The 69,108-nt window shown below is 45.0% G+C and overlaps 7 protein-coding genes across 9 annotated transcripts; 2 read left to right on the forward strand and 5 right to left on the reverse strand.

The window, feature by feature from the left end:
- Positions 1 to 9,884: 9,884 nt before the first annotated feature.
- LOC127317852 (nucleolar GTP-binding protein 1) lies at positions 9,885 to 13,344 on the reverse strand. Its single transcript, XM_051348450.2, has 3 exons — positions 13,232 to 13,344; positions 10,120 to 12,200; positions 9,885 to 10,022 (listed from the first exon to the last, which is right to left on the reverse strand). The coding sequence occupies exon 2, from the start codon at positions 12,168 to 12,170 to the stop codon at positions 10,164 to 10,166; it is 2,007 nt and encodes a 668-aa protein (XP_051204410.1). The 5' UTR covers positions 12,171 to 12,200; positions 13,232 to 13,344; the 3' UTR covers positions 9,885 to 10,022; positions 10,120 to 10,163.
- On the forward strand, positions 13,330 to 16,363 carry LOC127317853 (adrenodoxin-like protein 1, mitochondrial). Its single transcript, XM_051348452.1, has 8 exons — positions 13,330 to 13,524; positions 13,644 to 13,728; positions 14,124 to 14,191; positions 14,549 to 14,616; positions 14,907 to 15,013; positions 15,289 to 15,338; positions 15,423 to 15,505; positions 15,964 to 16,363. Exons 1-8 carry the CDS (start codon positions 13,345 to 13,347, stop codon positions 16,076 to 16,078), a joined length of 756 nt encoding a protein of 251 aa, XP_051204412.1. The 5' UTR covers positions 13,330 to 13,344; the 3' UTR covers positions 16,079 to 16,363.
- Positions 16,364 to 31,761: 15,398 nt separating this feature from the next.
- Positions 31,762 to 32,569, reverse strand: LOC127316136 (uncharacterized). Its single transcript, XM_051346549.2, has one exon. It carries the CDS (start codon positions 32,496 to 32,498, stop codon positions 31,890 to 31,892), a length of 609 nt encoding a protein of 202 aa, XP_051202509.2. The 5' UTR covers positions 32,499 to 32,569; the 3' UTR covers positions 31,762 to 31,889.
- Positions 32,570 to 35,890: 3,321 nt separating this feature from the next.
- Positions 35,891 to 39,059, reverse strand: LOC127317851 (peroxiredoxin Q, chloroplastic). 2 transcript variants are annotated; one of them, XM_051348449.2, is made up of 3 exons: positions 38,710 to 39,044; positions 38,465 to 38,602; positions 35,891 to 36,395 (listed from the first exon to the last, which is right to left on the reverse strand). In XM_051348449.2, the coding sequence occupies exons 1-3, from the start codon at positions 38,911 to 38,913 to the stop codon at positions 36,087 to 36,089; spliced, it is 651 nt and encodes a 216-aa protein (XP_051204409.1). In that variant the 5' UTR covers positions 38,914 to 39,044; the 3' UTR covers positions 35,891 to 36,086. The 2 variants fall into 2 exon arrangements, with proteins under 2 accessions (XP_051204409.1, XP_051204408.1); XM_051348448.2 differs by lacking the exon at positions 35,891 to 36,395 and adding an exon at positions 36,554 to 37,270 and having other exon boundaries at positions 38,710 to 39,059.
- A 2,282-nt stretch (positions 39,060 to 41,341) lies between these two features.
- Positions 41,342 to 53,527, reverse strand: LOC127317850 (uncharacterized). Its single transcript, XM_051348447.2, has 4 exons — positions 52,957 to 53,527; positions 42,049 to 43,405; positions 41,864 to 41,947; positions 41,342 to 41,771 (listed from the first exon to the last, which is right to left on the reverse strand). The coding sequence occupies exons 1-4, from the start codon at positions 53,341 to 53,343 to the stop codon at positions 41,722 to 41,724; spliced, it is 1,878 nt and encodes a 625-aa protein (XP_051204407.1). The 5' UTR covers positions 53,344 to 53,527; the 3' UTR covers positions 41,342 to 41,721.
- Positions 47,070 to 52,205, forward strand: LOC139833302 (uncharacterized). Of its 2 annotated transcripts, XR_011748766.1 has the most exons (7): positions 47,070 to 48,763; positions 49,057 to 49,156; positions 49,852 to 49,995; positions 50,099 to 50,356; positions 50,552 to 50,665; positions 51,158 to 51,274; positions 52,173 to 52,205. XR_011748766.1 is itself a non-coding variant. In XM_071823549.1 (2 exons), exons 1-2 carry the CDS (start codon positions 47,653 to 47,655, stop codon positions 49,092 to 49,094), a joined length of 1,149 nt encoding a protein of 382 aa, XP_071679650.1. In that variant the 5' UTR covers positions 47,070 to 47,652; the 3' UTR covers positions 49,095 to 49,505. The 2 variants fall into 2 exon arrangements, 1 of the variants encoding a protein (XP_071679650.1); XM_071823549.1 differs by lacking the exons at positions 49,852 to 49,995; positions 50,099 to 50,356; positions 50,552 to 50,665; positions 51,158 to 51,274; positions 52,173 to 52,205 and having other exon boundaries at positions 49,057 to 49,505.
- Positions 53,528 to 54,651: 1,124 nt separating the features above from the next.
- LOC127317848 (3-oxoacyl-[acyl-carrier-protein] synthase I, chloroplastic) lies at positions 54,652 to 59,427 on the reverse strand. The gene is made up of 7 exons (XM_051348446.2): positions 58,910 to 59,427; positions 56,796 to 57,227; positions 56,129 to 56,302; positions 55,615 to 55,728; positions 55,428 to 55,529; positions 55,250 to 55,316; positions 54,652 to 55,161 (listed from the first exon to the last, which is right to left on the reverse strand). The coding sequence occupies exons 1-7, from the start codon at positions 59,324 to 59,326 to the stop codon at positions 55,094 to 55,096; spliced, it is 1,374 nt and encodes a 457-aa protein (XP_051204406.1). The 5' UTR covers positions 59,327 to 59,427; the 3' UTR covers positions 54,652 to 55,093.
- Positions 59,428 to 69,108: the final 9,681 nt, after the last annotated feature.

Raw genomic sequence — 69,108 nt, forward strand, 5'->3', positions numbered from 1 at the left:
GTTGTGCTTTGACTCCCATGTGTCTTCCTTGCATCTTATGGATCTAAGTTGTCTATTCAAACTTTCTTAGCATTGTTAGAAGATATAGCTAGCGTGATGATCCTGTTTTCTGCATTTTGTATTCATATAAAAAATCCTAGATAATGCACCAAACTTGGGGGAGCTCTTCTATATTATTAGAATGCTTAACATCTCTTGATCTTTATCAAAAATTTGGTTTTGGGAGACATAAAATTTTCTTTTTGGTACTTTGTGCCATCATAAAAAGTTTTGAGGGTTTGGTTTATTTGTTGGAACCTTGCTCTCTTGGGAGTTGGTTATCTCATTCCTTTGTGTTTAGGTTTAATTAGCTTCTTATAATGAGATAAGTCCTTGAAGTCAATCTTGTGTTGATTTGATTCTTTGACATAATTTGGACAACCATTGTCTCTTGGTTTATTTGGTGTTTTTGTCCAAATTGTATCTTCCTTTGGTTCTTGAAAGTATTGTGCATGCATATTTAATATATGTATATCTTATGGCATGTGTCACTTTCTTTGATCCAATATATAGGGTAAACTCCATCAAATCCTAATTTGGCTAAGATGTGCATGAAATTCAATTTCATATCTATATGCACATAGAATTGTGGAGTTTGTCCTATATGTTGTAGTGTGTCTAACTACTTTGAACCCAATTAGTTTGGGGACCTTTTTGTACTTACCTTTGTGTTAGGTACAATGGATATGCATTGGATGCTTGTCTCACTCTTGGGGAGAAGTGGTGACTCAATGGTAACTTGAGGCAAGCTAGGATGGTCAACAAATACATATCTACTACATCCTCACCAATGCTATCTCGGTAACAAGTATCTTCTCATGCATATTTTTCTAGCATCCAACCATGTGGTTGCATCTTGGCATGAATCTCTTGATTTGCAAATGTTGTGCTTCTTGCTAAAATCTTAACGAAACCTCTTTATTGCGAATGTGAGTAGTTTGAGATGAGCACATATGTTGGGAAGTATATAAAATCATGATCATGATTCACCCATCCCATCTATGCCTATCTTGCAATTTTATTGCATATCAATTCCTCAAGCCTCTCACATGTGCAATATCGATGAAAGTGCAAATTGAGTTATTTCTTTTAGTATCCCCGTTTGTGATACTTGTTGCCTTTCTCAAATGCATCCCAACTATCTTCTATCCCTTGTTGATATTTGTGATGTATTTTAGTTGTTTGTGGTTGAAGTTCATGAATGTACAATAAGATAAAATTGAGCCTTTGGCCATGCTATTAAGCAAAAATTCTTATTGGTATATTGCATGACTTTGTCTTGGATATCATGCTATATTTCTTGTGTATCTATTTTGTGTGTGCATGTTTCTTTGTGGATAAATATCTTTGTGATATTGCTCACTTAGAGAAACTTATACGCATAAGAGATGATACATCTCCATTCGATATCTTATTTATTTGTTGCGTGTTGATTGGTCATGCTAAGCAATATAATTCATTGAATACTATGATGATGCTTTTTGCTCATCCTTGTAATAGTCTTATAATATGCTTTATCATGTCTTTCACATATCCTCTTGGTTGAGCCTTTTATTATGGTGCCTCTTACTTGTTGCTCAACCATTTGTTTGTTGCAAGTGGTAAGCTTAATTTTCTATCTATGATCTATTGCAAATGTTTGTGTTTTAAATGGTAATGAGGGAGTGAGGATTCCATGTTATGCATATTGTATTCAAATGCAACATTTTATTTTATGCATGTACCTTGGGGAGCTTCCTCATTTGATTTAGAACACTATCTTGTGGTGATCATTAGAGTTTGATTCACTTGGTATCTTTTGTTTTTGAATGATATCATGGGAGTGATGATTCCATGTTTGTGCACTTTATACTCCAATGCAAATTGTCTAGTTTTGTGCACAAACCTTGGGGAGCTTCCTCATATTATTTAGAGCAATCTTCTTGATCTTATCATAATATCTATCTTTCTTTTGGTATCTTCCTTGTGGTTCATTTGGTTGCTTGCTTCATTTGTTGAAGCTTCTTGACTTTGTTATCTTTTTGCAATCTTTGATCCTATCTATAGTGTGATTCCTTCCGAATATTCGTCATTGGATATGTGCATTTGATTCCACTCAAATTATGAGAAATGCACACGCTATGGAGGAACTCTCACTATATTGGCCTTCTAAATTTTTCACCCATTTCGGCAATTGGTGCCAATGGGGGAGAAGTTTGGAGGGTTTAAGGGAATTTGGTTATGTCTTTGCTTTGTGCTTAAGCATGTGCCTTTATTGCATTGCATCTTGTTGCTTTGCATAGTTGAATATTTAGAGGAAACTCCACTAGGCTTTGAATGCCAATATATGCAATGAAAGTCAAGATCATTCACACATGCATATATTATGGGAGAGTTTTCTCTATATATTCAACTTATTTGTTACTTAAATTCCTTATATAAACCCTCTCAAAGAGATTGTCATCAATTACCAAAATGGGGGAGATTGAAAGTGCATGGAGCCCCCATGTGTGGTTTTGGTAATTAATGACAATCCCTATGGACTAACGTTTGCATTGAGTTATATTTGTAGGAGTTGTCCATAGGCAATTCTTGAACCATTTGTTGGCTTCAAGGTTGCAATAAGAAGAAATTGATGAAGAATATCAAGTGTCAAGTATGTCTTGAAGATGAAGATGAAGTGAGCCCTCAAGTTACTTCAAGACATCAATATGATGAAGAATGAAGAATGAAGTGCAAGTTCAAGATGAGACAACTCGAAGAGTTCATAAGCTTGAAGCTTGCCATGGAGAAATGAAGTGCAAGTTCAAGATGAGCCATCTCGAAGAGGTCCTTTGCTTGAGTCTTGCCATCCATATGGTGATCATGGATATGTGAAGATGCGCCGAAGAAGAAGCTCTCCCATGGTGGATTATGGGGGAGCAATCCACATGGTGATCATGGTTATGTGAAGATGCGCCGAAGAAGAAGCTCTCCCATGGTGGATTATGGGGGAGCAATCCACAAGACTTCATCAAGCAAACACAAGCAAGAAAGGCGTTCCATCTTGTTGAGGTCAAGATCTTCGTCATCGAGCTCAAGTGGAATGCACAAGTATAAGGTTTGCTCTTGATAGGGTTTCTTTCTCACCGGTCTCATAGTGTAGTTGGAGACCGGTTTATAGTTTAGTTGCCGTACTATCAAGAGGGCTCTCGAGTGAGTAACTCGATCGTATCGTTCGGAGAGAGCTCAAACCTTTGCATCCTTGCATCATCTTTCTTGGTTGTTATTTGGACCTTATCAATGTGATGTTTTAGATCTTGTGCTTATTCTCATGACAAGCTCTAGTTCATCGAAAACGGATTTCGCATAGATCACTTGTTGCGTTTTCGAGTTTGGTTCATCATCTTACTTGGTTTTATTTGGATCTTATCCATGTGATGTTTTAGAGCTTGTGCTTATTCTCATGACAAGCTCTAGTTCATTGAGAATGGTTTTTCCATGGGCAACTTGTTGCATTTTCAAGATTGGAGGTTTTACCGGTATGTCTTTTTGAGATAGGTCAAACCTTTCATCATTTGTTTCTATCCTCCTTTGCTGGACTATGATGTTTCTATGCATATTGTTGAAGAGCTCGTTGTTGTGATTTCAACGAGCCCAAGATCATCGAAATCGGAGTCCGGATGCAAAAGTTATGCCCGTTTTAGTTTTGGTGTTTCTGCAGTTTGCTCAGGCCGGATATTTCGGAAATATCCGGGCCGGATATTTCGGAAATATCCGGCCCCCTCGAAATCGGAAGAAAAGCAACTCTGGACAGGGGCCGGACTTTTGGCCGGATTATCCGGGGGGGCGGATTATCCGGCCCTTACTTAGGCCGGATTATCCGGCCCTGGTTTTGCCCAACGGCTCAATTTTCTTGGGGGGTATAAATACCCCCTTCTTCCTCCTTGGGTTGTAGCTTCTCTCACTCTCTCTCTCCTCCATTGTTGAACTAGAGAAGCTTGCACTATCTCTCAATCCCTCCATGATTCTTGCCCCCATTTGAGGGAAAAGAGAGAGGAGATCTAGATCTACACTTCTACCAATCAAATCCATCTCTTTGCGAGTGGAACTCTCTAGATCTTGATCTTGGTGTTCTTTGTGAATTCCTTTGTTCTTCCTCTCTTATTCTCCCAATAGCTTTTGTAGCTTTGTTGGAATTTGAGAGAGAAGGACTTGAGCATCTTTGTGGTGTTCTTGCCATTGCATTTGGTGCATCGGTTTGAGTTCTCCACGGTGATTCGTGGTGGTGAAAGCAAGAAGGTTGTTACTCTTGGGTTCTTGGAACCCTAGACGGATTCTACGCCTTTGTGGCGATTTGTTGGGAGCCTCCAATTAAGTTGTGGATGTGTGCCCCAATCTTTGTGTAAGGCCCGGTTTCCGCCTCGAAGGAAATCCCTTAGTGGAACCGTGACCTATGCCTTTGTGGCGAGGGTCACCGGAGATTTAGGTGAGGCGCTTTCGTGGCGCTCGGTGTATGGTGTGAGTACCGCATCTTGGGGTGAGGCCTTTGTGGCGTTGGTGTGCATCGAGCAACCACACCTCAAGGTGAGCCTCTTGTGGCGTTCGGGAGCACTAAGCCACCGCACCTCTCCACCGGAGATTAGCACTCGCAAGAGTGTGAACTCCGGGATAAATCATCGTCTCCCGCGTGCCTCGGTTATCTCTATACCCGAGCTCTTTACTTATGCACCTTACCTTGTGATAGCCATCGTGCTCGAAGTTATATATCTTGCTATCACATAGTTGCTTGTATTGCTTAGCATAAGTTTGTATATCTTGCTATCACATAGTTGCTTGTATTGCTTAGAATAAGTTGTTGGTGCACATAGGTGAACCATAGTATATAGGCTTTGGGCTTGACAAAGTAAACGCTAGTTTTATTCCGCATTTGTTAAGCCCATCTCGTAAAAGTTTTAAACCGCCTATTCACCCCCCTCCCCCCCCCCCCTCTCGGCGACATCCGTATCCTTTCAAGGTGGAGGCATGGTAGCCTGGCCGCAGCCGACAATGCTCATGGCAAAGGTTTAGGTTATGCGGCGGGGCACTACGGTGGAGCTTGTGCGGCGGCTAAGGCAGGCGACGGCCGCGGCAAGCGTGGCATCGCCATTACTTTGTGCGCAGAGGTAGGTGACGGCCGCACACCATGCGAGGCAACGTCATTAATGACCGCAGACTGCTGAAGCGACGCCTCGGCGCAAGTACCGGCACACCTGAGAAGACGCATCGAGCTTGGTTCACTGCCAGGAGGGCCCGACGAAACGTCCGCCAGACGCGAGCAGACATTCGACGCGTCTGCGCAGCGTCCGCAGAGAAGCATCCGAGGCGCATATTGGGCCAGGTTTGCGTCGCCGCAGACAGCCCGAACACTATGTGTCGGGCCGCTGGGCCTGGTCCGAGACGCATTTTCGGTTCGCACGGACGCAAACGGTCGCTTAACGTCTATTTTCGTCGCCCCGTTGGAGATGCCCTGATGTAAAAAGGCCCTCCGGGCACTATCTTTACTATTGCTATGTTGGAGATTCATGCAAAAATATTTACAGATACAAGCTTTATTTTGTTTTTTCACAATCGCCTCCTACAATTTTTAGGTTTTCTATGTTCAGGTTTCCTCTGTGTTGCTTCTGCTGCTCTTGACTGGTTGCTCTGTGTTGCTCTGTCTCTTTTCTCAACTAACACATAATGGCTTTTAGTGTAAATACATATAATGGTTTTGTTTTCCCTTAAACAGTTTGTATTATCGAAGAACAAAATTCAACAATTGTACAAATGACTGAATAATCTGGAATGATTTAATTTAAAATTTTCCCATCGTAATTCTTTTTCATTCTTTTATCCTATACATGTTTCTTCAAAGATTCAGATCCACTTCTTGTTTGAAGATTCAGAAACACCTCTGTTTCAATACAAATTCACGGCAAATTTTCAAGAGCATCAAGATTCACATAAGACTAGATGGACATGCGCGCTTTCGCCGCGCCAGCTACATTGTGTCTAACATTGAGTTGTAGACGTGGTGGGCTTGTAGATGTTTTGGGCGCATCACTATTTTCTTTGACAATCAATACAACGTATATTTATATAACAATGAGTACATGGTAGAGATACATCAAAAAAATGTATCACTTCATCTCACATATCTTGTAGCTTAACCAGAATATAACCAACCTTTCAAAAGCAATGAACAAACAGAGAAGAGTACAGATGCCGGCTGGTCTGTTCAATTGTGTGTAAGATATCACATAGAGTTAGATGACACCATAGGTACAACACTGGCAGCATGTATTAAAGTCTCCAGCACTTCGATGTCTTCGTCGTGGGGTTATACTCATGGAAGTGCTCGATGTGTGTTACGCCATCAAGACGAGACTATTAAACATTTATTCTTTCAATGTCGGTTTGCTAGATCTATATGGTCGATCATCCAAGTAGCTTTCAGCCTTTATTCTCCGACTAATGTTGCCAATGTACTATTTGGTAATTGGCTTTCATGTTATCGATTTAAGGTTTCGAAGACTTAGGATGGGTGCGCTTGCAGTTATCTGGACGCTATGGCTATGTAAAAATAATAATAAAAATGCTAAAAATTATTCTATCTTGCAGGTTATCTACAGATGTACCGGTATTCTCCGTTTGTGGTTGCTTTTTCAGCGGGTGGAGAATCGCGATCTCTTTCCGGAGGTCTATACACGATTGGTGGATACGGATATGGATACTTTTTCCCTACATGGGTGGCCGCATAACCTACGGATTGGAGCTCCACCTACTATATAGGCGCTTTATATTTTCTCGTTTCGATATGTATTTCGCCTTTCCCCTTTTGTTTGTACTTTGGGACCTATAAACGGGTGTGTGCATCCTGATTATGCGCTGGGTGCAATTGCTTGTTCAAGTAATAAAAATGCCCTTTATGGAAAAAATTTATACATCCAAATGTGCAACAAGTAATATATCAGACTACTTCTTTTCGCGGTAAATATGGAAGTACTAGTAGAAGGCACGTGTGTTGCCGTACAATTCTATGTAGAATATCATCGAATCTGGGATGGAAGGCAACAGACATGGATTTTTAATGAAGTGTAAATTCTACCTATTTTATCAGATATTTGTCTTTTTGACCTACGTATTGCTGCATGAGTGAAGAAATATCAGTATTAAACTAAAATGATCGGATATCAAATAACGTATGAAGCCCAATGGCTCAATGTATCCCGAAGAAATGATTTGTGCTTACCCATTAGTCATGTCAGGTACAATTAACTCCGCTAGGTTTCATTTATCTCCTAAAATATGGCCAAAGAACCTAATTCATGAGAAGGTCAATGGAAGTCTTCGTGACTTCAAAACCATTTAGTCCATGTCTTCGTATCAGCTTCAAAACCTGCCCAGTTACACACTGAACTTTTATAACAGCTGAGTCTTGTGACAGGTTACTGACAAGCTTCAGACTCATTACACAGGTTCTCATTTTGCTATGATTCTTCTTTTGTATGCTAAAATTGACATATACGTTCGAGTCCCAATGGCTCTGGGTCATCCTATACTGGAAACTAATGCTAATTCTAATCTATTGAGCTAGTACCGTATGCTGGAACAATACCAATTCAAATATTTTCTTTTGGTCTCTGTCTTTCACAAGGACCAACTTTTTTCGCTTGGTACTCATTGCATCAATGGAACACAGAAGGAATATGACATTTCTAAAAGAGCTTAAAGGAACCCTCTTAATTAATGTCCTAATCCAAGTGAATCTGATGTGAGACACCTAAAGAATATGACATTTCTTGCTTAGAATGCAGTCACTCGCAGATATCTATCCCGATCATGATAATGCTTACACTGAGAAGAACTCATTTGTATAACAACTTTGGTTCAGTTAAAGGATTATTCTGCTCTCTGGGGATAGCTATTATTACAAAAAAAAAAGACAAAAACACAGAAATGGTATGCACAGTAGGGCAAGAGATCGACAAGGATAATAATTAGAGAATTAAATATATGTATATCGGTTCCATTTTGGTGAAGCTACCTAGTGGACATTTGTAATATCTCTGAAAGGGTCACTGCCTTCCATCTCGTTGGATCTTGCTGCATGGCTTCCTGTGTTTTCTACAAAACAATCTACAATGAAGCATTAAATCGTTTTTATGTTACACTAAAGGAGAAACCTCACAATAAAAGCAACGATAAGGAGTCATTTTCGTTCAGATGGCATTGTTCTTTTATAGTCTACCAACAGATAGCGGTTTGGACAAAAACACAAACAGCTTGCGTGCAGGGAAAAAGAAAGTAGTCCAAAAAGGTACAACCATACCAATCTCCAATTATTGTGTTCCAACCTAGTGAAACTTTATCACCAGTAACAAGAAGAATTACATGTGCAGTATTCTCATGCAAGAGAATCCTCACAAAACTCACAAGCATAGGCAACCACGAGAAGGAATAACTTGCTTGTGGCTTGTGGCGGCACTATGGTCAACTAGTCATAGAAGGACGCCTAGCTGCCATGAGATTGGACCCAGCAGGAGTCAAGAGATTTCGCACCAGTTGCATGCCTGAAAGGAGATGGTGGTGGAGCTGCAATGTGGATGTGAGAGCCGATCTGGAGGAGGTGGTGGTGTGGAACAGAGGCGGCGAGAGGATGGATGTGGGTGGTGTGTGAGCCTAGAGAGATTTATCTAAAGCTAGCAGCACTTCCACTTCCAGGCGATGCTTGAACGTGAGATGGAATGAGGGAGGTTGGCCATAAATCGAGTTGATGCTGCAAATTTTGCTAGAGGGGGCCAGGACCGTTGGTTGTGGACTGTTCCAGAATGGTAGGACATTGGTGGAGAGCAAATCCGACTGAGCAGCCGCTCGATTGAATGGAATCGACGGCTACTAACGAATTTACTTTGCTCATGGCAGGTAGACCAGGAGAGAGCAAGGTAGATTCAAATATTCAAAAAATGTGTACTATAGTGGTAGAGATAGAGAAATGTTAAAACACACAAAAAAAATCGCGAAAACGCAGAAATCTTGCATTTCGATGCATTGATAGAAAAGAAAGTTATATGTACAAGCCCCCACCCCGCTATACAACTCAACCCAAGAAAAGGAAACTAGTCTAGGGGAGTTGGCGGACACCCCGGGCCCCCGCGTCCGTCCAAAGCCGCGCGTCGGACCTAATGTCGTTGAATAGGGACGTCACCGAAGGCCATGCGTTGTCAAAGACCGCTACATTCCGTTGTTTTCATATTCAGTTCCTTTGCGCAGCTGGCGAGGAACGGTCCGCACAACCAGCGACCACCACTCCGCAAAGTTACCCTCCACCGGGGGAGGACCTGAGGTGGATCGGATCCACGAGAGGACCTCAAACCACACCGTCATGGAGAAAAAGCACCCAGTGAGCAGGTGCGCCATGGTCTCCACAGCCTGCATCCATGGAGACGTCCGCAGAAGACTAAGGATACAACCTGTGACAGAGCCTCGATTACTACGACCGCTTGGATCAGCAGAACAGTCAAGAATCGTACACCGAAATTATAGCGTGAAACAGACCCAAGCGCGCGCAAGCTGTTGCCGCCCGAAGAAGCTAAGCGCAATAGCCACCCGAAGAAGTTAAGCGAAAACAGCCAGGGGAACGACTGACAATCAAAACTTACACGATCCAAGCAAGCGCAACAGGCGCACCATTGCATCCAGAATGTGGAAAAACACAACTGGCATGTCACAGTACCAAATATATAACTCAATAGAAGGAAAACGAGCGGCCCGTTCGGATACATTAATATCATCAAACAAAAATTGACACTACTCGGCGCTAATGCCAGACGAAACGACAAACAATGTAGTTCAACAGAAACATAGTCTAACAAACGAGAACAATGTGTAACATAAAGCAAAAACCAGAGAAGAATGCAGATAGTAGTATCTCTTTCCTGCTGGCTGGGTATCGAAGCCACCCCATATCTCCAACCAGAAAATAGCAGTGACCCCAGGTGTTCCTGCAGTGGGAGAAAATGAAGAGTTAAGCATCAAAGTACAATAATAACAGCAAAGAATAATACGTGGAAAGAACTATGTGCGGCAGAGTTCGCCCACCTGATACAGTGATGGCAAGCAGTCGTGTAGCATCATCGAATCGCTTATCGCCTGCTCGTCTTCCCAACTCCTCGTTTCCCAGAGAAAAGATGCTTAGGTCTCAAGGTGGGGATGATACGGTCACCCTCTCCTTTGCGGGCCTCCTTGTTCCTGTTCTTGGTAGAGTCCCTTGATTTCTTGATGGCCTTCTTCTTTTGATCCGAGTCCCTGAGCCCTTCACCTGGTACGACCTCAGTCATTGGTCGTGATTGGGACCTGGACCTAGACCTAGTTCGTAGTTTCTTGTCGGAGTGCTGCCCATCCACCTCCATATCGTCACCCTCAGCTCTGCTCAGTGACCTCTCACGCTTACGGCCTCTTGACTGGCTGCGGATCCGTTTCACTGCCGCAGTAGGATCAACACCCATGGATGTAAGTTGCCTGCCCAGTCTCTTGGTTGTGAATTTCCTATCTTTGTCATGCTTCCTAGGAACAATAGGACGGCTCTCTGCAGTGCTCTTCTTCATCCTGTGCTCTTGGATGAGCATTGCCTTCTTCTTCCTAATTTTACCCAATATTTCACGCTGTTCTTCAGTTAGTTCATCATGGCCATCAATCATGAAAGCATCTTGAGCAGCTTCTTCTTCAAGACGAAGACCCTCCTCCCTTTCCAACTCTTCACACCTTTCCAGGATATCTGGATCCAGGAAATCAGCAACATTATGCCCATTCAGTATCTCAGGGAGAATGTCCTCCTTCCATTCATCATTGGCCAATAGGTAATGCTTCTTGAGACTGGCAGAATAGACACCAGCACCTCCATTCTCGTTCTCAAGGTCCCTCTCAAGTTTCTTCTTTTCCTTTGCAGCAGCAATTGCTTGAGCTTCAACAACAGCCTGAGGGATGCAAGTAGGCCTATCCCTATTGTCACGAGGCTTGGGCATAGCAACATGAAATCTATTCAAGCAGTCATTGATCTTCTTTGATTTCATCTTGATCTCCACCCTCTGTTCAAGAAGCCGCTCACACGCAGCATTTTTGACAGCCATCACACCCTCATCTGTCAAAGCACTCATTGTTAACAGAACACCCTCCTCATTAGGATCTCCAGATTGAGGTAAAGTCTTCATAGCTTCTGACTTCATCTCCATTACCAGCTTCATGTCCTCCTCAGAAAGCCCTTCAAGGGGCTGCAAGTCAGTCTTGTTGCAAACAATGACTAGAGGCTTATTCATGAACAGAGATTTTATACTGTGGAAGAGTGCAGCTTGCTGAGCAATAGTATACCCACAAGAACCAGAGATGTCCAAGAAGAAAAGCACAGCAGCCCTCAAGTGTGCAAGAGCAGTGATACTGCACATTTCTATGATATTTCTGTCCTCAAAAGGCCGATCAAGGATTCCTGGGGTGTCAATCACTTGGTACCGAAGATACTTGTAATCTGCGTGGCCAACAAACAGAGACTTCGTTGTAAAAGCATAAGGCTGCACATCCACATCAGCCCTTGTGACCTTGTTCATGAAAGAGCTCTTCCCAACATTTGGATAGCCACAGATCAATATAGTGCGGGTGTTTGGGTCTATTGATGGAAGCCTGGCCATGTGCTGCCTGATCTGCTCAAGGTATGCCAAACTAGGAGTGATACGCTTCAGAACAGTACACATGCGACCAAGTGCAGCTACCTTCAGGCACTTGCACCGGTACAGGGTATCTCCATACTTGAGCAGCCTCAGATAGTCCTTGGAGATCTTTGCAATGATGTTTCTAGCTGTATTGATCTGACCCAAAGCAAGTTTGTAGTGATCCTTGTTATAGAGCACATGAAGCAGATCGCCATAGAAAGGATGGATGTCATCCAGTCGAGGAAACTCATCTATGATGGTGGACAGCTTCTCATAGAAGTTCTGCTGGGTATACCGAACCTTACGCATATAGAACTGGCGAATGCGGTTGATAGCATAGCCCTTGTGGACAACAGTCGGTGTTTGCCTCTGAGTGCGGGACAAGATTATGTCGATGAAGTCCTTCCCAGGAGGGACAACAGTGATCTTCTTGAAATTATACTGCACCATCTTGCCGATATAAAGTTTGGCTACTTGTTCCTGCAATACAAACAAACATCAGGTCAACGAATGCAGGAAAAACAGCAAGAAAACAAATGCATAAACTGGTAAAACAAAATGGAGAAAAAAAAAAGCAATACACAGCAGGGGGAAATCTAGCAATCACTACATACAGAGAACATCAATCTGTAATTATATTAATAATTATAATACTCCAGATTCATGCCCAGAATTATCAGTGCATCCTTGTAACAGAACCAAAACTTTAACTTAAATAGTATGAGATCAAAGGCAGAAAAAAGGAAGTAAGAAGAATAATTTCCAACCAAACTTAGCAGGGAAAAATCTAGCAATAACTACATACAGAGAACATCAACCTGTAATTATATTAGGTAATACTCAAGATTCCTGCCCAGAATTACAAGTGTATCCTTGTAACAGAACCGAAACTTTGACGTAAATAATAGGAGAACCAAGGCAAAACCAACTTTCTTTATTCACAGTTAAACATAATTAAAGCATAAGTATAACCAGTTAGCATCACAGCCAGGAGACTACCTCAGGCACTGAAATACTACACGATTTAATTATAACAAAAACAAAGCATAGAGACCTTGGTAACATACAGAAACATCCTCTCATAGGAAGCAGCACAACAGCAACAGTTCATGCTTTCATAATTAGGGCGTTTAAAACTGGAAGTAGGGCTAATTCAGATATAGCAATACCAGAGTCTAAGTCCAGGTCAAAAAAAAACGTGTCTAAGCCGGCAGCAGCTAACTACTCAAATCCCCAGCCCTATTGAGCCGGTTGTTACAAATTCTACAATCAGTACAAGAACACGCCGAAACACAGAAGAAAAGCTTGGTTTCCACAAAATTTCTGGACAGACTTCAACTACGAGCGGGCATGGAAAGGCTGAACCGAACCACGAATTCACACACCAAGAACCGCAGCTTTCCTGCCATCCGAACGGATCATCAAAGAAAACCAGGCATATGACTCTACGAGACGGTCTACAGGCGAGAACGCAAGAAGAGAACACAGGGGGAACGTCGGGCGCAACTTACGTCGTGCGGCGGCGGCGGGGGGAGCTTCGCCTCGGTTTAGGCGGCGTCCTGGCGGCGGACGGAGTGGGGAGGAGGAAGAGGAGGGTTTACGGTCGGGTTTCTCCGAGCATTTTATGGTGGTGACCAAATGGGCTTTCATCGGCCCATTTAGCAGTTCTTTGCCAGGCCCATTATTATTTCCGGAGGCGGTGGTGGTCCGAGGCTCCACCACGGCTCAGCCTTCCCCCACCCCACTCGCCGTCTCCCGCCGTCGTGGAAGGCGACCGGCGGCTCCCCACCGCCGCTTCCGGAAGGTTCGTCTCATAGGCTCTCTTAGCCTTCCCTCCCGCCGCCTCTTGCTTCTGTGTGGTGATTCGTTCGGCCCGGCCGGTGATTATGGTGCTGATTCGTGGTTTGTGGGGTGTTGTTCTAGGGTTCGGACGCAGTAGGCTCGGCTGCTGCGATGCTCTCCAGGATTTCCCAGCTCGGTGCCCGGCTCCTGCGCGAGACCAGAGCTGGTTGGTATCTTTTCTATCCCCTTTCTCCTCCTATGCTACCTGTGCTAATAGGAATCAGTAGTATAAAATTGTTTGTGTTTAGCCTGATGATGTGACCAAGTAACAATGTGAAGTTGTGAATTCATAGAATGCGATGCTTACATGAAGTATGCCGTGCTCGCAGCCATTGCTTCGCACTTGTGGCTACCATTTACCTTCTAACTAGATTGTAATTGTTGATTATGTCACTATGCTAGCAAATGTCCTTAGTTGACAGTTCCATTTCTCGCTTTCTTGTCTTGAGAAACCGTCTGGGTTGATGTACAGCTAATCCCCTTCACCTTTGACCCCTTTAGTGAAGGTGCATATATGGTTCTGCCTTCTCATTGAGGTTCATTATTGTAAATTTTATGCAGCTGGCAACTTAACAAGCCATAGAAGCAGTTACTACCATGGTCAACTCACTCGACATTTAGCTCCAGCGGTTAGTCCTATTGCTCTATAATCGTTGCAATTGTGTTCATGCCCTTCATACATTCTGTAACTGAGAAGATATCCAAGGCAGTGATATAGTTTTTCTTATTTACATTGTGCATATAGTAATTTGTAGTGTTTCAGTCCAATTATCTAGTTTTCTAAAAAATATTACTAAAGATTATATTTGCTCTCCTGTGCATCTTTTGCCACCTCCAGTTATATGTACAAACAGTGCATTTGTAAAAAAAAATTGTATGTCCAGAAATGATGATTTATATTTGCCAATTTTCTTTTGTTTTGAATTTTGAGCCATGCATTTAACAAATATGTGTGTGTATTATGAACTCTGTTCTATATTTTTCAGAAGAGCATCCTCTTCTCCACTGCCACAACTAGTAGTCATCATGATGAAGGCAGTCAGGACAAAGAGAAGTGAGTGTATCTGTCCCTTCTTTCAGATTTTCTGCAGCATGAAATTTGATAACCTATCCATCTTTGGAGTAAGCAGCATATTCCTGAGCATTTCTCACGTTTGATGGGCTGCTCCTTTCGCCTCTAAATGAAATAGCTTCCCTGAAACAATAGCTTGAACTGTCCTGAACAGACCATTTTTCTCTGTCTGAACGGAATCTCTGAATGCTAATATTCGGATTTGAGCAATTATTTGACATGGGAGAAGGAATTGATCTTCTGACAAGACCAATTTTGTCTGTCCTGAACAGAATCTCTGTAACATTTGTCAACAAGGATGGCACCGAGCAGACAATCAGAGTTCCCGTTGGAATGTCCATGTTAGAAGCTGCTCATGAGAACGGCATTGAACTTGAAGGTTATAATTTCAATTAATGGAAGCTTTATGTTTTCCATCTTCTCCATTTGCTCCCTACATAAGCCTGTAGTAGGTGAATGCTATCTGATACGGCCAGCTTTTTTAAACCTAACTGCTCATTCACCTGACACCCGACCCACATATCATGCACTCTCTGTTACATGACTTCACTGTCTTCCATTTATTAACTGGATATGTTATTTTCTCCTTTTATGATCGTGCAGCTGATTTTCAATTTTAGGTAATAACCTTGCCTAGCATTTTGGTTACTGCAGGAGCATGTGAAGGATCGCTGGCATGTTCTACTTGTCATGTCATAGTGATGGTATGTTCTACATATGAGCCATTTTAGTTTTGTTCTGCCATACAAGCTGAAGTACTGCTGACTAGCAATTTAAATCTTATCCAGGATGTAGAACATTATAACAAGCTAGAGGATCCAACAGACGAAGAAAACGATATGCTAGACCTTGCATTTGGGCTCACTGAAACGTAAGTGAAAATCTCCTAGCGTATTCTTGTTTGTTTATCCATTTTACATGAACCCCTCAAGTTTTGCTTTATAGGCATCATACAGACAAAGAAGCGCACTAATTTTCTAGAATTGGCATATGTATTGAGCCCTTTAGGCAATTGTCAGATAAGTCTTTGAGCACTTTGACATGTGCATTCTGCCCTTTAGGCAATTGCCAGAAAATTATTGTAACACCTATATGCAGCCATTAGGAACTACGGTTGCTCGTATAGTACTTGTGTTAACGATCAACAGTAGCTAAAGATAACTTTAACTATAACTGAGAATATTGCTAAATGGTTTATTCTCCCCAACCACACCTGTATAACTTCTGTATAAATGCCATGGTAGTTTGGTATTTTATTTGCTGAAAGAAAACTGTTTGTTTGTATTGTGCAATCAAGACTTCAGCAGTTTGCTACATAACATGTTCCAGATCTCGTCTTGGCTGCCAAGTAATAGCGAAGCCTGAACTTGATGGTGTCCGACTGGCCTTACCTGCAGCAACCAGAAACTTCGCGGTAGATGGCTTTGTACCAAAACCACACTAGAGACGGTTCAATCCTTTCGAATCGAGATCCTTACAGCACCATCAGTTTTGTACCCTTAACATGTAACTTAACTACAATATAATCCGTGGAAGCCCCTGTGTTTCGGGGTGTGCTGTTCTGCAAGTTCTGTTTTCATTTGATGAGGCCCTTGGTTACTGCGAGATGCCAATGTAGTTGTTGTATTTGTACAACTGGCACAGGGCAAATAAACAACTTGTGCTTGTGAATGCGACATCCATCGGTAATATTATTTTGGCGGCAAGAGAATATTTCCAACTCTGTAAATCTGCGGAGAGCCGGTCTTACTGCATTTTCTAGTCTATGGTGGTGTTAATCTTTGTGTAGACTTTGATTAAGAAACACATGCTGCATAATTTTTTTATGCCACCAACTCTAGTTCCTATACTGCAATGGGGCGACTCAGGGGAACCTTAATCCGCTGCCACCGGGGACTTCCCACCGTCAACCCCCTCCGCTGTCGCTACCATCTCCGTGGTGGCGGCTAGCGCCCTCACCTCCAAGGGGCTGGGGGAGCTCGTTGTGGAGGCTTTGGCTGGTTGCACATCGCGGTATTCGAGTGGTGCCACTTGATGCGGTTCTGTAGGGCGGGGCAACTGCGACCTGCTGGTCCGCCATGCCCCTGGCGAGGCGGCGGTCGGCTGCGCATGGCGGTTGTCGGTGATGCCCGTGGCGCGGTCCAGATGGGCCTGGACAGGTGCCGCTCGATGCTGCGGCGGCGGGGTGGCTGCTAGCTGCTGCTCGCAGGGCCTTCGCGAGACGACGGTCGGCTGCGCGTGGTGTTTGCCAGGGACGCCCATGGCGTGGCCTAGACGGGCCTGGCGAGCATAGCTAGACCTGCCAGCTTGGCCCTAGGTCCTGCCGGTGAGCCGACTGATGTGGTGGTCCTCCTCCAAGGCTGGTGGTGAGCGGAGTTGTTGTTCCGATGATGGCAGCATCCCTGTTCTACCTCATCTTGACCATCTCAGTCTCATATCAGGTGAGCTAGGATGTTGCAGCGGTGGTGGGCAACGTTCTCCTTCATCGTTGATAGTGCTCCTTCCTGCGGTGGTATCCGCAACCTCATTGTTCTTCTCCGTTTCGTCGGGGGAAGGTCTTTGTCCCAGGTGAAAATCTTGCTCGATGCTTCCGTTGCTGACCACGGTGGTGCCTACGGGTGCCACTTCCTTCTTGGAGGCGTGATCATGGACTGGGTTGTTCCTCCTCTCGATGCCAGGGGAAACAATAGGTCTGCTCTGTCGGACCATGCGGTGGCGCTACAACGTCATTCCCCTTCTTAAAGGTGTTGCCTAGGCTGCGAGGGGTGTCCCCGATGTGGCAGTCAGAGATGGTGGCCTCACCTGTTTTTCTCGCGAGGTTAGGTTACGGTGTGTCGTCTGCAGTCTATTACTCATGGTGCGAGTCTCCGAAGCGCAGTGTACGCCATCGTCAAGTTCATCTGCTAGTCTCCTTCTCAAGGCCGGCCACCTGCCATTAGCTTGCTCCTCGCCGATTCATGTAGGCGTATAAGTAGTGGTATGTGGTCTGGGAAGCTTTGGGGTTCGGTTTTGCTTTGTTGTTGCCTGTGACGCGGTTTGGAGGTTTAGGTCCTGTTTATTTGGGCTTCTGCTTCTACTTTTGGAGCTTTTGAGGTCCAAAAGCAGCAGCCCAAACAAACGACAACAAATAGAAAAGCGATTCATTGAAGCGCTGTGCGTAAATGAACTAGCAATCGCGAAGCAGGGTGAGACCTGCTTCCCGAGCTTCCCCCGCTTCCTGAGCAGCGGTGGACTAAAATACCCCTAACACTTCCTGCTAACTACGAGAAAACTGCCCTCGCATATAAGCGTAGCCCGCCCCTTGCAATTGTTCCCAGCCCAACAGCCCCATGCCCATTTTCCCCTTCTCCCCGTCTTGTCCAATGGAAGGATAGGGTTAGGGTTTCCCTGCTCCGGCCGCCGCCGCTGTTCCTGGCCGGCGTCGTCGCCAGTATCCTCCGTCGTCGTCCTAGTAGTACGCCCCCGCTCCATTCCCGTCCTCCTCAAGGCCGCCGCCGTCCCCGCCCCCGCCATCGTACGAGGCCTCTTCCCCCGCGTGGCCACCGTTCCCTGTTGATACGTCCAATTTGCATCACTATTTTGTATCATAATTTGCTGTTATTCATTGATATATTTCATATTTGGATATAATACTTATGTTATTTCATCTATTTTGCATGTTTCATCATTATTGGAGGATCAAGCACCGGAGCCAGGATTCTGCTGGAAAAAGCACCGTCAGAACGCAATATTTCGGAAGATCAACTGTGGAAGGAAATTATACCAAAAATCCTATTTTTCCAGATGACGAAGGAAGCCAGAAGGGGGAGCTGAGAAGGCCCAAGGTGGGGCTGGACCATGTGCCGGCGCGGCCCATGGCCTGGCCGCGCCACCTTGTGGTGTGGGGGCCCCACAGCCCCTTTCGCCTCCTTTTCTTCGCGAAACCCTTCGTCCCAAAGACCTAAGCCACAGGGGGTACCTCGCGAAGAGCCACAGCCGCCTCTGCGGGGCGGAGAACACCAGAGAGAAAAGAGCTCTCCGGCGGGCAGGAATCCGCCGGGGAAATTCCCTCCCGGAGGGGGAAATCGACGCCATCGTCACCGTCATCGAGCTGGACATCATCTCCATCACCATCATCATCATCTCCACCATCATCACCGCCGTCTCCACCGCTGGACACCGTCACCGCCGTAGCAATTTGGGTTTGATCTTGATTGTTTGATAGGGGAAACTCTCCCAGTATCGATTTCTACTTGTTGTTGATGCTATTGAGTGAAACCATTGAACCAAGGTTTATGTTCAGATTGTTATTCATCATCATATCACCTCTGATCATGTTTCATATGATGTCTCGTGAGTAGTTCGTTTAGTTCTTGAGGACATGGGTGAAGTCTAAATGTTAGTAGTGAAGTATGGTTGAGTAATATTCAATGTTATGATATTTAAGTTGTGGTGTTATTCTTCTAGTGGTGTCATGAGAACGTCGACTACACGACACTTCACCTTTATGGGCCTAGGGGAATGCATCTTGTACTCGTTTGCCGATTGCGGGGTTGCCGGAGTGACAGAAACCTAAACCCCCGTTGGTATATCGATGCAGGAGGGATAGCAGGATCTCAGAGTTTAAGGCTGTGGTTAGATTTATTCTTAATTACTTTCTTGTAGTTGCGGATGCTTGCAAGGGGTATAATCACAAGTATGTATTAGTCCTAGGAAGGGCGGTACATTAGCATAGGTTCACCCACACAACACTTATCATAACAATGAAGATTATTTAGCCGTATGTAGCGAAAGCACTAGACTAAAATCCCGTGTGTCCTCGAGAACGTTTGGTCATTATAAGTAAACAAACCGGCTTGTCCTTTGTGCTAAAAAGGATTGGGCCACTCGCTGCAATTGTTACTCTCGCACTTTACTTAGTCGTACTTTATTCAACTGTTACATCAAAACCCCCTGAATACTTGTCTGTGAGCATTTACAGGGAATCCTTCATCAAAACTGCTTGTCAACACCTTCTGCTCCTCGTTGGGATCGACATTCTTACTTATCGAAAATACTACGATACACCCCCTATACTTGTGGGTCATCAAGACTATTTTCTGGCGCCGTTGCCGGGGAGTGAAGCGCTATTGGTAAGTGGAATTGGTAAGGAAAGCCTTTACTGTTTGTGCTGATTTTATTTCTGTCTGCTGCTATAAGTCATTATGGAGAGATCTTCTCTTCAATTTCTATTTGGGAAATCTACTACTACTGCAACGGTAGTGGATGAGGCGCCAGGTGAGGAAGTGATACCATATAAAATACCTATGAAAATTATTGAACGTGTTATGGATAACCGCTATGAAGGGGATGGAACTGTCCATCCCGGTGATAATTTACTGTTTTTGCATGAATTATGCGGGTTATTCAAATGTGCAGGTATTGCCATGGATGAAGTTAGAAAGAAACTATTCTCTATATCGCTGTCACGGTAAAGCGGCGCATTGGTATAAATTCTTGAAGAATGGTGATTCTCTTGATTGGGAGGACATTGTGCCTTTATTTTATTCTAAATTCTATCCTCCAAGTGAAATTCACAAAGATCGTAACCGCATATATAATTTACGGCCTCATGATGGAGAAAGTATTGCCCAAGCTTGGGGGAGATTGAAGTCTTTAAGGCTCCAATGCACCATTCATGAGCTTCAGGGTAATGTTATTATTGATATTTTCTATGAAAGAATTTCTTTTCAAGACAAGACCGTGCTGGATACTTCTTGTTCTGGATCATTTACACGCAACAAAGAAGAGTTTAAAAGGGACCTTCTTGATCGGATCCAAGAAAATACGAAGGTTGGGAGAACGACAAGGATAGAGAATCGTATAATTTATGATTATAAATGCAGTGAAGCTTTTAGGGATCTTGATAAATTTCGTAATATGAGTGCTACATATGGTCTTGATTCTCAAGTTGCTGCAAATCTTTATAAAGCTTTTGCCTCTCATTATGAATTGCCTAAGAAGAATTTTGATAAGTATCATGAACCGTATAAAGATAAAATTGATTCATCTATTAATAAATGCGTTGTAGTTGAAGCCGATCATGTTATTCCTGAAGCTTATATTGAAAAAACTCCTTTCCTGCTAAAATGAAGGAGTACTGTTATAAATAGTGTGGTTCATAAAAGTGAAAAGAAACCCGTAGAACCCGAAGAACAAATAAAAGTTGAACTCTTTGTTGCAATAGTTAAAGATCTTGTGACTGAAAATGTGGAGGATGGTCATATTATTTTCTGTGAAGATGCTTCTAATATTGTTTCACATCCTAATAAACCCAAACAAGTTAGTGTTCCTATGCTATCTGTTAGAATTGGTGATCATTGCTATTATGGTTTATGTGATATTGGTGCAAGTGTTAGTGCTATTCCTTATGAGCTTTATACGGAGATTATGCACGAAATTGGTTCTTGTGAACTTGAAGATATTGATGTGGTTATTCAATTTGGCTAATAGAGAAACTATTTCTCCAATTGGTATTGTTCGAGATGTGGAAGTTCTATGTGGTAAGATTAAATATCCTGCTGACTTTTTGGTACTTGGTTCTGCTGCTAGTGATTATTGTCCTATTATTTTTGGTAGACCTTTTCTAAATACTTGTGGAGCTATTATAGATTACAAGAAAGAGAAAATTTTGACTAAATTTGCTGGTGAATCATATGAGTTTAACTTCTCTAAATTTACCAAAGCTCCTTATAAAGCTGATTTGCCTAATAATGATTTTAAAATGGAACAGTGTGCATCTATTGTTCTTGTTCCTAATAATCCTTTGCAGCAACATTTGGAGGATAGCGAGAGTGAAGTTTTTAGGAAAGAAAGAGATGAGCTTGAGGAAATTTTTCTTCGCCAACCTATTCTTAAGCATGATTTACCGGTGGAAGATCTGGGTACAACACCGCCACCAAAGGAAGATCCTGTCTTTGATTTAAAACCATTGCCTGATAATCTTAAATATGCTCATATTGATGATAAGAAAATATATCCTGTTATTATTAGTTCTAAGCTTACAGAGTTTGAAGAAGAAAGGCTATTGGAAATATTGAAGAAACACCGAGGCGCTATTGGCTACACTCTTGATGATTTGAAGGGGATTTCTCCTTCTATTTGCCAACATGCTATTAATATGGAAGATGATGCAAAGCCTGTTGTTGAACATCAGCGTTGTCTAATTCCGAAGATGAAGGAGGTGGTAAGGAATGAGGTATTAAAACTTCTTGAAGCTGGTATTATATATCCTATTGCTGATAGTAGATGGGTTAGTCCTGTGCATTGCGTTCCCAAGAAAGGAGGAATGACTGTTGTGCCTAATGATAATGATGAGCTCATCCCTCAAAGAGTAGTTGTAGGGTATAGAATGTGCATTGATTTTCGAAAAGTTAATAAAGTTACTAAGAAAGATCATTACCCTTTACCATTTATTGATCAAATGCTAGAAAGATTGTCTAAAAATACCCATTTTTGCTTTCTTGATGGTTATTCTGGATTTTCACAAATTGCTGTTAAAACTAAAGATCAAGAGAAAACCACTTTTACTTGTCCCTATGGAACTTATGCTTATAGGCGTATGCCTTTTGGTTTATGTAATGCTCCTGCTACTTTTCAAAGATGCATGTCTGCTATTTTTCATGGCTTTTGCGAGAGTATTGTGGAAGTATTCATGGATGATTATTCCGTCTATGGGAATTCTTTTGATAGTTGCTTGCGAAACCTTGATAAAGTTTTGCAGAGATGTGAAGAAACTAACCTTGTTCTTAATTGGGAGAAATGCCACTTTATGGTTAATGAAGGAATTGTATTGGGACATAAAATTTCTGAGAAAGGTATTGAAGTTGATAGAGCTAAAGTTGAAGCAATCGAGAAGATGCCCTATCCGAGGGATGTTAAAGGTATTCGTAGTGTTCTTGGTCATGCTGGGTTTTATAGGAGATTTATTAAAGATTTCTCCAAGATTTCAAAGCCTCTTACTAATCTTCTTCAAAAAGACGTACCTTTTGTTTTTGATGATGATTGTAAGGAAGCTTTTGAAACTCTAAAGAAAGCCTTAACAAATGCCTCCCGTAGTTGAACCTCCCGATTGGAACTTACCATTTGAAATTATGTGTGATGCTAGTGATTTTGCTTGTAGGCGCTGTTCTTGGACAGCGGGTAAATAAAAAACTGAATGTTATTCATTATGCTAGTAAAACTCTTGATGCTGCTCAAAGAAATTATGCTACAACTGAAAAAGAATTATTAGCTGTAGTCTTTGCTTGTGATAAATTTAGATCTTATATTGTTGATTCAAAAGTTACGATTCATACTGATCATGCTGCAATTAGATACCTTATGACAAAGAAAGATGCTAAGCCGAGGCTTATTAGATGGGTACTTCTTTTGCAAGAATTTGATTTACATATTGTAGATAGGAAAGGTGCTGATAATCCTGTCGCTGATAATTTGTCTAGATTGGAAAATATTGCTTATGATCCTGTTCCTGTTAATGATAGTTTTCCAAATGAACAATTGGCTTTAATAAAGGTGAGCTCGCGAGACAGTCCTTGGTATGCTGATTATGCTAACTTTATTGTTTCTAAGTACTTGCCTCCAACCTTTTCAGCTCAGCAAAGGAGGAAATTCTTTTATGACTTGAGGCATTATTTCTGGGATGACCCACACTTATATAAAGAAGGAGTGGATGGTATTATGCGAAGATGTGTTCCCGAATATGAACAACAGGAGATATTGAGTAAATGCCATGGTAGTGCTTATGGAGGACATCACGCCGGAGAAAGAACCGCGCAAAAGGTTCTACAGTCAGGTTTTTATTGGCCAACTCTCTTCAAGGATGCGAGGAAGTTTATTTTATCTTGTGATGAATGCCAAAGGGTTGGTAATATCTCCAGACGTAATGAAATGCCTAAGAATTATACTCTTGTTATTGAACCATTTGATTGTTGGGGATTTGACTTCATGGGACCTTTTCCGTCTTCAGAAGGTAACACTCATATACTTGTTGCTGTTGATTATGTTACTAAATGGGTGGAAGCCATACCTACAAAAAGTGCTGATGGTGAGACCTCTTTAAGAATGCTTTTAGACATTATTTTTCCTAGATTTGGAGTGCCTAGATATATTATGACTGATGGAGGTTCTCATTTTATTCATGGAGGTTTTAGAAAAACTCTTGCTTGGTATGGTATTAATCATAGAATTGCTTCCGCTTATCATCCTCAAACTAGTGGTCAAGTAGAATTATCAAATAGAGAGATTAAATCTATCTTGCAAAAGACTGTTAATAAAACTAGAAAGAATTGGGCTAGTAAATTGAAGGATGCACTATGGGCTTATAGAACTGCTTATAAAAATCCCATGGGAATGTCACCTTATAAAATGGTTTACGGAAAAGCTTGTCATTTACCTTTAGAACTAGAGCACAAAGCTTATTGGGCTGTTAGAGAATTAAATAAAGATCCTAAACTTGCCGGTAATAAGAGGTTGTTGCAATTGAGTTCTCTAGATGAATGGAGAAGTGAAGCTTATGAAAATGCTAAACTCTTTAAAGAGAAAGTTAAAAAATGGCATGATAGAAGGATTATCAAAAGAGAATTTAATATTGGGGATAAAGTCCTATTGTATCGGTCTCGTCTCGCATTCTTTGCAGGGAAATTACTCTCGAAATGGGAAGGACCATATGTTGTCGAGGAGGTGTATCGTTCAGAGCAATCAAAATTAGCTCTCTCCAAGGCAATGCCACGCAAGTGGTGAATGGACAAAGACTCAAGCATTATATCTCGTGTGATTCCTATAATGTTGATGTTGATATTATTCGAGTGGAAACACCGGAGGCTTTCATTAAAGGGCAAATTGACAGTCCGCTTAACTCGACTTTGAATAGGTAACAAGATCGGTAATGAAAAGTACGCAATTTACTTTCCGAACAATATTTTTGCTGTTTTTGGAAAATATGAAAAATTACGAGATCGAAACGGAGTGGAAAAGACGCACGAGGGCGTGCCACCATAGGCCGGCGCGGCCCGACTGGGCCCGCGCCGACCTATGGTCTGGCCGCCTCGTCGCCCCTTTCCGACTCTAGTTCGATCTGGTACTTTCCTTTTGTCGTGAAAATTTTTGCTATATAATCCCCCGGACCCCTGGAGGCCCGTATATCGTTTTCTCGACGTGTTTTGTTTCGAGCTGTTTCTGCCAGGATTTGCTTCGGATCTAGAGCCATCATGTCTTCGTCGGAAACTCCGAAGGACAGCTCCTGCAAGGATGTTGGCAACTTGTACATGGAGGAGTTGAGGATGCACCCCAAGGAGTTGCTGCTCGTTGAAGGAGAACTGCAGATCAAGGATGTCCAGGGTCCTAAAGGAGAAGGAAGCTTGGAAGACAGGATGGAGAAGCTAGAACAAGAGGTTTTCAAATACAAGAAGATGGCTGGGCGTGAGGTGGATATCTTCCACAGGATTGTGTCTGAACTCATTACTGAACATGAGAAGGAAACTGCAAAGCTTTGGGGTGACATCCTCTCACTTCACGACACCACCAACAAGCTCCAAGCACAACTCTATGACGTTCAGAATCAGAACTGTGAGTATGAAAACAGGTTTAAATACATAAGCCGTGCTGCTAGTTTCAGGATTCCCGAGACCAAGATGTCGTTTCTTGATGGAGAGCCTCTTCCTTGGAAGTTTGATGACGGGAGTTCATCACCACCATCGCCGCAGGAGTAACTCATCATCGGTATTGGCATCCCCTTGGTTTGTTCCAAGCCTGGGGGAGTGCCGCGGTATCACATTATCACTACCTTTTACTTTTTGCTGTCAAGTAGTGTCATATCATGAGTAGGGAAGTTATCATATAAGATGGGTTGCAGTTTGGAAGTATCTCTCCTTTAGTTGGTTGTCTATGTATCCCTTGGTGTGAGTTATCGTTATGGAATATTAATGAGAAGTCTTATCATTTACATATTGCACATCTTATTTTAGTTTGCAATCTCTATTATATGATTTACCTTGTTGTTAGTATTGGTATCACTTTGGGAGCATTGAATGAATCTATTTGGTTTTGGCAAACTTAGCATTGGTCAATAGCAACAACACTTTGAGGTTTAAGTAGAAAAGAGAAATACATGTAGTTGTTTCATTGTCTTTCTTTCTTGTTAGCTCATAGCTTATTATTCTGAAGTTAAAATTGTTTGTGCTTACAAGGAAGATGCATGATTGTTTCTATCACATGTATATTTGTTTGTTTCCCTCAACTCTTATGCTTGCTAATTAACCTTGCTAGCCAAAAACCTGTACTGAGAGGGAATACTTCTCGTGCATCCAAACCTTAGTCCAAACCTATGTCATTTGTGTCCACCATACCTACCTACTACATGGTATTTTCTGCCATTCCAAGTAAACACTTCGTGTGCTACCTTTAAACAATTCAAAACTTATTATCTCTTATTTGTGTCAATGTTTTATAGCTCATGAGGAAGTATGTGGTGTTTATCTTTCAATCTTGTTGGGCAACTTTCACCAATGGACTAGTGGCTTCATCCGCTTATCCAATAATTTTGCAAAAAGAGCTGGCAATGGGATTCCCAGTCCCAAATTAATTAAACTAAATAGACACTCCTCCATGGTATGTGATTGATGGACGGCACCCGAAGGATTCGGTTAGCCATGGCTTGTGTAAGCAAAGGTTTGGGGGAGTGTCATCATCATAATAAAACCAAAATAAAAAGGCACTCCTTCATGGTATGAGATTGTTGGCAGGCACCCGAGGATTCGGTTAGCCATGGTTTGTGAAAGAAAGGTTGGAAGGAGTGCCACACAAAATAAAAATAAAATGGGAGCCGCTCTTTGGAGGTTGTCTGGCAAGGGGGTTAGAGTACCCACTACCAGTCGTTGACAACAAACACCTCTCAAAATGTTACTTTTATTATCTCTATATGATTTCAAAACTGAAAAAGCTCTAGCACATGATTTAATCTCTGCTTCCCTCTGCGAAGGGCCTGTCTTTTACTTTATGTTGAGTCAGTAAACCTATTTCCCTCCATCTCAAGCAAGCATTTGAGTAGTTGTGATCAAACCATTATATTGTGATTTGCTTCATCATGTCTTTTATTCTTCTTTGTTTAGTACAAGTTTTATCTGAATGAATATAACTTTGCAAGTTATCAATGATTATGAGGAGACTATTATGATTGAGTATGCAAGTTGTGCCATATAAACTTTAACATGAGAGCGCTGCTCAATAGATAAATATAACTCCGTTAATTGTTCTCTGACCAAGAACGAAGTTTGCCATCACCAACTATGATTTCTTATGCACCTTTATTTGTGATTACCTTATACTGGTTTCAAGTTGAGTTATATGAGGAAGTTGTTTACTAGAATGCCTTGTGTGAATGAATATGATGCTTCTTGTCCGTATTTTATTTATCGACTCTTCACTCCATAAACATGTGGTCCTCGTTTATCGAGTTCGGTTTCGCTTGGGGACAAGCGAAGTCTAAGCTTGGGGGGAGTTGATACGTCCAATTTGCATCACTATTTTGTATCATAATTTGCTGTTATTCATTGATATATTTCATATTTGGATACAATACTTATGTTATTTCATCTATTTTGCATGTTTCATCATTATTGGAGGATCAAGCACCGGAGCCGGGATTCTCGCTGGAAAAAGCACCGTCGTAACGCAATATTTCGGAAGATCAACCTGTGGAAGGAAATTATACCAAAAATCCTATTTTTCCAGATGACGAAGGAAGCCAGAAGGGGGAGCTGAGAAGGCCCAAGGTGGGGCCAGACCACAGGCCGGCGCGGCCCATGGCCTGGCCGCGCCACCTTGTGGTGTGGGGGCCCCACAGCCCCTTTCGCCTCCTTTTCTTCACGAAACCCTTCGTCCCGAAGACCTAAGCCACAGGGGGTACCTCGCGAAGAGCCACAGCCGCCTCTGCGGGGCGGAGAACACCGAGAGAGAAAGAGCTCTCCGGCGGGCAGGAATCCGCCGGGGAAATTCCCTCCCGGAGGGGGAAATCGACGCCATCGTCACCGTCATCGAGCTGGACATCATCTCCATCACCATCATCATCATCTCCACCATCATCACCGCCGTCTCCACCGCTGGACACCGTCACCGCCGTAGCAATTTGGGTTTGATCTTGATTGTTTGATAGGGGAAACTCTCCCAGTATCGATTTCTACTTGTTGTTGATGCTATTGAGTGAAACCATTGAACCAAGGTTTATGTTCAGATTGTTATTCATCATCATATCACCTCTGATCATGTTCCATATGATGTCTCGTGAGTAGTTCGTTTAGTTCTTGAGGACATGGGTGAAGTCTAAATGTTAGTAGTGAATTATGGTTGAGTAATATTCAATGTTATGATATTTAAGTTGTGGTGTCATTCTTCTAGTGGTGTCGTGTGAATGTCGACTACACGACACTTCACCTTTATGGGCCTAGGGGAATGCATCTTGTACTCGTTTGCCGATTGCGGGGTTGCCGGAGTGACAGAAACCTAAACCCCCGTTGGTATATCGATGCAGGAGGGATAGCAGGATCTCAGAGTTTAAGGCTGTGGTTAGATTTATTCTTAATTACTTTCTTGTAGTTGCGGATGCTTGCAAGGGGTATAATCACAAGTATGTATTAGTCCTAGGAAGGGCGGTACATTAGCATAGGTTCACCCACACAACACTTATCATAACAATGAAGATTATTTAGCCGTATGTAGTGAAAGCACTAGACTAAAATCCCGTGTGTCCTCGAGAACGTTTGGTCATTATAAGTAAACAAACCGGCTTGTCCTTTGTGCTAAAAAGGATTGGGCCACTCGCTGCAATTGTTACTCTCGCACTTTACTTACTCGTACTTTATTCAACTGTTACATCAAAACCCCCTGAATACTTGTCTGTGAGCATTTACAGGGAATCCTTCATCGAAACTGCTTGTCAACACCTTCTGCTCCTCGTTGGGATCGACATTCTTACTTATCGAAAATACTACGATACACCCCCTATACTTGTGGGTCATCACCTGTCGTCAGCTTGCAAGCTCGCCGGGAGCGCCAGAGCGCGTGGTGCAAGAGCCCCTGCAGCAGCGGTGCCGTCACCACAGCATGCGCGGCCCTATGGTCAGCCTCGAGGCCGAGGGTCAGGTCGACCGCCTCCTCCGAGCGTAGGAGGACGAGCAGGGAGGCGCGGCCTAGGAGGAGGACGCCGAGCAGGCAAGTGCGGCCGCCGGTGACAGGAGTTGTTCGAAACATCAAATCTCCGCTTCCAACAGCTGCTTCTCATAGCTGTTTTTTCACAGCTCACCAGCTAGAGCTGCTTCTCAAAAGATGTAGCCCAAACAAACAGGCCCTTAGTGTCCTGCCTCTTCGCCATTTTTTACTCGAGATTGGGCAATGCGAGCTTGTCAGTGTCGTTTTAGGCTTGTGTTGTAAGCTGGAATGCAAGTGTGGTGTTGTGGTCTTTCTTTGACATTTCTTATCAACTTAATACTACCTCTGTCCATAAATAGATGCCAAAAGTTTATCTAAATTTGAATGTATCTAGCCACGATTTAGTATATAGATACATCCGAATTTAGATAAATCTTTGGCATCTATTTATGGACGGAGTGAGTACAAAATACACGAACATCCATCGCGGGTTATCGAAAAAAAAAGTTCCTATATTATAAAATGTGTGGTTGAAGATCCGAAGACTCATGATGTAATACTCCTGGGACGTGAGCAAAAGTTCGTGTATGGTACATGGTAATGTTTATCCGTCAAGAACAACCACGAGATAAGGACAACTCTAGCGGCTAGATGTATTTGAGACATCAAAAATGACCGCGTGCGTTCGTTTGCGTCGGAGATAATGATTATGTCATTCTATCCAGCCTAGGCTGTCCATCTTTTCTATCCGAACTCACCGACGAGACCTACTGTGCCGGAAGAGCATTGGCGACGATCCTCTCTTGCTTGATGAAGAGTATGGCCTCAGCCATGGTGGTAGGCAGTAGCCTTCACATGTGCGTTGGCGGTTGCCTGCATGTGATAGGCGAGTGTGGCTACAGACAGATCAAACATTTTGCGTCACTAAGAGCATCTCTAGCAGAGTCCGTAAAAGGGGCCGAAACTGAAAAACTCCAGCTAGAATACGTGTTCGGTTTGGAGATGGGCCAGAACGGAGCCCGAACTCGCGTCCTCGCCCGTATAACGAGTTCGGGCCCCTGAGAAACTGCGCGGCCGTCCCGTATTAAAAGGGGCCGGGGAGGGGAGCTCGGTTTCTAAACCCTACTCCCCTCCGCCGCTTTCACTCCCGCCACCGCCGCCTGCCTCCTCTCCGGCGAGCCATTCCTCCTCCTCTGACGCCGCTCCGTCGCTTCCGCCACCACCCCTCCGTCCGCATTGGGGCGGTTAAGACGCGTAGGTAAGGGAGGGGCCGAATCGGCGGCCGAAAGAAACCTCGGCGTCTGCCGGGTGTACGGGCGGAGGTGGAGCGCGCGAGGCGGTCGCGCTCCGACGGTGCATGGAAGCGGGCGGGCCGGAAGTGGGCGCAAGTTATTGCGCGCCAGCAAGCGCACATGGAGGCGGCCGAAAGAAGGAGAAGCTGAGGCGCCCCCGTCGGCTCGTGCCGCCCGCCGCTGCCCCCGCGCGGCAACGACGATGACGCTGCCGACAGTCTGCCTCTATCCTGCGGGAGCACCTCTGAGGCGGTGGCCTTCGAGATGGCGGCGCTCATCGTCGCCTAGAAAACACCGGCGAGCAAAAACCCTCCGCCGCTGACGGGAAGCGCACCGGTGACACTGTAGTCTATCCGGGACTAATCTAGTCGTTTTAAGTCCCTAATTACCGAATGTAGTCGAACTATTATGTATTTTGCGTAGATTAGTGTAAATTATCGACGAATTCAGTTTGATCGGAGCAAATCAGGTTCAATGTCGAGTTTGATTTTCCCGCGACGTATGATTTCCGCGTTTTCGGTTCACGAGTTCGGTTTCTGTTCTACGCCGTGATAAAATTCAACTCTTTTCAGCAGTTTGAGAGACCGAACTCGACGTTTTCGGTTCTGCGATATACGTGCTCTGCTAGAGATGCTCTAAGTTGGAGTGCGGACTATTTTTTTATCGGACCGCTGAAGATGGCATAACGGGCAATTCAAAACCCAGTAGCGGTTCAGTCGATCGTACCAGTCAGGCAGGCAGAGCCACAAGACCATAACCGCGAGAACCGACCACCGACCGGCCGTCCATCCCTGGCCATGAACGCTCAAGTTCTAAACACCAGTGGCGGAAAAGGCTCGCAACGACAACTGCTCTCCACGGCCGATCCAGGACAAGAGGTCAGACAAACGTAGCCGATGCTGCCGCGGCCCGCACCGTCAGTGTCAGGCGGGCCACAGAAATTATCGTCAGGCAATGGCTATGGCCAAGCTTCAGGCTTGAGCTGCGCCCGCGCGCAAGCCGTTTGCAGTAATGTCGCACCCAACCAGATGCTCTCTCCGGCCGCACCAACCATCTCTGAATAGCAACGTTAACTAAAGTAAATGGCAGGACGCAGAGGCCGTGCTCTCCCAGGACGCGCGGTAGGTGCAACGGGCATACGGAATCGCACGTCTGAATGTCCGGAGGCGGCTGAACCACACTTCTGCCATTACCATCCGATCGGCAGCTAGCTTGGCGTACGCAACCGGCGCACGTACCAGATCGGCGGCGGTAGTCCGGACATGTGGCGTTTTCGTGAGCCCTCAGCCCTGACACACTGTCGTGTGGTGAATCGGCGACTGATTGATCGCCTTGGTAGCTAGTGGTCTGCTCTAGTGGAGAGTGACAAGTAAGGGCCTTCTGGAAGCCTGCAAAGGTAGGTGAAGGCACCACATGATGGATGGGTAATCTTGCGTGTCGTGGCGAGCAGAGCCATCGATCGAGTCTGTCTGTCATCGGCAAGAAACATCATGTCGGAACTCGAAACCGTTCCATCACAGGCTTACCTACTACTGTATCGCCGCCAGTGGTTTGTGAAAAAGAAGGAACCGGTGATCAGCATCGATCTCTATCGAATGAAGCAACGAATGCTGGCCGACTGCGAGGCGCCGCCGCTAGCAGCGTTTGGCAGAGGAACTCGAGAACGATGATGGAATGCGAGATTAAATGGAGTACTCCATGTTATTACGATTTACAACCGCTAAAGCGCGCTACATGAACCATTTTGATTCCAGCTGCTGCTACTATCAGTACATTTTATTGCTACTCCTGAATTTGGAACGATCAGAAGCTCGAAGCTGTGCCTGCTCTAATCCCCCGTCTGGGTATCGCCGCCGTTAAGGCCAGCTGAGCACCTTGATCCCACAGCCGCACGACGCTGCCGCTGAGCGCTCTGGGCTTCCGGTACCGCCCGATCACGTCAGTGGTCGCCGTCGCCACGACAGGCACCATAGACCTCACCACCTCCCACTCGAACAGATCCTTCTGCTTCCCCCACGGCCCGTACACGCCATCGTAGTCTTGCTGATCCAGCTCCTCGTCCTCGCCGTCACTCTCCGCGCCGCAGCATCCGACGCGGCCGCTGCCTTGGTAATACGCCGTGTACCTCTCCTTCGGTGAGGTCGCCGGCGCTGATGTCGTCGGCACCTCTGGCGATATCTTCTTCTTCTCCGATGATGAAATCGGCGGCTTGGACGTATCCAACTGCAGGGGCTTCGTGTCGTCGGTGAAATCAGCCGGCGTGGACGAGCGCAGGCGCCAGACGCCAGCGGCGGCCGCGGCGGCGAGGACGGCGGCGAGGCAGGTCCACGCCGCAGCGCCTGCGGCGGCGACCTCGGGGAGGGAGTAGAGGCGGAACGCGACGGCCTCGAGGGGTTGCTCTAGGAGGTCCATCTCGATCGCCTGCGTTTCTTCTTGGTCTGACGATGGTTTTCGCGGTTGCTCTGCTCAGGTGTTTGCGAGAGAAGTGGCTGAGCTAGTGGGCAGGATGGTGGAAGCAGGGAGGTATTTAATGGCGGGGAAGAGGAGGTGGGTGATCAATTCTGGGCCGTTGGATGCTGAGGCCAAGGTGCGGATCAGGGGAAGATGCTGGGGATCGGTGGGAGGGATTAGGGAGATGCTTTGTCGGATGCCGGATTTCGTATTTGTTATCCTAATTTGGTCTCACTATATATTCCTCTTCCTCCTAGAGTATATGCTACGCGCACAAGGGCATTGTGTCTTGCAAGTTTATCAAAACATCTTCAATATTGAAGAAAATGGTTGTTTTCATTTTTTGTTAAAGATGGTTGGCTTTTTTCACATGTGTCTTGCACCTCGACAAAAAAATTATAATAAAATCCTTATATTAAATATTTAAAAACTCATCCTTTTTAGAAAAACAATGAAATTCACTTTTGGTCCTCAAACTCTAGTGAAAGTTCCGTCTTGTTCCTAGAAGTTTCGTTTGGTTTATAATAAAACTTGAACTCTCAAAACCATTCGGCTGCGTTTGGTGACATCGTTTTTTGAAAGTATTCTTGTTTATGAAAATACCATGGTATTGAATACTTTGAGGTGTTTGGTTTTAGGAAAATCTACAGTTTTCTATACATCGTTTTTTCAGAAAACTGCACTAATTTTGCAGTACTAAAAAAAGAGTTCTTGAGCATTTTTTTCAAAAAAAGGAGTATTTGTTGCCTAGACAGAAAATACTGCAGTTTTACAATCCTTTGGTTTTAGAATAATTAAATTCCAAACTGTGTTTTCACTTTTAGCCCTTATCTCGGTTGAGCTAGGCAGATATTTGTCAATGGTGGAAAAAATCTCAAGACAACGGTGCAAGGGCAGAGCGGCAGAATGATGTTGATAGGCAAAATAAGCGAGCCTTCGTGGCGCGACACCTTGGGAGTCGGGGAAATCGAGCGAGAGACTGATTCATGGACACACGTGTTTTAATTTTTTTGCATTAAACATGTTGGGTTTGACATCTCAACTAGCTTTGAGCATGGTCTGGTTCAAAACCAATTTGGTTTGTTGACTGTTTCTTCTTTCCATGTTAGTGATTTTCTCAACTCAATGGGAAATGAATGAAATGTTCACTATTTCAAGAGTTCAGGCCAATTCTAAACCGAAAATAATGTTTAGGACGAAAAGTGAACTTCCCCGAAAGTTCAAGGAAAGAGAAGTGGTTTTTCTTCTAAGAAAAATTGTACAATATAGTGTACCATTGTACTGCATGATGGCCCATATGCACCACCACGTTCAGGGGCGGCGCGTAGTGGAGGCCATACCGGGCCTTGGCCCAGTCTTCACTCACACTTTTCTTCATGATTTGGTAATTTTTTTTGGCTCACTATCATCAATTGGTTCAGCCTTTAATGTGTTGGCCCATCCTTCATGTTGGTTCACGCTCCGCCACTGGTCCACGTTAGCTGTCATGCTGTCAAACTTGCAGCAGAAGCACCACATTGGACGACACATGGTGATGTCACATGTGTGGGCTACAATAATAATGACTATTCCATCCACATGTTTTCTATAGGAAAAAAAACATCTGTTGGAGAAAACAATATACATTTTTTACAACAGATTATTTGTTCTCTAGTGTCTTTTATGTAGCAAATAATGATTACACGAGTATAAATATAAGTGATCAGTAAGATTATAAAATAACATGTGACCAGGAGAATATATAACATACAACGTAAAAATAGGGATCTTTTAAACATGAAGAGATCAACGATTCTTCTCCCAACAGCATAATTCCTAATGCCACAATATTATACACTCGCATATTTATGGTTATGCATCAAATACATACAATTTGCACAACACTAGTCAATTACGCGCATGCACATGCATGGGTACGTTCTAGACACATGCCTACACAAACATAGACACCGAGATCATCACGATAATTTCTAATTTGGCGCACTCATGTGACGACATTAACTTACCAAATGAGTGTAGTTTTTTTTCTAGGATCCCTTCTAGCGGCCTTCCCTTGTCTGTTTATCAGTCCATTCGATCAGGTATCTCATGCAGTACAAAGCATTCACTGTATTCTCATTTTCTTAAGTGTGCTCACGTGTTCTAACTTCTAAGATGGCCATGGATAATGATGATAGTAAGCTTGGACAATATGGTCATTGTTACAAAAAACTGTGGTGCACTTTAAAGGTTGGATACATACCTATCATACCAATAAAATTGTTAGGCATCTAAGGTTTATGTGGCAAATTAGGATTGAGGAAGAAACAATATCCTGTCGGTGTATCCATTATTTTCTTTTCTCCAAAGCAAACAGTGCAGGATGCATCTCTTATATATAGAGGGGGAAAAAGAAGGACCCTCATATCCAGCGAATGCAGCGATATTATGCTTGCCGTGGATGCGATCGTGTGCGTCCGTTTTGATCTGGGCATCCAGGATTTTTCAGCAAAAAAAAGTAGCAAAAGGTAAAAGTTGTTGGCCCCACACAATATACCATGCCAAGTTATGTGTGGTGTCACAGAGGGGCAAAATGCACAAACTTTACGCCCCAAGATTTATCGGAAAGGAAAGGATCACAACCGCATGCATGCTCGCGCCAAAGCAGCTCTCACATAAGAGTTGCCCGGGAAATTTGGCTGTGGGCCCTGGCGATTTTCGTCGTGGCAGTTTTTATTTAAAAAATGATCATCCACCGTACATCTGAAGACCCGATGGCTGGTGATGCGCTCCGCTGGGCTAAAATTCTCACACCCGCTCCATATAATTTTTCAAAAGAAAAGCACAAAGTACAGATGTGTGCTTGAGGCGTGGTGCACCTAGCAATATCGCTTCGCCTTGTGTTCGGCACGGGACGGTGGCCTGGCTTTCGGCCTTGGCTTGTGGTAGGATGAGCCGCACAACGCCACAACCGGTCGCCGCCCAATGACCAGTAACCACTAGCCAGTGAGCACCGACGGCGTGGACGGACAACTGAGCCACGCTGAGCTTGCTCATAATACAGAAATAGCAGCTTGGGTAGAAAAGAAGGTTCAGGTTACTTTGTGGCAGTCGTAAGCGTAACTCTCTGTTAGATCTACGTGCCGTGCACGATATATACCGGCTGTACGTGTTTCTGCTGGGGATGCCACCGCTGCATTTACCTGGCCACCTGGGCCTATCCACAAGGAGTTTTACGGTAGTTGTGGTAAATTTTGCAGGTGTGGTGACGTCGATTGTATGCACAGGTCAAAGACTTGTTGTCGCTCACGGGAGAAGGTAGCACCTGTCGAACGGCGTGTGTCCCTGAAGAAATGCGCACTACTGGCGAGAACTGAAGAACAATGCCACCACGTTTTTTGCTGACAAGCTAGGCAGAACATACTGGATTACACAACAAAACAGCTCTACACGGCGATCATGGATCGTCAGTATATATATATGGTTACAGCGACTCACAAGCGGCGTCAGAGAGAGATGGGGATCGAATGGAGGTGTAGACGATATGTATCTTCACTTGTTGAGAGAAGCTCAGAGGTTCTCTATGATCTTGAGCGTCTCCCCGATGTGCTTCTCGGGCTGGAACTGGTTGTTGTAGATGTACTGCACCACGCCCTTCTTGTCCAGCACGTAGGTCTGCCGCCCCGGCAGCGTCCCGAACAGGTCCGACGGCACCCCCCACTCCTTGCGCACCTTGTTCCCCTCGTCGCTCAGCAGCGTGAACGGCAGCCGGTACTTCTTGGCGAACGCCTTGTGTGACGCCGCGTCGTCGCCGCTGATCCCGATCACCTCCGCGCCAGCCTTCTTGTACTTCTCGTACGAGTCCCGGAACGCGCACGCCTGCAACACTCCACCTTGTTGCCGTCATCGTCCAGTAATGGCACCATAATTAACACACAGATTGTTTACAGGTACAGTCCATGCATATTCTAGTGAGCAACGGTGATGTAACTGAATATCAATCATGCATATTCCTCCCAAATTGCACCACACAGAAATTATACTGAATGCCATGATTGCGAGCTAGCAAAATCTTAGTTACATCAACTGTCTTCTTTGATTTCTAGCTAGAATGTGTTCTCTAGTAGCTACAGGAATGACATCATTCAGACACGAGTGTGCCTTCTCTACCGACGGGTACGTACTTACATCGACCCCATAACTGGCGCCACGCTAGCTACCTATTGCTCGTACATGTAGACGAAGTCGGAGTTGCCGGACATGGCGTTGATGACCTGGGACGTGAGCACGGCGCCGCCGGCGATGACAATGATGATGAGCACCGCCGTGATGGGGTTCCGCAGCAGCTCGTAGATGGGCTGCACCAGCGCCCACGCGAACCCCGTGCTCACCGTCAGCGCGTACAGCCCGTACCGCCGCATGTTGTCCCAGAACTCCTCCACCAGGGGGCCCTCCGGACCCAGAGCCATCGCCGGGCCCGCGTCCACCGACAGCGCCAGGGCCAGTGTCACTCCCGCCGTGATGCCGCCGATCAGCGCCCACGTCGGCAGCTCGCACGTCCGGCCTCCGTTGGACAGGTTCTTCTTCGGCGCTGCTGCTTCGGTGCCTTCTTCGTCAGACGGTAGGCTGATGGCGTGGGGCTGTTGTTGGGGAGTGGTGTTAGGGTTGGAGAGGTGAGCTTGGACGGTGGTGAAGCGGTGGCGTTTGGAAAGGAAGGGAGAACCAAGCGGTGAGCTAGCTCCGGCGCGAATGATCTGATTTGGACGAAAAATGATATTAACAGATGGCAAATAATACAACTGCTGTATTTAAATATAACTGAATCTCTGGCTCAGTCTCACTAATCGGTGGAAAATATTTACGAATAATCTTCTGCGTTAACATTCGTGCGGAATGCGCTATTGCACGATGCGGTCGTAGCCAGATGAAGAAGGGGAATAAGGAGAAGGAAGAAGAGGGAGGAAGAATGGAGGCTGAAGGAGGCAATGATCAGGTAGAGATATTTTGATGAGGATGAGAAAACAGTTTGCACTCTCATTTTTTTTTTACTTAGCAATATGTCATAGTTCTTATGGTGGAACGACGAATGGTGCGAGTTTCTGAATCGATGTTCTACCCTCATGTTTTTGTAGGGTGTTGGCTTTGGGAGCTTGGGCAGCAACAACATCGACTCATCAGTCAGTTGCGTCGGGGCGGTGTGGACGCTAGATCGTAGTCTCTCAAAGCGTCATTGCGTTGTAGCGTGTATGTTTCTGATCGTTTGGGTGGCAGAGGCCTATAAAGGTTTGGATAATTCGATACGAGCGTGGTGACTGGAGCCTGCCATCATGTTGTTGGTGATGTCTCTAAACGCTTGGGTGGTAGAACTGTCGGCTCGATCAGTGCACGGCCTCGTAGCTTGTGTATGAGTGCTGTAGGTGAAGTACTGATTTTTGAAAGTTTTCCTTATTGATCCATCAGTTCTCTTTCGGCATTATGGAAAGGCAGAGCTTCTTCCGGTGCTGATTGAGAAACAAACTTGATATGGATGGCTCCTTCCTTTCCAAAAATATACACATGTGAATTTATCTTAAGTCAACTGATTTGAGGTTTGAACAAGATTTCAGAAGATATCAAATTTATTATACCAAGTAACAAACTACAAAGACATAGTTCATGATCTATCTACCTATATATTTTTTTTTTGGTACTGGATACATTGATATTTGTTTTTGTAATTTGATCAAATTTTAAAAGATCGATTCATAACAAATCTATATGCATGCATATTTGGCATCTTTAGTATGCCGCGAATGAAATGGATAATTATTCCTCATATTGCTACCTTTTCTCTATGTAAATTTTTTTACCGCTGGAATGACCTTGTACAAGCATACTGTCACTATTGTTCCGACATTTTAGTTATTTTTCACGGACTGATGTACGAAACTAGGCAGGAAATCACTGACCTGTTTAGTGCAGCCGGGCGTCTCATCCGCTGGGTAGAAGTAGAGGACGACGGGCTTGCCCTTGAACTTGGAGAGCGACACCGTCTTGCCGTCCTGGTCCTTGAGTGTGAAGTTGGGCGGCACGCTGCCCTTGCTCACCTGCAAACCAGCAGCAGGGATCCAATCCAATTCACTCACCAAGAATTCACCACCAGCCAGCGCTCCTCCGCGTGCAAGAAAGCTAGCCCGGTTACGCACGCACGTACCTTGCCGCAGACGATGCCTGTGGATGCCGCGCGGCGGCGCGGCACCGGCGCGACGGCGAATGGCGACGCCGGCGCCCTGACACCCCGGAAGGTGGTCGAGGTGGAGGGCCTGCAGAGGAGTGCCTGAGCGCGGAGAGACGACGAGGCACGAGGAGTGAGCAGCGCAGAAGGCTTGCAGCAGGCTGTGGAGGCGGCGAATGCCATCTTGGATCGAGCTCAAGGACTCGCCTCCGCAGCTGCTCTGCTTTCTTGGTGGAGGGACTGCTCGGAACCGCGTGTGATGGATGGTTGGTTCGTAGCTCAGGGGGATATCAGGATGAGATGGGAATGGCCGAATGGGGGGTTTTGGGCATACGTGGCATAACCTGCTTCCCTTTGCTATTTGTCTGAACTTTTTTGTCCTCTTGCACCCATGTAGAGGAGTACTAGAGTAGACACTAGACACCTTTACAAGAAACACCGACAAACCTTCAGAAAACACTATCATTTACAATTAGTTGCACCCGCATCCCAAACCTCCATAATCTTTACAGTGTTCCCTGGTAGAGGAATACGGCTAGTAAATCTTGGCAAGCCTGCGTTCAGCTAGACCAAAAATATCAAGATACAGCTTGTGAGATTCCAACATAGAACTAATGCATACAATATTCTAGCAGTGGCCCTCTCTGTAATAAAATAAAAACTCAATGTGGATAAATAATGATATCAGTGCACTGTTCCACTTCCACGTGCAGCCCACAATTGTTGGATCCAGATTAAAAACCCTTCTACTCCCAAGATGATCGCGTAGTCTCCTCTCCTAACCTGTAAAAGCATCTCCGGTGATCCGATCTAAAATAAATATTAAATATGTCTGTTTTAATTTTGTTGGCGTGGCGCCAATTTATTTTTCCAATGAAAAATCATGTTAATAAAAGTAATTTGCAAAGGGGCAAAAAAATGAAAATGAAAAATAAATAAAAATTATAAAACCCTTCTCAACTATGAATCCTAGATCTCACCCACTCCCTCTCTGCAGTATGAACCCTAGATCAGAGACTCCACATTCTAAACTCCTAACTAAAGATATGTCCAACCGTTTCTCCAGCGGTCCTTCTGCCCTACATGCTCATGCCGCTCCGGTAAATTTTCTTTACTTTCCGCAGTTAGCAATTCAATTTGATTTGGTTGTTCATTCTCTTTTTGAGTCGCGATTCTCTTCCTTTCGCATCTGGTATGAAGATGGCGGGCATAATCAACTCACGGAAGGACAACAACATGCAGGTCATCGGCAAGGTCATGGGTGTGTGGAAACCGGTGAATGGCGGTCGAACCGCCTGGAGAGGAAAACACACGAGTCATCGATGCAAAACTATTACTAGGATTTTTCATAACTAGTGTTAGTTAGTAGTTAGAACTTTTGATTATGTGTAATGGGTTATAATAAAATTTAGCTATCTATCTTAATAATTTTGAAATTACAATATAGTTGAAAACGGAACTAATTTCTTAGCACTAATTGTGATTAACTTTTTTCTTGCTAGTAGGTGCGCGAAACACAACAAAGTTAGTGTGCTGCCACTGATCTATGCATGGCACAAGATCATCCACCGTTTATTAATGTACTGAGGTGTTTCAATCTAGGTGTTGAGTACGAGAACGTGTGGCGGATCGGTATGTACCGCGCGAAAAAAGCGTCGGCTCTGTAGAATCTCCGCTCAGCTATCCCTAGTGGCTTTTTTTCTAGGTCAGCGTGAGCGCGGCGATTAAGTGTGTCTTGGTGTTTAAAACCACCAAGGCCTACCTCGTGTTGTAGTGCTAATGAGATGACATACTCCTGTGTTATCATCCTTGTTGGGCAATAAATTCCTTCGTCATATCCTTCAACCGTATAGATACCTTCGTAAATAGGTTGCGGTTCTTCACATAATGAAGAGATGACCATGAACAAAGCAAAGAGTGCATCGGTAAATAACCTGCAAAAGAGAATATTTTTTGTTGTTGAGCACCTTGTCATTTTTTACATAGCCAAAGCGATCAAATTACGGCAAGGACTCACATCCTAATAAGTGGTTCGAACCTATGATCCACCTCATTTAGCCAGTTTCCGAAAATATTGATAATGCTACGTGACGGGTAAAAGGTGAACCTATGTAAATAATTGATCATATAGATCTTACAAACCGGCATTGAAAGAATAATTGTTTTATCGTCTCTTCATGATAGCAAAAAAGGCACTTTTTTTACTTCCTTGCCTGTTGCGTTTAGCAAGATTTATCTTAGTGAGTATAACCCCTCTACGAAGATACCACGGCAAAACCTTTATTTTCAGTGGTATCTCCATTTTCCAAATCTTTTTATTATTAATGACCGGCTCAATAGGTTGGATCAGCCCTACATACATGGAATCCACTGAGAATTTCTCATTCTCATTTAGGTTCCAATAAAACTCATCAGATCCTTGTGTTAATTGGACGAAAGCCAAGCACTGAAACAATGCATTTCAAGATGTAAGTCTAGGTCCAATAACATCTCTTTTGAACATCACATTCGATGGGGAAGATACCAACAACTTAGCTAAGGTTTCACTTTTGTGACGCACAATGCTATATAGAGTTGGATATTGTTTCTGAAGTGTGATATTTTCTAACCATTTATCCTCCTAGAACCTTATCTCAGATCCGTCGTTGATAGAAATGGATACATATACAAAGAAGTGTCTATTCGTCCACCAATATTGCCAACTACAAATCATTCAACTTAGGTGAAGAATCACCTTTGTGACACACACTATTATGTAGAGCTATGTATTGTTCTCGGGGCGTGGTATTTTCTAACCATTTATCCTCCCAGAACCTTATCTCGTAGAAAAAAAAACCATATGAAAAGAAGTGTCTCTTTGTCGACCAATATTGCCAACAACAACTCATTCAACAGAAAATTAAGATGTCTTGAGGATCACTGATATAACGACCTAACTGTAAATACTAAATAGAATGTACAAGCGGCAACTTTTGCCACTAATGTCCGGCATCAGTTCCCTTTGTTTTTAAACGATGAGAACGAGAAGAATGATCGGGGTACTGCAATGACAGAATAAAACAGAGCATAAGTGAAAGAAATGAAGGTGTAAAGTGTAAACACAAGATGCATGCCAAGTTTGTTTTAGCAGAACCTCTTGGTGATTTTGCAGGTAGAGCCATCTCTTTCAGCTGAGATCTTGCAGGAGATGGTGGTACAAAGCTTTTCAAAGACCGAACTGCACAAGTGGGATAAGAAAACGAAGAACACATCAGAGCTAGACTAGATAATCTTCTAATCTATAATGATGGCAGTATGCAGAAAACGCAGAAGAATTACCGTGCGGAGAGATGACATAGCTCTTGTCCAGATCATCGGAAGCAGCATCCGACCAGCACGCTCTCGGCTTGGTTGAATCACCTGACGCCGATCCTTCGCTCACGCTGCCATCACCTGCCGAAGGCGGCGCGCGCTCGATGACGACGACAACGGCATCGTCAGCACCCCTTCCGTTCTTCTTCCCGAAGGTCAGGAACCTCTTGAGCCCCGCCACGGCTTCCATCGGTGACTGCGGCCTCCCGGCGACAGGGACGGCGCCGCTCGTCGCGGTGCAGCAGGTGCTCGGCAGGAACACTATGCTTTGATCCACCTCACTGGCGTCCACCTCCTCCTGCTCCCGTTTCATCCTCAGCACCGCGGCGTCGGACTCCAGCAGTTCCTCGGTGGACAAAGCTCCTCCGGAAGGCGGCGGGGTGGGGAGAGGAGAGCCGGCGGCAGAGGCATCCAGCTCCGATCCCTGGGAGAACGACGACTGCACGTTCGAGTACAGCGACTCGGAGCTATCCCGCGGCGGTGCTTCTGCGCCGGTCGGCGGGCTTTCCTTGACGGTCGTGTCAGTCTCCTCAGATGATGGTGATGGCGATGATGTCATGGTTTCCTCGAAGATTTCAGCCTCCTGCTCATCACCAACCTCTTCGTGGTCTCTCTTTACGTACACGTAGCTCGGCTCGGTGTCGGAGTCGCCGGTGATCTCCGCATCGCCAAGCTTGTGCCCGCTGCCGCCCGCCCGGGTGATGAAGTCCTTGTCCTCGGCGTCTGAACGTTCGGATGTTTCACGATCGCCGCGGACACTGTGTCCTATTCTGCTCAAGAAATCGACCTGACCGGGAGTCACCGACGGCGAGGAGACGCGCGCGACGCCGACGCGTGACCTCCCGAGGCGGGACGGCTCGGGAGAAACGACAGCAGCCGTTTTGATCTCCGCGAGGACGACCTGCTCGTGGAAGCGGCTCCGCGCGGCGGCAATGGCGGCGTCGGCGGCGCTCGGCGCAGGAGCCCGCGAGGCCTGGGAGCGTGGGGGACGCGGGCTCTCCCTGACAGAGGAGGAAGAAGAGGAGGAGGAGGCGCTGCTGCGCTCCACCTTGCTGCTGTCCTTGAGCGAGCTCCTGGTCCGCGACAGCGTCTTGGGCGGCCTCGGCGTCGCCGCGGCGGTGGACGGTGGCGGCATCCTGTTCTCCTTGCGAGGCGTGCTGGGTGCCTCCGGTTGGGAAGATCGCCGGCTGGTGGGTATCCTCGGGCTGGCCGCCGCTGCCAGTGACGAGGATGCTGGGGTGCCCCTCAGACGTGGGAGCTTCATGGCTGATATGCATCTCGGACTGGCAGCGGGGACTGGTTTCTCAAAGCTTCGGGGCTTTTGCTGTAAACAAATGGCAGGATTAAATGTAAACGAGTTTTTGCAGAGCTACGAAGGGGTGAAACAGAGAACTAGAACACTATTCCTTGCTATTCAAAATAATTGCCTAAAAATTGATATATCTAGAAACTTCAAGAGAGTAGTAGAACTGACAATCAGACTTCAACTAATCCACGCTGTCACATGTCTTATTTTGTAATGTCAATACGAGTCCCAAGTGTCAAACTATTACCCCTATAATTCGGTATGGAGGGATGGCGATCTTGCATTAGGCTTGAACTTAAGATGTCGGCACAATAAAACAGAAATTTTAACATGCGGAAGTTAGGTTCTTGTCACCCAAAGGCGATAGTTGCCGGCGCATGATCCATCCTGAAAGTTGCCACTTGGACACACCACCTGGCAACTTCTGATTGGGTTGCGCACTTAATCCGTCATGCGTGATTGCAGTTCCAATGAAATTGTAATTTCTATTAGATCTGGTAAATAATACAATTATAAAATTCAAAAGAAAAAATCCAGACATTAGTGCTACATGAAGAATGTCTATTTCAGAATATTGATTAACAATTCAAGATCCGTTGGTGCCTCTAGGTTTGCAAATGTCAAGATTAGCTAGTGCCTAAGCACGTGAACATTGCATACATCTTATGTTGAGAGATAGTAGTCTCCGAGCCCAACGGATTGGCCGCAAATTTGTCAGCTTTGTGTCAATGGTGTGCATTTTAAAGCGATCAGGGTTGCTCCACCTGGAATGTTGAGTGTCCACCCAACCTTATTTCTCACGTCTATAATTTCTCATACTTACTGGTATGAACAAATCTACTCCGATCCCTATTCTATTCCGGCCAGACAAAATTTTATCATAGCGTTGCTCCCTTGAAATGACAAGGTGGAGGTCGTGTGAATGAACTTTGATGATTTCATTTGGTGGCCTCCAAGATTAGGGGATGGACATGGTGGATGAAGCACAACTGTGGTTGAAGAGTATGAGGTACTTGCTCACACCGGGACGACGGATATATGTCTCGGCCAACAGGTGCAGACTGTAACTCCAGTGATCCATCGCTAACTCCCGGTGCCTTCTATTCCTATACCCGGAAGTTCAAAAACTCTAGTGGGTGGGAAGACAAGAAATGCAATTTGATAATTCGACACATGGGAGTAAAATGAGAAACGAACTATATATCCGTCTCTAGCTTCAAGAAGTTTTGCTCCTTATAAAAGGCTTGGGTGATAGGAAGTGATATGAATTCATTGCTCATTTGATAGCTCAGAATAACCTGGTTATGAGCTCATCAGTACTCCGGTAGGTCAGCTATTTTGAGTGTTTTGTCAACCCATTAAGTAAATGACGAATTCTGACATCTGCGCCAAGATGATATGCACTTAGCCAACGCACAGTTTATTGGCCACAAGCTCTGGTAGAGAACTGCACTTTAGAATTGAAAATAGTGTAGTGATTAACAATCCAAGCACGGTTGGTGCATCTAGATTTGTGAACTTCAAGTTTATCTACAAGTTCCTAAGCTCGTGAAGAAATCATATATGATGTGGGCTAGTCTCCAATATGTGTGCGCCAATCACGAGCTTATACAATATACATACCCAAGCCCACCATTGTTGGCAAAATTTTCATCTTAAATTTTCATCTTCATGTGCATCTTAAAGACATCCGCGTCGGTCCTTTGTTTCAAAAGAAAAAAGGCTTCGGTACCTATTGTTTCAAAAAAAAAAAAAAAAAAGCTTCGGTACCTATTGTACCTTTCCCAACCACCAGCAATGGAAGGGGTAAGTTTGTGTCACTCCTAGCCACCTAGGTATGGATTGATGGAGCTGTAGCTAATTCTTTTTAACCCAAAGCTGACAAGTATTGATGATCTCAGCGAAGTACACGACACCACCTCTCTTGCTTCCTTTTCCCTCTAGCCTTACACTCTTTCTTGCCTTTCTCTTATGGAGTAGTCACCTCTTCTGCAAGCTACCACTTCACTTTTAAGGCTGCAAATTTTTCAGGTTCATGACATCCGAACCGTACGTGAACCTGCAATGCCATATGCTGAGGCATAGCATTGGCCATGCATTTCTCCCTCAAAATGACAATGATGGTGTGGCGTGATAGCGTTGATGGTTTGAGTAGGTGGCCTCCAATATTAGTGGATGGGCAAGGCGGAGGAGGAATGATTGAGGACGCAAAGTAGGACGTACCGGCTCACGCTGGCACTGTGTGCATCAACCAAGAAGTGCCTATTGTAGCCGCCACTGACTCCCGGTGCCTTCTATTTCCATATATGTGAGATTCGAACACGTAGTGCATGGGGACACAAGAAATAAGATCGACAACTCCGACACATACAAGTAAAATGAGAAACATGCCATTTGTATTTGGCTTCAAGAAGTCTTGGTCCTTATAAAAGGCTTGGATGGTAGGAGGTGATATGAATTCAGTGCTCATGTGACAAGTGCTAATGTGACATCTAAGAATCCTTTGGTTATGAGCTTAGTACTCCGGTAGATCGGCTATGAGGAGTGCTTTATAAATCCATTAAATGATGATGAATTCTAGCAGTTACATCAAGATGATGCACTTATATAGCCAACACACAATTTATAGTTTAGAAGGGGTTTGGGGAGAGATTCTAGACATATCTAGTAGAAAAATGCATTGTTGAATGATACTTAATCGGTTCTAAGTCTTGATATTCAAGCTTTACGCTGCATAATCGAATGCTTTCGTTCGCGTCGAGGCAAGGATGTCTTGATAAATTGACAGATCAAATTTCACCTTACAACCCTTAATTCCTAGTTGGTTCAAGTTTCATCCCTAATCTATCAAAACCGTTCGGAATACACCCTTCACAATTTCAACTTGCTTTTACCCGAATTTGATTGCCATGTCAGCCGGTTTTTCCCGGATGCCAACTCAAGTACTCAACCTATGTATCTTCTCAAAACCTAGGAGTTGTAGCCTCTATTCCCTACCCAGGTGGTCGCACGCCGCCGCCCCTGCTTAGGCCGCTTGGGCGGGGTTCCTTTGCTGATTGGCGCCAAACTAAGATGCAAATTGGTAAGTGCTGGCGGACTGATCAACAGCTGCACATTTGGATGTTCTCAGTCAACAATGGATTAACCTTTCTCGTAGCTCACGATCGATTCTTATTCTCATGCCTTGATCCGTTTGGATACGAGGGACAAGGACGACCAATCGATTATAACTGAGTTGAGCTCCCAAACGTCCTGTATTACTCGTCGGCCTGGGTTGGGCAGAGGCACCTGCGGCGGCAGACGGCGACTACCTGGTCAATGGCACCGCGGCGGCGGCAGGCCGCGACTGTCTGTTCGGCGGCCCCGCAGGGGAGAGGGGACAGAGCAGTATTGCGGCGGCAGCCTCGAGAAACATGGTATGCCACTCCTACTAGGAATTGTACAAATACACGTAAAGATTTTTTTACAAATAAAATGCTAACATGGCAACCATATCCGGGTAAAAGCCAGTTGAATAGGTGGAAGGGTGCAGTGCGGACGGTTTTTGTAGATTAGGGGTGAAATTTGAACCAACTTAAAATTAGAGGTTGTAAGGTGAACTTTGAGACAAATTAGGGGTGTAATATGGACTTCTCTCAAAATATGGTGGTATACATTCTTTTCAGGACTTACTTTGTGTAGGAGTATATGTGACATATGTATATGTATACATCATACCACCTATGTATTGTACTGCTTAACAATTTGTATGTACCAGAAGGACTGAGATGTAAAAGGGGAGAAGTAGAAGAAATAAAAGAAAGAAAAGCAGAGGAGAAGATAAGCCTCTGTTCGTCTCTCTTCCTCCCGTAGAAACCTAGCCTATAATCCTTTGTGATTTGAGTTGAATCTTCTGTGATTGCAACATGGTATCAGAGCAATAGATCCAGGGGCAACTGATTGACTCGGATTTGGTCTGATTCGAGCTACGCGGGATCTGGTGGTCGCCTCCGTGCGCCACAGTCGCCTTCGTCAAGGTCGCCGTCCGGGTGCTGCGCCGCGTCGCCGTCTTCCCGGTGCTGCATCGCGACGCCGTCGTCCGGGTGCTACTCGGTGTTGCCGTCGTTCAGTTCACTTCACAGGTTTGAGTGGATTGGATCTTCTTGCTCAGAGATTACTGGTGGAGAGGAGTTCGTATAGTGTGTTTGGCTGTAGCTATTCACTTCTTTTGTGGAGCGGCTGCAGTTATTCAGTTCTGTCAAGAATACCTTGTATCTGTTCTGGTCATGGGAGAATCTTCTAGTATGGAAAAATTGATGGAGAGTATGCAGCGCATGATGGCTCAATTGCTAGAGCAGGCACAGTCACGATCAAGTAGTAGCTCTGATGTTCTGAAAAGCTTGGAAGCTAATCCAGTAAGACTGACTGGTCCTGGTAATTTCTTTAGTTGGTCTCGTAATGCAGTGTTGATTTTGGAATCACATGGCTTGGAGAAATTTCTGAAGGAGGATGAAAAGAAGCCACTAGAAGTTGCACAAGAAGAATGGGACCAGAGTCAAAAACGGGTCATGGTGTGGCTGCTTAGTTCAATGGATAATGCTGTGAGGGAACAAGTTGAAGGCTTTCAGACCGCCGCTGAGGTTTGGACAAGCATTGAGAAGCAGTTTTCGGGGAAGTCAAACAAGATGCAGGTTACTAGAATACTTCATGAACTAAGGAACATCAAACAAGAACAGAAAACAGTGACTGAGTATGCCGGCGAAATTAAAAAGCTCTTCCGAGACTTGGAGTATTTTAGGCCATTCAAGGCACATGATCCCAAAGATGTACCACTCCTCCGAGAATGGTTTGAGCCAATATTGGTGCAAGCCTTTCTTGAAGGATTGAATGAGGAGTTCAACCTGCGATCTCAACTGATACAGGCATTACCTGACTGGCCCACTTTGGACCAAACCATATCAAGTATACTAGAGGAGGAAACTAGACTGTCAAACAAAATAACTGTTCCAAGTATAAATGCTGACACCAGAGCTGCACTCTCCTCTCTCACTCAAATTCAACCTAGTGCGGGAATGAGATATGACCAGGCAAATACCATCAGGTCAGAGTACAAGAAGAAGACCAGATTTGTGTGTGAACATTGTAATAGACCTGGCCATATGAGAAAGGACTGTTTTGAGCTGGTTGGGTATCCACCTGGATGGAAAAGGAGGCCCCAAAATAGACCAGTTAGGGGAAGTAATACTGAAAGGAGGTTCAATCAGAGTCATCTCAGTGCAGCTACTGATGAGACTCAGGTGGCTGCCGGAATCCAAGCACTGGAGGAGTTCAAGGCAAAAATGATGACAGCTACAACACATAACCCTGAAGTGGCATCTTGTTCTGGTGATGCTCAAGGTGCGAACTTCTCCGAACTCTGGATCATTGATTCAGGAGCAACTAATCATATGACTGGCTCTTCCAAAGATTTTATTACTTATATGCCACACTCGGGGAAAGATAGGGTGTGTATAGCCAATGGATCTACAGCGCCTATAATGGGATCTGGAACCATTAATTGTACACCTTCATTGCCACTGAGTCTAGTGCTACATGTCCCAAAATTTCCTGTGAATCTTCTGTCAGTCAGTTCTATTACAAAAACACTTAACTGCATAGCATACTTCTTTCCTAATTTCTGTGTATTTCAGGAGCTGGAATCAGGAAAAATACTTGGGACTGGGAGTGAACATGATGGGCTGTACTACCTTGACTCTACTTCAATCCCGCATGCTTTCAGCACTAAATATGGTTCGTCAACCAATGAGTTGTTTTTGCTTCATTATAGGCTTGGTCATTTATCATTTCAGTCTATGAGTCGTTTGTATCCTTCCCTGTTTAAGGCGTATTGTAAGGAAAAACTAGTCTGTGAAGTGTGTGAGTTAGCTAAGCACACTAGGTCAAATTATCCAAGTGTTGGAGAGAGAAGTAAGACACCTTTTGAAGTAGTACATTCTGATGTATGGGGACCATCAGCTGTAACCTCTTTGTCGGGGGACCGTTGGTATGTTATCTTCATCGATGGATTTAGTAGATGTACTTGGCTGTACTTGTTAAAACATAAGTCTGAAGTATTATCTGCGTTCAAGGATTTCTATAATATGGTGCGTAATCAGTACAATGTTAATGTGAAAGTACTTCGTTCTGATAACGGTACAGAGTATATTAATAAGGAGTTTGATAGTTTCTTATCTGCTAATGGGATTATGCGCCAAACTACATGTGTAAATACATCTGAGCAAAATGGGGTTGCTGAAAGGAAAAATAGGCATCTGCTCGAGGTAGCTAGATCTTTGATGTTCCAGATGAATGTACCAAAGTTCCTATGGGGAGAAGCTGTGAAAACAGCTGCATATTTGATAAATCGCATGCCTTCAAGAGTACTAAACTACAAAACTCCGCTGGGGATGTTAACTGGCAATAATCATTTTATCGTGCCACCAAAGATATTTGGGTGCACATGTTTTGTTCATGATCACAGGAACTCGGTTGGCAAACTTGATCCCCGTGCCATCAAGTGTATCTTTGTAGGGTATTCACCTACACAGAAGGGTTACCGATGCTGGAGCCCTACTGAAAAGAAATTTTTTGTGAGTATGGATGTTACATTTCATGAAACAGAACCCTTTTACCCCTTGAAAAATGCAGGTAATGGTAGTAAGGGGGAGAGTTCTAATAATATTTATGGATCAGGTAGCTCGGTGTTAGTGCCAATAATGGACACCATACCATTGGACAATGGAACAGAGGGGGAGCCAAATCATGACGCGGAAGCGAACATTCATGAGGTATTTGATGATACTCCTAGTCAACAAATTAATACTGACCGTGAAATTTTATCTATGGACTCTATAGTGTCATGTGATGAGCCACTACACCAAGAGGTGACTGATAATGATGGAGCTGGTGATGAGATACCACCAAAGGAGATGGGTCACAGTGAAGACACAGGTACTTCACATTCTACAAACCCAAGTAATGTTGGTAGTCATCCAGTTGTTCCGCGGAAGTCCACAAGGAAGAGGGAGATACCAGCACGGCTCAAGGACTGTGTAGAATACCAACATGATATTGCAAAATTTGTTTCTTATGAAAGGTGTAGTCCATCTTTTAAGAGTTTTATTTGTTCTCTTGACTCTAAATCAGCTCCAACTGACTGGAGAGAAGCTATAATGGATCCCAAATGGAAGGCCGCTATGTTGGAAGAGATGGAGGCTTTGGAGAAGAATAACACATGGGAAGTGGTTGAGCTACCAAAAGGTAAAGAGCCGGTTGGATGTAAATGGGTGTATACCATTAAACAAAATCCTGATGGTAAAGTTGATAGGTACAAAGCTAGATTAGTAGCTAAAGGGTATACACAAAAATATGGGGTTGATTATGAGGAGACGTTTGCTCCAGTAGCAAAGATGAATACAATAAGAACCTTAATATCATGCGCAGTTAATCTTGACTGGCACCTGCATCAATTAGATGTAAAAAATGCCTTCTTGCATGGGGATCTTCATGAAGAGGTCTATATGCACATACCACCTGGGTTTGCTACAGCTAAGACTGAAGGGAAAGTGTTGAAACTTCATAGATCCTTATATGGGCTGAAGCAATCACCACGTGCCTGGTTTGATAGATTCAGAAAGGCGGTACTAAAGCTGAGTTATAAACAAAGCAATGCAGACCACACCTTATTTTACAAGAAGAAAGGGAATATGCTTACTATACTAATAGTTTACGTGGATGATATTGTCATTACAGGGAATGATATTGCAGGAATAGAGGAGTTGAAGCAGCAGCTAAAGAGGGAATTTGAAGTCAAAGATTTGGGACAACTACGATACTTTCTGGGAATTGAAGTGTCACGAAGCTCTAAAGGTATTTATTTGTCTCAGAGAAAATATGTGTTGGATTTATTGTCAGAAACTGGGATGTTGGGTAGTCGCCCAGCATGCACTCCAATTGAGCAAAACCATAGGTGGCAAATGACTCGGGTGAACCAGTAGATAGAGAACAATATCAACGATTAGTTGGACGATTGATTTACTTATCACATACTCGTCTGACATAGCCTTTGCTGTAAGTGTGGTTAGCCAGTTCATGCATGATCCAAAAACTCAGCATATGAATGCGGTGCTTCGGATCATTCGATATCTAAAAGGTTGTCCAGGTCGGGGATTATTGTACCGACCACATGGAAATCTGAAAGTAGAATGTTACACCGATGCAGATTGGGCAGGCTCCCTAGAAGATAGGAAATCTACATCAGGCTATTGCTCTTTTGTAGGAGGCAACTTAGTTACTTGGCGTAGCAAGAAGCAAAGCGTTGTTGCTAGGTCTACTGCAGAGGCAGAATTCAGAGCAATGGCCCATGGGATTTGTGAAATACTATGGCTAAAAATTCTGTTGCTAGAACTGGGTTTGTTTCAGACCAAACCAATGATTCTATATTGTGATAATAAGGCTGCACTAGACATTGCACACAATCCAGTTCAGCATAGTCGGACGAAGCATATTGAAATCGATCGGCACTTCATAAAGGAGAAATTGGACAAGAGAGAAATATGTATGCCTTTTGTGAGGTCTTCAAGTCAATTAGCCGATATTTTAACCAAGGGATTAGGAGAAAAATCTTTTAGTAGCATGTGCAGCAAGATGGGGCTGTATGATGCTTTCAGCCCATCTTGAGGGGGAGTGTAGGAGTATATGTGACATATGTATATGTATACATCATACCACCTATGTATTGTACTGCTTAACAATTTGTATGTACCAGAAGGACTGAGATGTAAAAGGGGAGAAGTAGAAGAAAGAAAAGAAAGAAAAGCAGAGGAGAAGATAAGCCTCTGTTCGTCTCTCTTCCTCCCGTAGAAACCTAGCCTATAATCCTTTGTGATTTGAGTTGAATCTTCTGTGATTGCAACACTTTGCATGTGACTTAAAAACGAGAACCACCGGATAGGAAGACATGCGTGCGACGTCTCTCACCCGAAAGGCTACCGTATAGGCTGATACGATGGCTCAACTAAGCCAGTCTTAACGAATCACAAGAAAAGCACAAAAAGTATCCCAGGAGCGCAAGGATCAGACAAGAAAAGCAAGAAACGTGAAACTTGTAGCGTCCGCCAAAACGGCGATGCGTTGCTAATTCAGAACACTTTCGTCCCGGGGATTGCGCAAACTGAAGCATAAAGTAATCAGTTTTCGTTTTTTTACTTTTAGGAGTAATCGATTTTGTTTAAACCTTTCGGAAGTATGCAACCGAGATCCTGCCAAAATCCTGCTTAATGTTCATTTTGTCATTTCCAGTTCAACAAAAAATTGTATTTGTAGGAGGAATGACAAACTGAATGATAAGTGGGGATTTTGGCAGGTATTCAGTTCACAGTGGCGAATGAGAGAACAGTTTGCGCTTCAGGTTTATGGGGAAAGGGTAATTGAATTTAATTTAAACTGTTGAGAAAAAGAAGTTTAACAGTTCGAAACCCTTTGTTTCCCGAGCGCTGGCGAATGAGCGAAGAGTAAACTAAAGCGTTGGTCGGTCAATCGATCGCGCTTACCTCTCTGGCCGGGCTGGCGGTGATGCCGACGTCGTCCGGGCCACGGCGGCGGCCGCCGCCTGCGTCGAGGCGCGCCCAGAGCGCCTTGACCTCGGCCTCCTTGCGCTCCATGCGCGCGAGCCAGCCCTGGCGCAGCTTCTCGTCCCGCCTCCGCACGTACGCCTCGTACCTCCTCCCCCTCCCCACCTCCTCGTCCTCCCGGCCGTCGCCGTCGTCATCGACGCCGACATGAGAACGATCGACGGCGACTAAGATGGTCGCGGCCGTCCTCTCGGCGAGCCGGCGCTTGTAGCCTTCGAACTGGCGCTCCAGCTCGGCGGCCTGCGCCCACAGCGGGTCCGCCGGTGCGCAGGCGTCGCCGCCGCGCAGCATCGTGGTCGTCGCCATGGAGGCGTCGCTTACGCTTGCTCGAGAGATAGCTGGTTTGCGCTCGCTCGCTCGCGCGCGCGACTACGGTACGTATGTGGGATAGCTGGCCAGGCTGGTGCGACGTGAGAGGGGCTCTTGGATTTGGGGGTTTTTGACTTGGACGGGGTCGTGTCGTGGGCGCACGGCCGGCCGGCGAGGCAGGGCGGACGACATGGATATATGGAGGCGGGCTTTGGCTGGTCGACGTTTGGCGCGTGCTGGGTCGTTTATGTTTGGGCCGGACCGGCGTCTTTCTGGAGATGATTGTCTGGGTTGCGATATCTATGGGCTGATGATGTAGAACACCAAGTTTCACACAAGTAGATCCAATACCATAGCTCTCATTCTGTCATACCTTATTTCTTTTCGAAATTGTTACTTCACAAGTAGGGACATGCGTTTGGCTCAAAGGTCCAGCCCCTAGATACACCTATTATGAAAATTGCATTTTAATTTTATGTGAAATGTTAAAAAATTCAAAAACATTTTAGGTGTACATCCGGATATTCTATATTCGTCCAAAAAAATTTACGGTGAAAGACATTTTGGATGGACTATGTGGAAAAGAAAAATAAACTGAGGCTACAAAGAAAGTCTTTTTTCGCGAAACTTTGTGTTTAAACATAGAATGTCCTGATGTACTTCCAAAAATTAGTAACTTTTAGATATTTTTTTAAAACAATGGGTGCATCTGCATATATTATTGATGATCCTCAAACAAGAAAGTTAAGTTATTGATGGACGAGGCGGTTTGCATCTGGGAGTATATGCTCCCATTTTTTTAAATAACTTTTAAACATAGTTTAAAATGTTAGAAAATCTGAACAAAAAAATTGGTACGTAACATCTTGATATTATATATGCTCATAAATCATTTTTTGAAAAATCTACATTTTTGTGTCATGTGTAAAAAAAATTGGGGTTTAAGAAAAGCTTATCACAAGACATTTCCTTATCTTTTTTCATGCAACACATAAAAATATTATTTTTTTCGCAAAATTTAGCTTGCATGCATAAATTATTATGTCAATATATACGTGCCGACACATTTTTATATATTTTGAAATGTTTTCTCAGGATCATATGCTGCCAAGTTTAAAAGTGATTTTCCAAGTTATTGAGGACTTGCATTCAGATACTATAACTGAGATTAATTTAACTCGGGAAAATGAAATCTTGGAGCTGGACTAGGATTTTGTATGCCTCATAGCGAAATATCATATTGCACCCATTCACCAGCAGATCCATAATTTCAAATCAAGAAGCATGACCATTCATCCGAGAAACTGGAAGCAATACAATTTTTATTAGCCTCCAAGGGCACTAGCATACTTGATACAACAAAAAAAATTGTGATAGTATATAGATTTTCCCCGGATCATGTACTACACAGACTCTTTTGACGTTCAATGCACACACTCTCTATGAGGCAGAAGATCTAATTGTTTGCTTCTAATACACGACAATTCTAGAAATTCCCAACTTTTTCATTACACGGAAACAAGTAGACTCGGACTACAAATGATGCAAAAACGTCATACAGTGCTCACGATCTAACCGAAGATGGATGTGTGTCTAAATGCAATAATCTCATGTCCTCTGTTCTCGTAACATTTGCTGGTTATCAAGTCGGCAGTTGCTTCCAAAGAAAACACGTTGAAATAACGCAGAGCTTCCAGAAAAGAATCCCTCACTGTTTTCACCAAGATTTGTGGAGCAATACCGCCCATTAGGGCTTAAATGGGGCAAACACTACCACTGAGTTGTGTCCTCCAAATCCAAAAGAATTTGAGATACCTGTGCACCGATACAAAACTAATATGAGGGAGTGGGAAAAAGATGAAAGAGTATAATACCACTGCAAAGCTTATGCTTTGCTACTCACCAACATTCACTTCATGCTCGGCTTTCACGTTAGGTACCGTGTCAAACTCAATCACCTCCTCCCGGTTCTGCAGTTGAAAAGAGTGCAACTCTTAGCTAATCGGGCCATAATGTGACTCTGGAGTTTATGTTTGCATGCTAACTAAATTTGTTTTAATGTATTGCAAACCAATACTTACAAACTGGTTTATGCTTGGATGCACCAATCCAGTGTTTATCGCTTTAATAACAGCAATGGCTTCCAAACCGCCTGCTGCACCAAGGCAATGCCCTATCATGGACTGCAAAAGGAGGTAGGACAACCATATTCAGAAGGGGCAATGAATCAATATCCTTGGAACTAACAAAGGCAGGACAATGAATCACCTTGGTTGCGTTTACTTTGATACCAGTTGGATCCTTAAAGACTTGCTTGATGGCATTCATCTCTGCCAAATCACCAGCAAGAGTGGATGTGGCATGAGCATTGATGTAATTGACCTGCAAATAGCCATTTATTCAAGTTAGACCGAACATCTTCAGAACATGTGGCAATCAAAACCAGAAATTTACATTTTACAACAAGAGCCAGAAACATTATAGGTCAAATAGACAGTACCAATCAGAGCTCACTGTATAATTATATGACATAAACACAGAAACTTTTTTTAACCACAAGGTGAAACTGTGGAAAGATGGAAGAAATAAGCATTAACAATTTACAGTTACATGTCAATTCTGACTACTTACAATGTTATTCCATAAAATAGCTAGAGTACGCAGCTGGTAATAACTTACGAATCACATATAACTATCATATTATGGAGGTAGAGAACATTATATGAAAAAAGAGCAACTGCAGAATTTAATGTTTTTAAGGTTGATGAAATGTTTTGATTACCTCCTCTGGTGCCACACCAGCATCTTGAAGACTTTGTCTAATGCATGATGAAACACCAAGACCATCGGCCCTTGGATCAGTCATATGGTAAGCATCACAGTTCACAGCACCTCCTAGATACTCCGCAACTATTGGAGCACCACGTTTCATAGCATGTTCTAAGCTCTCCATGACCTGTTGCAATTTGAAGAAAAAAAGGATTTGAATTTACTTTTTAAATCAAAATTTCACGATAAATACTGATGTACATGAATGTTCTTGTCACTATATTTTATAGACACCTGACAAAATAAAAATGTCACTCTCAAATGTAGTCAGTGGTTGTCCGAGTACCCAAACCCAAGGAAAGATACTATTGGACAGACTGGTTAAAACGAATAAATCAGTTCAACTTTACAGGCTACAAAATATGATCATCACTACAAGAAAGTTTCCAGCAAAGTTATGATACCAGCTTACAGTTAATACATAATCTGGAATAGAAAATGTTCACAGAGCATCCCAGATTCACTGAAAGTTACTCCGTATAATTGAATTGATTGCTGGAAATAAATAAATAGTTTCAACTCACAGGCTGCAGGATATGAACAGAACTTTTCGATTAAGTTATGATATCAGATTAATCCTAATATATAATGTGGACAAGAATAATGTTCATAGAGCATACCAGTAATCCAGCTCCTTCACCCATAACGAAACCATCACGTTCCTTGTCCCAAGGCCTAGATGCTGTTTTAGGGTCATCATTCCTCTGTGAAAGTGCTCTACATGCAACAAAACCACCAACACCAATCGGAATAATGGCAGCTTCAGTGCCACCAGCAATCATCACATCCGCTTCGCCTCTGCGAATATGGTTTGCTGCAGCGTAGAAACAGTAGTTCGAGGTAGCACAGGCAGTTGAAATAGAGTAGTTTGGACCCATGAAACCAATGTCCATGCCAAGCAGGGCAGAACCCATGTTCGTTATGGCATATGGGATGAAAAAAGGAGTAATCTTCCTGTGCCCCTTCTCGATAAGATTCTGAACACCATCAGAAAACACTTGGAGGCCACCCATACCAGTGCCCACAAGTACACCAGCCCGAGACTTGTCAATCTGTCAGAGGGAAAATTACTAGTCAGCAACAAATATTTGTCTCTCGAAATGTAGTATGAATGTAGAAAGCACATATAGCTGCATTGGAAATATTAAACAAATACAGCAAAGCTACTAAAACCTTACAAAAAAAAAAGTTTCGTATTACAAAATAGAACGACATTTATTGCAGATGTGCTTATTTGTCAAAAAACACAGCAAGGGATTCAGCAAATGAGTACTGAAGACTAAACATGTGGTGTCAAATTTGGCATTTTATGATTTCAAAAGACAAACGTCCCTCTCTATTTATGAAGGACGAGGGGGTTTATAACTTATAACTGAAGGAAATGTAGTATTTAGAAACTTTTCAAGATGATGCATTCAGCCTCCAGAAATATTTATGAAAAGTTGTATCTCTGCAAAATATATGTTGTTAAGCTAATACTCCCATATGTTTCAATCTTATGCAGAACACAATGGCGTAGATAAAATCCTGGCACAACTCACTCACTGCTGAGATTGGCTGATACCAACTACCTTTAAGAAAGTAGATGTCCCGGTTTAAGATTGGATCTGACAACCCTTTTTTTTCCCCTCCCAATAATAAATGCTTAAAGAACTGAATTAAAAGAGCATCACATTCCACCTACAAACCGCAACCCAGACTGCAATTGTAATTTAACTGCTTAAGAACCTTGCTACCTAAGAAGCCTTGTTTTTCGTTATCGCGATTGTAACGAAAATCGATCCCAAGTTGGATCGCTTGGAAAAAAAAATTGAAGTGCTTAAGAAGTGCCCGTGGAATCATTACCCCAACTTGCCTAACTGTTATTTTCGGCAAGATCAGATGGCACGTCACTGCCAGTATTCAAATTCCAACGTCTCTACCTGATTATAGTAGTATGAGCTAATTCATGTTGGGTTTGTACTAGTTGCAGTAGAGCTATCCGCGCAGATCACATCTCCAATGCATAAACCCGTTGGAAAGTGAGAGCTGCCTAGTAGGACTAAAATTGCAAAACGGCAGGCAGCATTCTCAATTTATGCAGAACACATATTCTACTGTGATACTAACCATGAAGATCAGTGTATTGCTTTAGCCAACCGAAACAGAGCTGCGCTGGCGCATCTGCCAACCACAAAATTTATGCAGAACACAATGGTGTAGCTAAAATCTTGGCACAAGTAACTCACTCACGCTGATACCAACTATCATTAAGAGAGTAGATGTCCCGGTTTAAGATTGAATCCAACAACCCCTTTTCCAATAAGAACAGGTTAACACCATGCACTCCCAAAGTGTTGAATAAATGCTTAAGGAAGTGAATTAAAAGAGCATCACATTCCACCTACAAACCGCAATTTTAATTTAACAGCTTGAGAACTGCCCGTGGAATCATTACCCCAACTTGCCTAACTGTTATTTTCGGCAAGATGAGATGGCACGTCACTGTCAGTATTCAAATTCCAACGTCTCGACCTGATTATATGAGCAAATTCATGCTGTGTTTGTACTAGTTGCAGTAGAGCTATCCGCGCAGATCACATTTATCTCCAATGCATAAACCCGTTGGAAAGTGAGAGCTGCCTAGTAGGACTAGAATTGCAAAACGGCAGGCAGCATTCTGAATTAGCTAGCTCCTGATCCAGCAGCTAAGCAGAAGGGGGAATCCGAGTTGTGGGTGAGTGTTGAATGATACCTTGTCCATGGCGTCGGAGCCTAGCGCGAGTCCCGCGGCCTCGAGCGCCTTCTTGCCGCTGACGATGCAGTATCGCAGGCAGTCGTCTAGCCGTCGGTCGTTCTTGCCGTCGATGTATCCCTCGGACGAGAAGCCGTGGATCTGGCCCGCGAAGCGCGTGGGGAACTTGGAGGCGTCGAAGCGGTCGATGGGGCCGATGCCGCTCTCCCCGGCGAGCAGGCGGTCGTAGTAGGCGTCGACGTCGTTGCCGAAGACGGAGACGAGCCCCATCCCGGTGATCACCACCCGCTTCTTCGGATCCGTCTCGCGCCGGGGCGGGGCGGCCGCCGCCGCCGCCGCGGAGGCGCGGACGGAGATGCGGGCGGGCCGCCGCGGCGCCACGGAGGCGGCGGCGGTGGGGACGAGGAGGCTCTGCATGGCTGGAGGCGGGCGGGGCGGGCGGCGGCGGTGGCGGCGATGGAAACGAGGCTGGCTCGCTCGCTCTGGGTGTGCTGTGGTGTGGTGTGCTGTGTGCTGGCTGCGGGGCGGGGGTGGTGGTGAGAGCCCGTATGTATGGAGGGTGGGGTTGGGCGGGGCCCACCGTGGGGGGTTTGGATTTGGGGAGCTTTGCTTTGGAGGCGACGCTGGGTTTGGCGAAGATAAATTGGGCGGACATTGCGATGCGACAACGCCGCTCTTGTTGTTGTTTCCGGCCTTGTGCTTCAAGGAACTTTGCTACCTGTCAATTGAAAATCCCACTGAAAATTACTCATCGATGAACAGCTGCTGGAAAGCTACTACTCTCCCTAGAGTGAATCGAATGTCCACCACCGTCAAAACCATGAGCTTCGAACAAGAAACCTTCCCTCTCTCCGCTAAATGCAAGTCCTTTCATCAGATATTCAAGCAGTAGCAATGACAACAACAAAAAAAAATTCACTAGAGCACTCTACTATGAAGAAAAATGAATCCAAGACACCACATTTAATTAGTAATAATCTACCGAAAGGTGAACTCTGTATCGGAGCATTTATACCGTGTTGTTCCAGGATTTCTGATGTTCATGTTAGTGGCACCTTAATAGTGGGAATTCAATAAGAGTCAACAGGAGAATTCATGTGCTACGTCATCTGAACGAGGTGAGTTGATCTTGTCGGGAGAGAGATGATTATACGGAATCGTGCATAGCTAGCAATGAAATTGGATGGTTTCAATCGGATTTAGTTAAATTAGACAAAGTTGGAGTAAAAAAAACATAAGGATCACACCAAAAAGTCATGTGAACTTGTAATAATATTTCGGTGTAGTATATCCAGAACATACGGGGTTGGTACCACATAATTGCATCTTTTTGCTTTTTCCGCTGTACTATAAATCAAAAGGTTGAAAAAACGTGAACCCAAACAAAACCATTAATGGAAATGCCGCGAGGTTATTTTTTCACACGACCATGACATGGTAGTGGTATATGGGTTTTCATGATTTGGAATACGAAAGGGCTCTCGGGAGCATGTGTAAGTGATATAACTAACAAATATTCCAATTTGAAACAACGGCAAGCATAACGTAGTGGGGATAGGTGAGCCACAGAAACATATTGTCATCTTGGTGTGCATTTTAAAGCAATTCTTCTCCAAATACCGTTGAGTGTACATACAACCCCTCCTTTGCTCATCTAGTTGTATGATGTGGACCAATCTCCTCCAACCCATATTCTTCACTGGCGAAGAAAGATGTGATCACAACGTTGCTCCTTCCAGGCGACATGAGAGCATGGCGCGAAGGATGTTTCTTCAAGAACTAACCAAAGATCAGTGGATGGATAGAATGGAGGGAGAATAGTTGAAAAGGCATAGTAGGAGGGACTAGTTCGATGGTTATGTCAACCAATAGGTTCATGTTGTTTCTTTGCTTATTAACTGATAATTCCTGCTGTCTTCTATGTCTATAACTAAGTAATTCAAATCCATTGTGTATAGATAGAGACACAAGATATTAGATTGGATAATGTCGATAAATAAGCTATTTATCTTTGGCTTCGGGAACTCATGCTCCTTATAAAAGGCTTCGGGTAGGCAACAACATGGATTCATTACTCATTTGGTATCTAAGAATTCTGTTGGTTATGAGATCGGTACACCGGTAGGTCATTGGCTTTTAGTGAATAAGTAAACTAATTATGACATCCGCACCAAAACAATGTAACTCGAGAACACATAATTTATTGTCACAAGGTTCATGAGAAAGAAAAATATCATATTTTGGTGCCACGTGAAGGATCCCATTTACATTTGGAAAGTTCACACGGTTATGCATATAGTTAATAGAGCCACCCACCAAACATAAAGTGGAGAACATATCTCCAATGGACTATCTTATTGAAAAAAAAACAAGAGCGAATTATATGAATATTATTAGAAGACACCAATAGAAAATCCATATAGTTGATCAGAGAGGAAAAGCTAATTAGGGTGGAACAAATTAAGAGGAGTGGTAGGGCTTAAAGGGTGGAGAGATTATCGAGATCTCAGTAAGAGGGTTGTGTCGTCTATTGGTACTCAATCGGTTCAAGATCGCAATATTAACAAGTGTTCTTATTCGATCCGAGATGAGCATAAATTTTGAAAGTTCACGGTCGGATATGGGCGTCTAGGAATAGTTCGATGGCCAAATTGACCATTATCCCTTAATGATGTGATAAGTTCATCGGGCCAACTTGTAGCACTCTTCCGGTCTCCCTCCTATAAGATTCACAAATCCTTTGGAGGTCCTTTCATGGGTTCTTGTTTGTGGAGGAAGATAAACTTCTTCGATGCGAGTGTCCTAGTTCTCTCTCGGTGTCCCCTGATCATTCCTAAGGCTCTTCTCTGACTTTTTATGCAGATATTGATCCATCAACTTTGATCACATACATGTCCTCACCCTCCAATCATTGCCCTTGCTTCTCTTTTTCATCGTCACGACCAAGGGCTTGAGTTCACGGTGAGTATGGACTTGCTTGATTGCCTCCAGTTGGCAGCCGTCTTCAACGGCACATCGTCAACTCTTCTGCGAACTAGGGTAATATGTCTCTAGTTTTGTATATGCATCTCTCTTGCAATGTTGTAACTTTATATCTTTTAATATATGTGATCCCAATCGATGTAGTTTTACTTTCGTGTGCTTTATGGGAATCCCATCTTGCAGTACTTACTGCCTTGATTGATCAGTTTACGTTGAGTAAGCCAATAAATTAACTTTGATTCTTCAAGTAATATACAATTTGAAATAACACCAAGCATCACGTAACCAAGAGAGGTGAGCCACGGAAGTAGCCAGGGTTTTTCTTTCACAAATAGTGATGTGAGCAGTGGTTTGAAAGCATTATTATTTGTAACCTAGGTACATATGATCTCGACTTTCAATATAAGAAAGAAAAATCAAGCTTATACAGAATGGACACAAATTGTAAATGTAAGAGCATCTCCAGCCACATCCTCCAAATCATCGTCCAAACGGCGTCGGATCGAGCGTTTAGGGACGTGTTTTCTTCATGCCGCGTTTGGGGGACGTCGCTCCCCAGCCGCGCCCCCTAAACGCACCCTCCAAATAAACAAAAGTGTAAAAAAATAAAGGTTTTCATTCAGATTTGATTATATTTTACAAGTTTGAATGAAAACTGCTAGATTTTATCTAACCCTAGGCTACTGGCCGCCCGACAGTGCGTTCGATGGCCCCGCCCCGTCATTGCTTCCCCTCCGCCGCAGCTCCTGCGCCGCGCGTCGCCTCTCCCTGCGGTGGGTGACGAGAAGACGTCGGTGCTCCATGAGCGCGTCGTCAGCCCTCCCCTGTTGCATCGCCTGGAGGGAGAGTTCGACGGCGCGGTGAATCTGCTAGTCTTCGCGGGCACGGGCATCGTCCTGCAGCTTCTTCTACGACTCGACGAGCTCTCGTTGCTGATGCGCTGCCTCGTCCGGGTACTGCCCGTCGTCGTCGGACCAGTCGAAGTCGCCGTCGTCCTCCTCCTCCGCTGCCTCTGCCTCGTCGTCGTCGTCCTCCTCCTCCTCCATTTGCGTCGCCACAACCGCCGCCATCGCATCCGCCTCCGCCGCCAACGCATCCGCCCTGGCCCCCCAGGCCGCCTCCTGCTGCTGATGGTCCTGCGCTGCCTCCCGCTGCTGATGCTCCACTGCATCCCGTTGTCGCTGCTCGATCGCCTCCCGCAATTCACGGTACTGGAGATCCCGCTCCATGTGCATGAGTTGTCGCTCTGCACATCACCGCTCGCCCATCTCCTCCGCGCGATTCCGCCGCGCCTCTTCTGCTGTGGCAGCGTCGAACGCCAATATGGTGTCCGCCAGTGCCGCCTCCTCCCACGCTTCGTTCTCCGCAGCTTCCACGTCGATGTCGAACTGCGGTGCCGGAGCTGGTGGAGGTGGTTGATGGTGCTCCGGTGATGGCACCAGACAATCTTGTTGGCAGTTGTTGTGGAAGCAGTTGGGAAACCCCAAGAGAAAGGTGTGATGAGCACAGCAGCAACTTTTTCCTCAGTACGAAACCAAGGTTTAATCGACCAGTAGGAAAAAGGTGTGACTTCTGAAGGTGTTGCTAGCTGACTAGTGGCAGGGCGCACTACCGGCGTCAACAACACGTGGAACCTGCACACAACACAATAATTTTCCCCAACTTGCAGTGAGGTTGTCAATCTCACCAGTTTGGTGAACACAAAGGATTAGACGTATCAAGTGAAAATAGATGTTTGCAGAAAGTAAATAGAACAGGATTGCAGTAGATCAATTTATCAGTGTAAAGGAAACAGGACCGGGGTCCACAGTTCACTAGAGGTGTCTCTCCATAAAGATAAATAGCATGTTGCATGAACAAATTACATTTGGGCAATTGACAGAATATCGACCATACATGTGTTATCACCAGAATTTGACCGGATCAGAGGTGGGCCGCGATCAAGATTGGGCTTGAAGAATATACATGGAAGATATACATGAAGCGGCCTTGTACAAGAAAGTTTGGGCTAGTTTGCCCGTGTATCTGTAAATATAGTAGGATACGTGTCGGTTAGTTAGAGTTTGGCTCGTGCACGGTTGGGATTATTCCCACGTTAGGAAGTCTACGGACTATAAATATGTATCTAGGGTTATTGAGAAAAACAACAATCACGTTCATCACAAACCAATCTAGGCGCATCGCCAACCCCTTGTTTCGAGGGTTTCTTCCGGGTAAGCATCATGCTGCCTAGATCGCATCTTGCGATCTAGGCAGTACACGTTTATTCGTTGTTCATGCGTTGCTCGTGCTGAAGCCTTGTTGATGGCGAGCAACGTAGTTATCATAGATGTGTTAGGGTTAGCATTGTTTCATCGTGTCACATGCTTTTGTCCATGCAACCCTTAGACGTCTAGCCGCCCTTACACCTATCTTAGGTGTAGGGGCGGCACCTTGCTTGATCATTATTTAGTAGATCCGATCCGTTATGATTGCTCCTTGTTCTTCAAGGATTAGTTTAATATCTGCATAGTTAGGCCTTGCAAACGGGTTGAAGGATCCAGTAGCACGTAGGGTGTAGTTTGCTAGCCCTAGATAAGATGTTCCGGGGATCAACTTCATGTTGGTTTTTAGGCCTTGTCTAGGGTTGGTTTATTATCACCGTGCGTGGCTGCCAGGCTCAATCACGCGTAGGATGTTCCGATTATGTGGTGAAAACCCTAAATCGTAGTAGGTCGCTTTAGCTTTATATCGATCAAGCAGGACCACCATGTGATCGTAGACCTCATACGAACCATGGGTGGATCGGCTTCTTGAGCCGATTCACAGGACAACCTGAGAGCCGATCGAGGCTCGTATTTAATGTTTACGTGTATGCCATGCAGGAAACTAAGCGAAGCAAATCCATCACCTTCGACCGGTATAGGTCGGGTGGCACGCCCTTGCACCGGCATCGGGACGTGTGTACCGGGAGCTTTGCGGGCCGTCGCTCGGAGGGACCGGGGCCAGCCGCAGCTCTAGGTTGTTCCGGCTCTTCGTGTTGCCGGCCGTTGCTCGCCGGTGGGTTTCGGACGCCAACACATTCTCGCACGCCGGTGGGACAGTCTTCGACATCAATCGCATCGCCATCTACATCCGAGATGGCGGAAGGTACTCCGATCACGTACGAGGATCCGGCCGAGGAGCTCAAGAAGAAGTATGACGAGGTCAAAGCTATCCTCGAAGCCGACCTCATCGGCTCTTTCCAGAGGACCCGCTCACACGGCATCAGGTGGAAAGGGTTCTCGCCTGAAGGCGCGCTCGATGGAGTGGACCTGTCTACCCCTTCAGAAGAACGCACCAGGTCTCTGCGTCAGGAGATTAATTTCATGGTAGCGCATTCGCTACACCGCCATTCTGAGAACCTGGTGAACACTTTGGAGCATGTCGCCCTTCGGGTGATCCAGGAAATCATGAGGCATCAGTACTCTCCGTCAGGACCTGCTCTAGGGACTCACCAAGGAGAGATACCACTCCAGTCCCGACCACCGCTGCCGTTCGCGTTGGCAGCACCAGAGGTGCCGAGTTCACCGGCATTCGTCGTCCACAAGATCGGTGGTGACCCTAGTGATTACCAGTTCTTGTACGAGGCGCCTAAGGAGATCCCTCACGGGTACACGTGCACATACGTGCTGCTGCGCTGAATCGGGCACTCACGAACCGCATCGCAACAGGGGACTTCTGGAACAGCAGGAGGAGCTTCTGGATCAGATCTTGAGAAGCAGACGTGGCTAGCTAAGTATGCCACTCCGACGAACCTCCAGAACTCAACTCCTGCAGCTGGCTCAGATCGTGAGAAGCAGACGTGGCTAGCTAAGTATGCCACTCCAACAAACCTCCAAAGCTTAACTCCTGCAGTTGGCTCAGAGCTTGAGAAGCAAGCGTGGCTGGCTAAATACGCCACTCCAGCGAATCTTCAGAGCTCGACTCTGCCGGCAAGACCGCGGATCAGATCAGTACAATCTTGAGAGACCAATTCGGCATGGTGCCGAAAAGGAGGGCAATCGGCTATTCCAAGCCGTACCCCAACGAGTACGATTTGATCCCACTACCACCCAAATATCGGCTCCCTGAATTCTCCAAGTTTAGTGGGTCAGATGGCTCCAGTTCAATCGAGCATGTGAGCCGATATTTGGCGCAGCTGGGCACGATCTCAGCATCAGATGAACTACGCGTGAGGTTCTTCGCACAGTCCCTCACAGGATCGGCTTTCGGGTGGTACACCTCGCTGCCACCAGATTCAATCCGGACTTGGAAGCAGATGGAAGAGCAGTTCCACATGCAGTATCACTCAGAGGCTTCCGAGGCTGGCATTGCCGATCTAGCACAAGTACGTCAGAAGCGCGGAGAAACAGTGTCAGAATACATCCAGCGCTTCAGGACCATTAGGAACCGATGCTATTCGACTCGTTTGACAGAAAAGGAAGCGGTCGAGTTGGCGGTGGTGGGTCTGGCATCACCGATCAAGGATATGGCTTCTCAAGCAGATTACCCTTCACTGGCGCATATGGTTCAGAAACTATCATTATATGAACAGCGCCATCCAGAGTTGTACCAGGACAAGTTCAAGCGTGCGGTAGTCCTGGTTGAGACAGAAGAAGATGAAGGCTCTGCGGGAGATCAAGAGGTAGCAGTGGCTGAATGGACTCGGGGGGCAAGCCCCGTGTCCTGCAAGTGGGTTAAGCCACAAGGTCCTCCAAGAGGGTTTGACTTCGACGTGACCAAAGCTGAGCAAATTTTCGACCTCTTACTCAAGGAGAAGCAGCTAAAGTTACCCGAAGGCCTCAAAACCCCCACGGCACAGGAGTTGAACGGAAAGCCATACTGCAAATGGCATAACACGTTCACCCATACCACCAACGACTGCAGGGTGTGGCGTCAGCAGATCCAAATGGCGATAGAGCAAGGGCGTCTAATCTTTAACCAGTACGCCATGAAAGTAGACACGCACCCCTTCCCCGCCGTTAACATGGTGGAGTGCACTTGCCTTGGGAGGTGCCAGCCAGGTTTCTCGTTCAGCATCAACATGGTAGAACCTGGGCACCACTCTGGTAAGGACAGACACGAGGGCAGCCGCTCTCGTAGCAAGGACAAAGAGGAAGCTGGTCCACGCGATCGGCTCCGACACGATGGCAAGCGCTACATCACAGAGGGAGAAGTGAAGAATGTGCGATATCAACGACCTCTCTCTGATCATCTCCTCAACAAATATGTGAGTCAGTACGACCGACGTCGACGATACGACGACGGTGACGAAGGAGATCGTCTGGCTAGCAGGGACGCCAGGAGACATCGTCGGCACGATCGTGACGAGGAAAGAGATGAGCGCCATGCCAAGGAAAAGTCAAGAGATCAAGACGACGTGGACAAGCACTGGGACTGTCCTTTCTTCAAACACTGCTGGGATTCAGGGATGAGCCGATTGCCTACAATCGGCAACTGCCCAGAATGTAGACAGAAGAAGAAGAGCACATGAGACGTGTCAGTGTTCAAGCGTCTGGGACCCCTCCCATCTCGGAACAAGCAAGCTGAGTCCTCTCGAGTAGAAGATCTCGAGGAGTTAGAAGATGACGATGAAGAAGAAGAAGATAAGTACCACCGGCCAAGGTGGTGCCCTGATGGACTCAGCCGTTCCCAAAAGCGTAGGGTTCAGCGACTACGTGACTTGGAGGAAGCCGAAAGGTTATACCTGCACACGTTAAGGAAGGCGCGGCCCGATCTGGCCGCGAAAATTCAACGAACCCTGGACGAAGAGGGTCGACCACAAAAGATGGAGTGGCGCCCCAAGCAAAGGAAAGCCGATGATGAGACATCGGCTGGTACAAACATGGTGTTCATCCTTCCAGCGGAGTTTTGTGCTCCAGGAGTGGACGAAGCACCTGTGGCACAACTTGACTGTGGCCCACGGCCAGTTATCTTTGAGAAGCCACGAGAAAGAAGTTACAGACACCTGAAGGCCCTGTACTTACGAGGTTATATCAATGGGCAGCCTGTCAATAAGATGTTGGTGGACACCGGAGCGGCAGTCAACATCATGCCATACTCCATGCTACGTCTTTTGGGACGCTCTAGCTCGGATCTGATCAAGACAAACGTTACACTAAGCGATTTCAACGGCCAAGCATCTGAAGCACAAGGTGTTCTGAACGTGGATCTGACCGTAGGGAGGAAAACCATCCCTGCGACATTCTTCATCGTCGATAGCAAGAGCACCTATGCTGTTCTGCTAGGGAGAGATTGGATCCACGCCAACTGTTGCATTCCATCCACGATGCATCAATGCTTAATACAGTGGGATGGAGATGAAGTAGAGGTCGTCCACGCAGATGACTCAGCCGAGATTTCAACGGCTGGCATGAACGTTTGGGAGACGGCAGGCCAAGAGCCACTCTCCGGAATCACTTTGGACGACTGCGAGCGCATCGACGTGACAAAAAACGGGGTGAGGCTGGTCTTATCCACCGGCCTGACCGTGTAACAAGAGCAAAGGCTATAGATGTACGTGGCAAGGCTGATCCTTGTGATCGGCCCCAAAAAATAAAAAGTGATGATCTGGTCTCAAGCATGTCACGTAGTCATAGTAAAGCCAGACCACGATGTAAACCTTCATTGAGCAATGCAATCAAAATGGGGGCCGATTCCAGCAATCGGCCCATATTATCCTTACCACACGCTTTCCCTGTGTTCAGTGTCGATCTAACAGGTGACAGAAAGCTAGGGTATGGGTTTACATCGGCTGATGAGCTAGAAGAAGTCAACATTGGTCCTTATGGAGCCGATAAGCAAGTATAGTTCCTTGGCTAACTACAGAGCCGATATCTGCAGTTACCTGACAGATTCGGCTCGGGGGGCACCTAATCAGATGAACATGTGCGATACATGAGCAGTAAAATATTGGAGGGCCGATAGAAAAATCGGCCAGTAAAAAAATGTGTACATGCAAGTCACAGCCGATGCACAGACATCGACTTGAGAAAATATGCGATGCAACAGTATACAAGTACAGCCGATGCAAAGGCATCGACTTCAGAATGTAAAAATCCGATGCACAGTCATCGACTCTAGAGGTACAAGTTCAGCAAAACATTTGTCAGTTTACACAGAGAAGCTCTATTGAAGAAATGCGTTGAGGGCGTGAAGGGCGTCAGCACGGATACGATCCACCTCGGCGATCTCAGCATCGTCGTCCTCGTCTTTGC

Source organism: Lolium perenne, chromosome 7, assembly GCF_019359855.2.
Source record: "Lolium perenne isolate Kyuss_39 chromosome 7, Kyuss_2.0, whole genome shotgun sequence".
NCBI lineage: Eukaryota > Viridiplantae > Streptophyta > Magnoliopsida > Poales > Poaceae > Lolium > Lolium perenne.

What these genes read in the sequence shown, in the direction of transcription:
- LOC127317853 (XM_051348452.1), top strand. Translation starts at nt 13,345, where the DNA reads ATGGTGGTGACCAAATGGGCTTTCATCGGCCCATTTAGCAGTTCTTTG. An exon ending in CTCGACATTTAGCTCCAGCG is followed by an intron (nt 14,192 to 14,548) that starts GTTAGTCCTATT and finishes TATATTTTTCAG; the next exon opens with AAGAGCATCCTCTTCTCCAC. An exon ending in GCATTTGGGCTCACTGAAAC is followed by an intron (nt 15,506 to 15,963) that starts GTAAGTGAAAAT and finishes AACATGTTCCAG; the next exon opens with ATCTCGTCTTGGCTGCCAAG.
- LOC127317848 (XM_051348446.2), bottom strand. Translation starts at nt 59,326, where the DNA reads ATGCAGAGCCTCCTCGTCCCCACCGCCGCCGCCTCCGTGGCGCCGCGG. An exon ending in TCAAAGTAAACGCAACCAAG is followed by an intron (nt 55,530 to 55,614) that starts GTGATTCATTGT and finishes CTCCTTTTGCAG; the next exon opens with TCCATGATAGGGCATTGCCT. An exon ending in CGAGCATGAAGTGAATGTTG is followed by an intron (nt 55,162 to 55,249) that starts GTGAGTAGCAAA and finishes ATCGGTGCACAG; the next exon opens with GTATCTCAAATTCTTTTGGA.
- LOC127316136 (XM_051346549.2), bottom strand. Translation starts at nt 32,498, where the DNA reads ATGGACCTCCTAGAGCAACCCCTCGAGGCCGTCGCGTTCCGCCTCTAC.
- LOC127317852 (XM_051348450.2), bottom strand. Translation starts at nt 12,170, where the DNA reads ATGGTGCAGTATAATTTCAAGAAGATCACTGTTGTCCCTCCTGGGAAG.
- LOC139833302 (XM_071823549.1), top strand. Translation starts at nt 47,653, where the DNA reads ATGGGAGAATCTTCTAGTATGGAAAAATTGATGGAGAGTATGCAGCGC. An exon ending in TTGTTCTGGTGATGCTCAAG is followed by an intron (nt 48,764 to 49,056) that starts GTGCGAACTTCT and finishes TGTGTATTTCAG; the next exon opens with GAGCTGGAATCAGGAAAAAT.
- LOC127317850 (XM_051348447.2), bottom strand. Translation starts at nt 53,343, where the DNA reads ATGGCGACGACCACGATGCTGCGCGGCGGCGACGCCTGCGCACCGGCG. An exon ending in CCGCCAGCCCGGCCAGAGAG is followed by an intron (nt 43,406 to 52,956) that starts GTAAGCGCGATC and finishes ATTTGTTTACAG; the next exon opens with CAAAAGCCCCGAAGCTTTGA. An exon ending in ACCTGCAAAATCACCAAGAG is followed by an intron (nt 41,772 to 41,863) that starts GTTCTGCTAAAA and finishes CTGTCATTGCAG; the next exon opens with TACCCCGATCATTCTTCTCG.
- LOC127317851 (XM_051348448.2), bottom strand. Translation starts at nt 38,913, where the DNA reads ATGGCATTCGCCGCCTCCACAGCCTGCTGCAAGCCTTCTGCGCTGCTC. An exon ending in CAGGCATCGTCTGCGGCAAG is followed by an intron (nt 38,603 to 38,709) that starts GTACGTGCGTGC and finishes GCTGGTTTGCAG; the next exon opens with GTGAGCAAGGGCAGCGTGCC. An exon ending in CGCCCGGCTGCACTAAACAG is followed by an intron (nt 37,271 to 38,464) that starts GTCAGTGATTTC and finishes CGTCCAAATCAG; the next exon opens with ATCATTCGCGCCGGAGCTAG.